This window comes from Adiantum capillus-veneris, chromosome 15 (assembly GCF_014529385.1).
Source record: "Adiantum capillus-veneris isolate H3 chromosome 15, ASM1452938v2, whole genome shotgun sequence".
Taxonomy (NCBI): Eukaryota; Viridiplantae; Streptophyta; class Polypodiopsida; order Polypodiales; family Pteridaceae; genus Adiantum; species Adiantum capillus-veneris.
This window is the reverse complement of record NC_140945.1, coordinates 1,658,254-1,730,342: the sequence shown is the minus strand read 5'-3', so window position 1 is coordinate 1,730,342 and position 72,089 is coordinate 1,658,254. Positions and strand designations below refer to the sequence as shown.

Below are 72,089 nucleotides of genomic sequence, written 5' to 3'. Positions count from 1 at the left end.
CTTTACCTTATAATATAGCTTTGATAAATAGCATGTATTTATAGCACATGATTTATGAATTTCCCTCTTTAGTTTTTAGCTAAAAATAGTATAATTTGACTAAGATAAATATCTATATTACTTTTCTAACCTTGGAATAATTATCACCGCTTCTTTTTCCTATAATATAGCTCTGATAAATAGCATGTAAATATAGCACATCATTTACTAATTTCCCTCTTTACTTTTTAGCTAGAATTAGTACAATTTGACTTAGATAAATATCTATACTACTTTTCTAACCTTGGAATAATTATCACAGCCTCTTTACTCTATAATACAGCTCTGAAAAATAGCATGTAAATATAGCACATGATTTAAATATTTTCCCCTTTAATTTACCCCTTAAAACAACGTAATTACACTAAGATAATTAGTTAAACTAATTATCTGAGAGTAGCATAATTATCATAGGTTATTCAACATCTAATTAACCTCTGAAAAAATAATTCAATTCAATTTAAACCTATTTACTAATTTCCCTTATTTCATTTGCTCAAAAAACAGAGCATTTTCTCTAAATTAATTAGCTAGATTAATTTTCTGAGATTATCCTAAATATCACGGGTTTTGAAACACCTAATTAACCACTGATAAATATATCACAGAATTTGAATTCCATTTACTAATTTCTCCTATTTAATTTGCTCAAAAAACAGTGTATTTTAGCTAAAGTAATTAGCTAGATTACTTTTCTGAGACTCTCCTAATTATGATAGGTTTTTAAAGATCTAATTAACCACTAATAAATACATCACAGCATTTGAATTCCATTTAAAAACAGGGTATTTTAGCTAAATTAATTAGCTAGATTAATTTTCTGAGCTTCTCCTAATTATCACGGGTTCTTAAACACCTCATTAACCACTGATAAATATATCACATTATTTTAATTCCATTTACTAATTTCCCCTATTTAATTTTCTCAAAAAACAGAGTAATTTTGCCTAGTTAATTAGCTAGATTAATTATCTGAGCTTCTTCTAATTATCATGGGTTATTAGACACCTAATTAACCACTAATAAATATATCACAAAAATTGAAATCAATTTACTAATTTCTCCTATTTAAATTTCTCAAAAAATAGAGTAATTCTGCCTAATTAATTAAATATATTAATTATCTAAGCGTCTCCTAATTATCACAGGTTCCTTAACACCTACTTAAGCAGTGATAAATATATCACAGTAATTGCAATCAATTTACTAATTTCCCCTATTTAAATTTCCCAAAAAATAGAGTAATTCTGCCTAATTAATTAGCTAGATTAATTACCTGAGATTTTCCTAATTATCAAGGGTTCCTTAACACCTAATTAACCACTGATAAATATATCAAAGCATTTGAAATCCATTTAATAATTTTCCCTATTTCAATTTCTCAAAAAACAGGGTATTTCTATCAAAGTAATTAGCTAGATTAATTTTCTGAGCTTCTCCTAATTATCACGGGTTCTTAAACACCTAATTAACTATTGATTAATATATCAAAGCATTTTAAATCCTTTTACTAATTTCCCCTATTTAAATTGCTCAAAAAATAGAGTAATTATGCCTAATTAATTAGGAAAACTCACAGTAGCGGTCCATTCCATCCTTATAGATTTTGGCTTTAAGCGCATTTTCAAATTGAAACTTCAGATACAACAACTTCACATCAGATGTGGGTTGTGAAGGACTTGCACCCATCAAAGTTGTTCCCTTAGGGTTTGACTTGTTAGAATCTTCAGTCATGAGGCCGTTTGATCTCTCAGACAAAGTGTCACAGAAACTCTCCTCTAAAATGGGTTCCAAAGGCAGTAGGGGTCTCTGATTCACACTTTTTTATGTTGAGTGATTACTCCCTTGATCAAAGATGTTGTGGTTCCTATTCTGGTACAATATTCCTGATCACAAATTCATGAAGAATTGGTAACAAGAAAAATCCAAACCGAGTTACCTCATGAAATAGTTTGAATCTCCCGTTGTTCTTGCTAGCTAGATAGTATCTTCTAGAACCTATAACCTGCCAAAAATGTGCTTGATAGCTGTAAGCTTACTGCTGTCCTTGTCAGTTCTTGCTTTTGTTTGACAAAATTCGGCACACAATTCCCTACACAACCTCAACAATTTTGATCTAATTTCAATTTTGAAAGAAGCGACTGGTTGCTATGGCCTAGCTCCTTGTGTAGTAAGTTTCTGTCTCTGTTCTGGCTCAGAGGTACATGGATTGTGATCCATGTTGGGAAGCCATTTGAACTTTTGTTGATACCCTCAGCTTCAGCATGGTTAAGGGATCTTATGGTATCAAAACTTTTAGAAATGAATCTCTGGATTGGAAGCTAAGTTGATTTTGTCCCTTTGCCGGAGCTCCTGCCAGTTCTGAGCTTTTGGAAGGGTTTCTTGCAGCCAATTTCAACTCTAGAAGGACCACTAGACTCTCTCTCATACACCTAGTTATAATACTAGTTGGTGTCAAGTTGTGTCAGAGGAACATGGATCGCGATCCATGTACCTTTGTGTCAAAATACATTGAATTTTGTCCCACAGCTAGTCCTTGATGTTGCCTATATGGTTTTTGAATGCTTTAAGGCTTTTTAGGACAAACAAAAGTCATTTTTAGGATTTATGTCAGTGGTTTCCTCACTTGACCTGATTTTTCCCACCTTTTGCCCCTTTTTTTGAGATTTCTTGATAAGGGTCCTTTAGGAGAAAGTGACCTCTACACCTTTGTAGAATAGCCTTCGGTGCCATTAGGACTACTACACCTACGTTCTATCACGTTGCCATGCTATCTAAATTGATTATACCTATTACACTACTAAACGAGGCCGAGTGGAACCTCCTGTCAACCTCTCCTAGCATCAAGCAAGTCACACACAATTCACGCTCATGAGAAAAGGTGCTCTATATCAAGGCACATGTACCTTAGGAATTGCTTCATCTTTATAGGTGTTCACCTTGAAAATCAGAATCTCAAATTAAAATTTCCAAAGGTAAATCTAAAAATTTCATATGCGGGATTACACTAAACCAATCTTTTTTTAGCACTCCAATACAAAATTTGTTTTTCCAAACTGTGAGTGGTGAAGCCAGGTGGTGGCAAAGGGCAACCCTTGCATATATTTGAAGTTTTTGACACCCTAAATTCCTTTGAGCTTTGGAGGTGTTCTTGCTTTCGAGTTGGAATTTATAGGTGAATTCAAAATTTGCAAATGAGGATGCACTAAACCTAGGTTTTCAACAACGTTTAAAGGCAAATTATAGATTTTGAGACAACTCTCTCCTCCCCCCCCCCCTCCTCTCTCTCTCTCTCTCTCTCTCTCTCTCTCTCTCTCTCTCTCTCTCTCTCTCTTAGCCACTTCTGGCCACGAGTTTCCTCATCTTCAAATAATGAATTCATAAGTAAAATTCTCAAAATCTCTATGTGAGATTACACTTAACCTAACCCGTTTTTGAGCACTTGGATACAAAATATCAATGCTACAATAGTTGAGAGATTCAAGATTTCTTTTAGAGTGGCTTACTCTGTTGTCACCCTGCTAAAACATCTCCTCTCTCTCTCTCTCTCTCTCTCTCTCTCTCTCTCTCTCTCTCTCTCTCTCTGTCTCTCTCTCTGCTCCTTACAACCACTTTTGACCACAAGCTACCTCTCTACACCTTTGCACAATAGCCTTTGGTGCCATTAGGACTACTACACCTACATCATATCACACTATCATGCTGTCTAAATTTATTAAACGTGTTGCACTACTTTGGGGATTGTCCTGTTTGAGTGTATAAGAACAATTTAGCTTATCAAAGTGGCACCATGTGTAAGATCCTATCCTTCATCTTCTTCTTTCTTGCCTTTAAAAAAAAAGTAGTAATGTTGCCGAATTGTATTAAGGTTTGTGAGACTTGTGGAAGTTGTTAAAGGGAAAATGGACAACCACATATTGGGGATTGGTGGCTTTGGAAGGTAGACATGATTAGGATTTGAGGACATACTATTTGAAAGGTAGACATGATTAGGATTTGAGGACATACCATTTTGAATCCCTTGTCTTCTTATAGAGTTTATTTTGCAAAATCCATGAGGTTGAAGCCCACAATGAGTTGAGTGACTATCTCTTTTTGGATGTAGCTAGGAATTGAATATGGACCTTTTCAAAAAAGACATATATAACAAAGGTTATAAATGTACACCTTTTGTTGTCACTATATAATACCTTCAAGGCAGGACCACCCTCAAGACTATATAGCACATGGATTTTATTTTTTGGGAGGGGGAGAAGGTGTTAAGGGGATCAAGGGCAGGGAACTGGGTGGAGGCTTATTCAGGGCATCGGGGTCGCGCATACCATTAAAAACTAAACCTAGATAGTGGGAGGGAGGGGGGGTTGGGCATGTTGGCCAAATTCAAGCGGGATAAACCTGCGAAGGGTGCCATGTCAGTGGGGTGAAAGGGGGGCTAGGTAATTTGAATTTGGGACGCTTTTGAGGGGGGTCGATAGGCGGAGAGGCCATGCTAGTGGGGTTTGGGCAAAGAGGCCACACATTATCTCTGAGAGGTAGGAGGGTAGAGGGAATAAGCCACAACAAATATGGAGAGCAGATAAATGTTGGACCTCAATGTACCTTGGGAGGCAAAACAAGTTATGCAGTCCATTGGCCTAAATGTAGCCTGGGAGGTAGACGGAGATTAAGGGATGCAGAGCAGGATGGAGGCACAATTGGATGCTTGCGAGGACGGGGAGAAACAAAAGCCGTATATTTGATTTGAATGAGTAGTTGGAGGAAGGTAACTTGTCATCAACCGGCTCAAGTAGTGTTTCCATGGAATCAGGATCCCATTCTAGTGGTGATGACCAAGTAAAGGAGTTTACCAAATCCCCTTTGACCTTCCTTGCAGGTTCAATCCATAGGAGGAAACCCGTGACCCAATCTTTTGACCCAGAGTTGCATGCTTCTCACCATTTCTTTAGCTTTTCTCGGGAGAGCTATGACCTTATGCTAGTAGATCTTTAAGGGATTTGTAAGCCAACATTGGGTATGCTGCACAATGTCGGCATGCATGATGTAAAATGGTGGAACAAGATGAAGGACAATCTTGTGATCCGAGGATCCCCTCGACATGGATCAATTAGGATTTTCTTGAACGGTGTCCCTCCCAAAGCCATTGCACCAAAGGAGGAGTGGACAAACATTACAGAACAATGTCACGTCAACTACCAAGGGGCTCACTTGAGCATGTTGGAAACTATGAATCAAGTGAAATCTGCATGGTGCAGAGATATCAAAGGCATGGCACACCTACTTCATTCATTAGAGATGTGATTAGAAATTGTCAGGTATGTAAGAAGGATTCTGTCCTCAAATTTGAATCACTTATGTTTCAAAAGGTTGGAGGGAAGGGCAATGCTGAATGGAAAACTTTGAGTGAAAAAATTATTACAAATAGATTTCATGTGTGTGATGTGCTGGAGAGTATTATGATAACCATAAAGTGAGGCTTGTTAAGATAAGATCAACCAAGGTAGGCAAAGGTAAGGTAGAGTACTACTATGCCTATCATCGTGGTGGTTCAAGAAGGCATCATGGAGAAAACAAACGCAAAGAGAGAAAAACAAAGAAGTGCGGTTGTCCTTTCAAGACACATGTGCAATTCAATGAGGGAGTTCATGAGTCACCATTTTAATTTGTGCTATGCATGAGGGCCATGTTCCTGGCTCTCAGGCTGACTTATATCATCTACCTGCTCATCCAAGTGTGCTTCAACATTAGGAAGAGAATGGGATCTAGGAGGGCCTCTTTATTTGGCAGTTTAAGGGAGCCAAACCTCTAGTATTAAGAAAGCAATCAAAAGACAATTTTTTAATTCAAACAGACAAAAGGGCTAGTTTATTTGAATTCAAACAGACAAAAGGGCTAGTTTATTTGAATTCAAATTTTCCCCCTAAAATGAAATTTAAAATCTGGCGTGCAAAACCATATCATGTAACATATCTATGAAAAGAGCTAGGCGTGTAGATCTTATATCTATAATCTCCACTCAAATCGGAGATCATATGTAAGAGTTACTGAAGGCCAAAAATCATAAATTTGTCCACCTCTCATTTTGGGGGAAAAAGTGCATCCTTTGACCACTCTTACACTCTCTTACACAACAACCATTCTTGCACACATGGCATACACCTATTCGTCAAAATGTTAATCACCTCCATAATCTCATGGAAAATAAAGAGGCCCTTCTAGACCCCATCCTCTTCCTAATGATGTTGCATGGAGGATTATTTTGATGTTGAAACATGTCGCCATGTTGCCAAAATGTCAATTTCAAAAGAAAACTTCCACATGCAACGAGCATCCTTGTTAGATCGCACAACTTTTTGATTCTTCATGATCTCAAAGGAGGTCCAACAATTTGCATATAGCCTACAGCATGAAGGTAGTAAGATAATTTTCTTTTCCTTTCACCCCTTTAATTACTTAACCATTTTTTTCCTCTAGGACATGCATCTGGGAATGATTGGGCTGCGATGTACATGGAGGCTTGTACATGCATCTGGGAATGATTGGTCTGCGATGTACAAGCCGCAGGGAAGGTACTTTGGAGTGCCTTACCTTCAGTTTTATGTTTTCCTTTCTCTTATATCCTTATTTAGTTGCTTCTTGCTTTTGAAAGGTTGCATATGTGCAACCATACAATCCAAATGCTTTGCAAGGCGTCAACAAGCCGTTTGTCGTCATCATTCAAGATGATTGGATTCTTTAGATGTATTCGGTTCTCACAACATAATGCGTGGGCCATGGACAACACATTAGGGATTCCCCTGTGGTTGATGATGTGCACAAGTGACCCTAGGACATGTCGAGAGCGTTGCCCTTGAATTGACCATCCAAATGATATTCTTAAGAATGGGCAATATACTTGACTGAATGCAATTGTGATAGACAAATGTCCCCAAGAATTGAATTCCATCTTGAGAGCCATCAAAGATGATCTTGCTTGTTGGGTTGGACAGAGTGAAGGACAATGAGTCCAAGTAGCATGTCATGTCTTGGTTTGCTGGTTTTATGTCAAAAAGTCTTGGGTGGAGAACCTTTTTACGCAAGTGCTAAGACACATGTAAGACCATGTTTATTCTTCAATGTGTAACTTGATGCACTCCAACTCCGAGGATGACTTTGCAGCTCGCTTTTAGCGCCTCCTACTGGACTACTCCAATCATGCAAATATTCAATGTTATGTCTCCAATGGATGGTGCTTAAAGTTATGTGTATGGCGTGAACGCTGGCCGAAGTTTGGACGTCTTTTTCCCCATGGCAATGTGTACATAGCAAATCTGATGGAAAGACTATGTCAATATGTCAAGTATACTCTCTTGGATGCGAGGATAAATAGATCAGCCTTGGATCTAGTGCATGCACTTTTTGGCAATGCGAGGAGTGGAAGCTGGATGGGAGGAACTCTATTGGAGTTTTTCAAGAAAAAACAAGAGCTAGGTGAGTTATTGTCCCACTCCTTGGAATTTCTCTTTGTTCTACCTCTTAGTAAAGTTCATGGCATGTTCATTGACAACAGATTTTGGACGATTTGCTGTGTATGGTTCAAGAAAGAGTGCCAAAAAGGCACTAGCTATTGGGGAGAAGCTATGTCAATGATACAAGACTAATCTTGAAACTCTTCAGGTGGTGAACAAATCTACATTACTCTTCAAGATTCAAAGCATGACATCAAACACTTGGTACCATGTGAGCATGCAATCCTTGTATTGTGACTGCCCATACTGGTCCTCCCAATGCAAGCATTTATATGGGCTTCGGTTAATACTTCAAAGCTAATTTCCAATGCTTCATGCAATTTTACCTATTGTGGATAGCGTGCATGCAATGGTTGACCTTGCAACCAGCAATGGAATGCAACAATGTGCCCAAGTCTTGGAAACAGGGAGTGGATGTGATGACAAAGCACTGGATACTGATATGAATGGCATTGGACTAGACTTGTAGCAGACTGACATGGAGATAGTCAATTGTATCAAAACATCTAGAGAGTTGTTGCTACAATTGGCTATTGTATTACCGCAGTGGATGTTACAGCAAAAGGAGGTTGCTCTTAAGAAATTAAAGATCTCTATGGAGAACTTAGAGAATCTCCATGAGCCGGAGGAGATCAGCTTGCCAAGAAAGGGTACCATCAAACAAATCTAGTCAAATGTCACACAAACACGGTGGTACAGCCAAAGTGTGTCTACCATAAAAGATGGCATGGGCAGGTATGTGCAGGCTAGTAGAAGCATGGAAAAAGGGCTAAAACCGCTAGAAAGATCATGGACTGGCAGGTAGCAATGGGGATGTATGACTGACACTACAAGAGGCTATTCATATTAGCGACGCTCACACAGCGACGCTCAAAAAAAAAAAATCCCGGCGTCGCTATGAGCGTCGCAAATTTACAAGTAAATTTGCGACGCTCATAGCGATGCCGGCTGGGCTAAAAAAAATAACAGAGAGCGCCCAAAAACTCAGATCTCAGATCTGAGTTTTTCGGCGCCCTCAAGCAAGGAGCAGGTAACACTCTCCCTCTCTCTCTCTCTCTCTCTCTCTCTCTCTCTCTTTCTTCTCCACACACACACACACACACACACACACACACACACACACACGAGGAGAGGAAGGAGAGCCAGGTATGCTCCTTCCCTTTCCTCACTCTCATGTTCCCTTCCCCTCTTTCTCTCTCCCTCTCTCTCTCTCTCTCTCACACACACACACACACACATAGTGTTTTTGAGAGAGAGAGAGAGAGAGAGAGAGAGAGAGAGAGAGAAAGAGTACAAACATAAACAAAAACGCACACACACACATACATAAACAAAGAATGCACACACACATTGAGAGAGGAAAAGAGAGAGAGAGAGCATGCATAAACAAAAAACGCACACATTGAGAGAGGAAAAGAGAGAGAGAACATGCATAAACAAAAAACGCACACATTGAGAGAGGAAAAGAGAGAGAAAACATGCATAAACAAAAAAACGCACACACATTGAGAGAGAAAGAGAGAGAAACTAATTTAACGTCGTAGGAAACTAATTAAAATTAAAAGACCTAAAGATCTAGCCGACGAGGAGTTGAACTCAAGACCTATTATTCAAGAGGGAAATGGCATAACCAATCTATCATACTTGGCATGGGTGATAGAAAGGTTATACCATTTATCTCTTTTTATTGGCACACACATCCACACACGCGCACACACACAAGAAGAAGAGAGTTATAACATCGTAGGAAACTATCCTAAAAGACGTTAAAGATTAGGTTAGATGTAGACTTACGTTAAATTAGATTTAGGTTTATTTAAGTTAAATTATATTAGATTTAGGTTTATTTTTAGTTAGATTTAAGTTTATTTACGCTAGATTTAGATTTACATTATATTAGATTAGATTTAGGTCTCCATATACTGCGATGCCTGCATGAAGCGGGTGAAGAAAGCCCTCAATGGAATATAGGGTATTGCTGCCTTCACTCATGGTGGGCTCCGTCGATCCAAAAGTACTGGTGAAATGTCTTCAGAAGATAGGGAAGAAGGTGGATCTTTAGGGCGGCAAGAGTCACTACATCCCCGACAATATTAATGACCTTCTAGACAACCTCTAGTCATTCAACAACAACTTCAAAGTTAGTAACAAGAGCAAGAACGGTCCAAAGGGCCAATTGCTGTCGTCAGATGTGGATGGAGATGAGGCAGCGTCACCGCCGGAAGTTAACTCTCACATCTTTAGTGATGAGAATGCCAACTCTTGCCGAGTTATGTGAAAAATTATGTGTTAAATCAGTTTTAAGGTTCTTATAATCCCTGTTAGTTTAGTTCTTTGTTTTTAATATAACATAATTTACGTTAGATTTAGATTTATGTTATATTAGATTAGACTTAGGTTTACCCACACACACACACAAGAATAAGAGAGTTTTAATGTCGTAGAAAACTATCCCAAAAGACGTTAAAGATTAGGTTAGATGTAGACTTACGTTAAATTAGATTTAGGTTTATTTTTACTTAGATTTATGTTTATTTAGATTTACGTTTATTTATGTTATATCGAGTCCACGCAAGAATTACTTACGGTTTAGGGTCTAGAGTTAGACGAACAGTGAAAAGATCTACTGTGAAAAGATGTTAAGATGCTGTGAAGTGCTACAGCTAGAGAAGAGGCAAAGGGGTTTTGTCCACTACATGCAGTATCATATAGACGTGGGTCTGTAGATTTCTTGTACCCACAAATATAGGTATTGACCAATAAAGACGAGATTATAACCCGGTGGTTCTGATCTCCGTGCACCTCTAGACCGAGGTGTGCGGGGATTGGACATGACTAGAGAATGTGAGGTAGAGAGAGAGAGAAAGAGAGAGAGAGAGAGAGAGAGAGAGAGAGAGAGAGAGAGAGAGAGAGAGAGAGATAAGACGAAGAATTCCAATAGAATATTAAATTTGTTGTCCAGGTTATAAGATTTTTATCCTCATTATGAGTAGTGACAAGGATGTGGGACCGTCCAACCGAAACACCTATCTCTCAACGAGGGTCTTATGTCCTTGTAATCAATGCAAGCATGCTGTGCGACGGACAAGACGTGTTTCTTTGCAGTACGTTCGCGAATTTGGCGAGTTCGATCCATCTATTATAGATCGAGTTGTTGCCAATTATAACTCGTCGGACTCTGACGCTGGCCAACAAGCAACAATCTTGCAACCCAATAGACGTGTTCGCAGGCGCTTTGGTCAAGCAGCATATGTGAGGCCACAAGATGTAGCCTCTGACAGCTCGGGGGATGATCATGCAGAGCACATTCCCAACGAGGCAATGTTTGAGCCCGAGATTGATGAAATGATCGAAACGATCATGGATTTAGAAAGGCTTATCTATGATGATATGAAAAGCGAAGCCGATACGCCATTGTATAATGGAGCACGTATGTCTAGATTGAAAGCACTCCTGGTTCTTCTCAACATGCAGGCAAAGTTTGGATGGAGTGACACTAGCGTCACAACGCTTTTCAGGTGATCTATTACAATTAGTTTACTTTAATAAAACTCTAAATGTATAATGATCTGATAGATTTTTACACGACTGTATCGTATTTTTATGTTGTGTAGATTGCTTAAAGAGCACATACTACCAGCTGACAATGTGATGCCAGATTCCCGAGATGAAGCAAGAAAGATTTTGTGAAACTTGGGGATGGATTACAATTCTATCCACGCTTGTCCTAATGACTGCATTCTTTTCAGAGGGGAATACATAGACATGGAGAAGTGTCCGAAATGTGATTCCGAAAGATATCGAGTAGATCTCCACGGGACAAAAATTCCACAAAAGGTTTTGCGACATTTTCCTCTGCTTCCTCGCATCAAGCATTTCTTCGAATGTAAGTCCATGGCCGCCCTAGCATCATGGCATGAGGAGAATAAATCTTCGGATGGTGTGCTACGAATTCCTACAGATTGCGCAGCCTGGAAACATATCGATGGAACATGGTCGGATTTTGCCAAGGAAGCTCGAAATTTGCGCTTAGGCCTGGCTATGGATGGCGTAAATCCATTTGGTCAAAGATCAACATCTTACAGTGTATGGCCCGTTGTGATCGTCAACTACAACATTCCCCCGTGGTTGACTACGAAGAAGGGGCACCTATGGCTAAGCTTGATTGTGCCAGGGCGATATAAAATGGAGAATATGGATGTGTATCTTTGTCCACTATTGGAAGAGCTACAACAATTGTGGATTGGCATAGAGGTGGTGGATATGAGCCGACACACAGGACGACGGAATGCTTTGATCAGAGGCATTCTAATGTGGACCATGCATGACTATCCCGGGCTAACAGAATGCTCAGGTGATCTATTGACACTCCTCACTCAGACACTGTAAATCTTGTTTTTTCCCATAGTTGATCTATTATCATGTGTATACATGCAGGGCTTCAAACAAGCGGATACAGAGCATGTGTCACATGTGGACCTAGACTGAATGCACGTAGGGCGCCCTCACTGAAGAAGCAAATCTACGAAGGTCATCAAGCGTATCTTCCAGAGAATCATGTGTTACGCGACGGCTTTTTGGGAAGAGAGCCACCAAGGATGTCTGCACAAGCATGGTTAGAGCAGAAGGAGATGTGCGATGACGGATTGCCTCCAGGGATGAAGAGACTATCTCTATGGTACGAGTTACCATACTGGCCCCGACTCATGATCAATCACTTGCTCGATCCAATGCACATATTCAAGAATGTGGGTAATCTACTATGGGACCATCTGACCGGCAAGAAAGATACTTTGGGAGCCAGAGTTGACCTTAGAAATGTGGATCGTATGGAGCAATATTGGCCGCAAACAGCGTCTGATGGATCGATAAAACTCCCTAAAGCACCATGGATTTTCACAGGAGCCCAAGAACGCAAAGTAAAAGAGACCATTCGATCTTTGCGGACCCCCACTGGCGTAATGTACTCGCTCCGAACGTGTTTTACTAAAGAAGGAAAGCTAACCGGTTTGAAGTCACACGATTGGCATAAAATGTGTCAGGTACTTTCATAGTGGACTTTAATATCATTGCATAAAATGTGGACTTTAATATCATTGCTGCACATACTTTACAGTTTATTTTACCGGTTGCCATTGAGGGATGTTTGTCTCTCGACATCCGTAACACAATCTACAAACTTGCAAAGCTGGTGCAATGGATCTCACAAAAGGAGATCAACGTAGACTCCATACCATTCGCAAGGAAGTTATGCTGAGTTATGCGAGGATGAGAGAGAGATCTCTTAAAGCCACAAATATTGTATTTGAACAATTTTGCTCCGTGTTGTAAAAGCTCTGGCTCTCTAAGTACCTTCCATGGTGTATAACGCTCTTTTCTACTCGCGCTCACATCTTTTGATTGAAAATTCTGAGTTTTCGACTTGCCTCTTCTATCACTCAATTCATTGCGTCATTGTATTTATATGCGTCATTACGTCATTGTATTTAATGGTCTTTGCGTCATTGTCTACTCTATTCATTCAATATTAAGTTTAAATATTCGTGTGTTTAATGCAGGTATGGATGATGAGGAGTTTCTTTCTTCTTTGTCACCGCAGCAGAGACAGTGGTACGTGGAGCGTCATCGCTCTGGCGCATCATCGCGCGTTCCTACTCCATCCGCATCTCCCTCTCTTTCGGAGCATTCGGCACGCTCCGAAGCTTCGGTGTCGACGAGACGATCTTCACACTCATCTAGACGCCGGCGCTCTAGTGGTGGCGGTGGCGGTTGTTGTGGGGATTCCGCCGCTGATGCCTCCACACCGCCTCGTGTTCGACGAGGCTCTCTACCCTCCCCTTCTTTGCCCACCCCCACACCAGCCACAGCATCGCCATCTACGCCAGGTTTTGCGCGGCTGACTATTCCTAGCAGCTACACACCTCTACCTACTCCGCCAGGAGCCACCCCACTCGACACTCCTCGCTTCGGGGCCAAGACGCCGGTGGAGACACCTGACGTGCGTACCCCCATCGACACGCCGCTAGAGACCCCTGCAAGGACACCCAGGTTCACGCGTCACCGGCCAGAGGGCTTGCCTTACTCCGTCGACTTCAGCGGCGGCATCATCATGGATGATGACGGCAAGAAGGTGATCTCGCGCATGCGTGGTCTTTGCTCTCAACTGTTTAGACACTACAGACTAAACAAATGGAGTGAAGTACCAAGTGATTTAAAAGCCAGAGTCATCAGCATACTTCATGATGAGTTTCCCGTTCCAACACGGGATCAGCGCTTCAATGAAGACCTGATGAAGATTTGAATGCGCGAATACTGCAAACACAAGCGTTCCGAAGTGCAAAAAGCAATCAAGCATGGGTGGAACAGGCCAAATTGGCTGGCCAAAGAAGATTGGAAGAATGCGAAGAAAGCAGCGCGCGAGAATCCGGACAAGTGGAAGCAACAAAAGGATGCAGCCAGAGCGCGAGTAGAGGCAGGGAGCTCGCACCACTTGGGGAGCGGTGGATGGGCATCATTTGAGGCCGATTTTGTAAGTGTTTTCGCATTGCTCTTTATGTTCGATAGTTTAGGGTTTATGAGTTTTTTAATTCTAACATAATGAAATCTTTGTATGTTTTGATAGTGATCGGTGACAGGACGTGATCCCACACCGTACGAGCGCGAGTACGCAGGCAGGAAGGGCTTAAACGCCCTGATGGACATTCTCAGTTCTCGCGGCGGCATGGTTAGTATTAGGGTTTACTCTTTTCTATTTTTTGTATTGTTTTATAAATGTCGTTATATGTTTATACTTACTGAAAGCTGTCTTATTGTCTTTTTTTGCAGAATCTGACAGATACGCCGCTTGGACGCGATGAGACGTCTGACTAGACGACGTCAGTTTAGCCGTAGCTAGATAGCATTAGTTTAGGGTTTCTCATAGCTTATGTATCATGAGACGGATTTTATACGTCTTTTTGAACCATGTATATTATTACATTTGTCAAAGCAGTTCATTTTGCCAATCAATTCTTTATGCCTATGATGTTGTACAATTGTCATTATTACATTTGCCAATCAATTCATTTTTCCTATGATGTGTACAATTGTCAATTTTACGCTTGTCAATTTTGCAAACAATGCGTCTTGTGGGTGACTATTTTGGGTCTATTATCCACCCTTGCACTTTTTTTTAAAAGTGAATCAAGTACAATATGGTTGATGGGTGGCAGGGCATTCAATGCCCTGTCACCAAAAAAAATTCTCTCGCACGTCGCTATAACCGTCGCTATTTATGGCTCTGGAGCGTCGCTATAAGCGTCGCTATAGACTTCTGTGTAAACGTCGCTATAACCGTCGCTATGAGCGTCGCTATGAGCGTCGCTATATAGCGACGCATATAGAGATGCCTATAGCGTCGCATATAGTGATGCTCTCGTAGCGACGGTTTTAGCGACGCCGGGGGTTATAAAAACCCAGTGTATTTCCGTCGCTATATGCGTCACAAGAGCACACAACCTCTTGTAGTGTGATGCGACTTATAGACCAAGAAAGGCTCTAGAAGAGGCTAATTTAGGGAGAATGTGACGGTTATTCAAGGTGCAGTCTTTGGGTCCAAGAATGTAGAGCTTGAAGTGATGAAGGAGTAGGTCCAAACAACTCATCAAACCAAGCTACGAAGCCCAAGATATTGAAGTTTGAAGGATCAATGCATTGCAAATTCTTGCGAGATAGGGCAGTTGGGGACAGGTGGCCCAAGTGGATGTGAGTGTATAGGCGTGTAGTGCTCAATTTATGGAGCATACTTGTCTTTTCAGATTGTAGATCAGAACTACGGATTGCAATTTATGGCCAGTTGAAGTTTTGTTGGGGGCTAGGTTGGTGCCCACCTGACCACATGATGGGAGTTGTGGCACACTGACGACGCTTCCAGCACTGTGGGCAAGCACAGGGGGCAAAGTCTGGTGGTTGTTTTGCCCAGCAATGGCATACGGTGGCGGCCCAGTGGAGTGGTCGTTTTTGGAGGACTAACGACGACAATTGATGACGTCGGCGTGTCCGCTAGGGGACGGTTTTTGCGCCCGGCGCTTGAGGCCCCAATCTTTTTTGAAGCTAAGTGCCCCCCCCCCCCCCCAAATAGCGATGTCGCTAATGCTCGGGTAGGGGAGGCTCCCGTGGCGGTGCCAACGGAGCAAGAGAAAGGGAGAGAGAGAAGTTCCAAAGCCGGCTAAGGGGCCTATCCCACCACAAGGCCATTCAAGTGAAAGAGAGAAAGAAGGTGTTCAAGGGCGTTCCGAAAAGGCGGGTGCAAAGGACAACGGGCGGCCAAATTGGATAGAGAGGTGTACCATGCAAGAGTTACCAAAAAAATCAAATGTTCCAAGTGCTAGCAATGCAAGAGAATTCTAAATGAAGCTAAAGATGATTGCACGAGCTGGATAACTCCTTTTTTAATCTTTTTTAGCCTTAGCCAAGCCCTATAAAAAGGAATATAAGTGAATTTTTATGGCTTTTTTGCCGGAGAGAGTTGTGGAAGACCTGCAAGCCTGTGTATTAGAAGCTTGCCATTAGAGTTGCAGATTGGGTTGTAATATCTCCCTATGCAATACTACTAAACCTTTGCCCCTCTTTCTCGTGTTGCTTCTCCCCATTTTCCCCTCCTTTTCTCTCGCTCTTTGTGTGCTTGCCAATGCTTGCGGAAGGGTATGCCCATAGCTTGAAGCGTGTTACCAAGAAGGAAAAATTGGGGTGTTTTGTGAGCCGGAAAGGTTGAGTTGAGCAACGTGGTTGCCTTTGTGCTAAAAGGTGTTTTTGCAAGGTAGGAGATGGTTGTTCTGTGTGCCAAGGTGGATATATTAATGCAAATTAGCCAATTTGAAGGTGTTATTTGAGAGGTTAGGGGTGATGTGACTAGCCTGAGCTATAGGGAGGCTTTGTGTTGTGTGTCGGGTGTGGAACTCATTCCCCCTCTCCATCTTCTGGTGTCCCCACTGAGGAGGATCTGATTGCTCCTATTTGAAGGTAAACTTGTGGTTTCAGAGCGGATGAAGTGCAGATTTTGAAGAGCAGGTGCAATGAAAGATAGCTTGGACGGGTTTTCCTATATTCACTGGGGTTGAAGATGCAAAAACCTGGTTGCAAGATTATGGTTTATTTGTGTTGGAAAGAAGATTATCAAGAGAAGAAGGCATAGTTCAAGTTTTCCCACTCCTGGTTCATGAAAAAGCAAAAAGATGGTACGATGGATTGCAAGATGAAGAAAAGGCAGATTGGATAGCTTTAGAAGTGGTTTTTCGACAAAAATATATGCCAGATGTGCAAGTGCATGAAGTGAAGCACAGGTTGGAGGTCTAAAGCAAAGCCTGGATGGTGATTTTCAAGCTTTTGAATGGGAATTCGAGGCCCTTTGGAGAAAATTGATGGAGGTAAGTGATTCCCAAAGTGTTGATTATTTGAAATCGAGCAAATTTTTGGATTGTCTGCATGAGGATGTTGGAGACAAGGTTGAAACCGATGGGCCAGTGACATATTCGGAAGTAGTAAATTTGGCAAGAGGCTGTACCAAGAAGATCTTAAAGAAGCGGCAAGCGAGGCAAAGTCAGTCAAATATGGTGGTGCCCAGTCCAGTTGAAGTGGTTGAAGTGAAGCCAAGGGTGCTGCAAAGAGACATGCCTATGAAAGAGGAACCGAGGTTTTATGGTTGCAAAGAGGTGGAGAAATTTCAATGCCAAGGGTGCCAGTTAGGGAAGCTTCAATTGTGAAAGAAGTGCAAGCGATTCCAAATTGAGTAGAAGATGCACGAGCAAACTCAGGTATGGATGGTCAAGCTCCATTGATAAGTTCTAGGGATCAAAGAGTGTAGTTTGCAAACAATGTTGAAGTGGTAAAGGTAGAGGAAATCCCAGATCTTGAGACGGAAGAAGAAGTGGAAACAAAGGATAGCAGTTCCATAGGTGCTGACACGACATGGGAAACCGCTTCTTCTCACTCGAGGTATGAGGAATTTGATCTTTTGCATGTAGATAAAGATGTGAAAATTGTTTTGGAGAAGCAAGAGAAAGTGCAAACCGATGTGCTTGATGAAGTCCAATTGGAGGAATCCACGCCTACAAAGGTAAACATGCAGGTAAAGATTCTATGTGGTGCCATGTTGATGGTTGTTCTTGTTAAGGTTACTATGGAGTGTGCCACAGTAGTGCAATAGGTACGGAGCCATGCCATGAAAGGTAAAGCAAGCTTGAATTTGGGAGAAGACCAAGGCAGTGTGATAGGGGATGATTCTCTATCTTCTTTGGCCAAGGATGAAGTGGAAGAGCAGGCTGATGTAGTTGACAAAGCGATGGTGCTGATTGATCTTGAAGGGCCAATTGATGATGAAGGGCTTGATGAGAGTGTAATTGAGTTCAAAGAGAAGGTGCAAGAGAGCATGAAGCCAGTGCAAGAGATGTGTTCTATGGCATATGAAGGTGATTCCCAGGATGTGTTCAAGCTTTCAAAAGAGATATGCAACTCATGGTTGAAGGGTATGCTTGTAAGTGCAGTTGTGCAGAGTATGTTATCCATTGGATACGGGGTTCCCTTGAGAGGAGCTCTACTTTACATGGTTGGGAGGGAGGGTCAAAAGTGTTGGTTCATACAGATGATGTGGTTGCAGAACCAGGTATATAGGTTGGCTCGTGTAATATGTTTGCAGAGCCATATATATTGATGAGGCAAGATGATGTTTGAAGAGGTGCTAAAGTGTTATGGGCCTTTTGTGTGCATGGATGGCTACGTGCTTGGGTAAAGCACTATTGGAGGTTGTTGCAGATGGATGAAAGTGAACAGAGCCAGGTGTTTGATCCAGGAGGACATACTATGCAGGGGGTGGGGCAACCCACTTGAGGAATGTTCGACAAGGTTAAATTTCTCTTGTTATGCCATTGTAAATTGGCAAGAGTATGTGTTCGTTATGAGCACCATAATAGTGCATGAGTACTTCTTTGGAACACGGCTTCCCTTTTGACATTTGGCATAGTGGTTCCCACAGTATGGAATATGCTAATAGCATACAAACTTAGGAAAACTTGCCAAGATGTCTACAGGTTTTTAAATCAAATGAGGTTGTATCTATCTCACTCAAGCAACACATATGGCTATGAGCCCGCTTCGAGCAAACTACCAAAAACCTCGCCATAAGTGGGCACCAAGGTTAGTACATTTCAAGTTAAGTTGGTTCTTGTCTATGTTTTACTTTTTATTTTGGAAAAGATCTCTCTGTTGTGCAAAGCAAAGTGCTTGGGCAGACTCCGTATAAAGCAACTGTACAAGAAAAGTGCTTTACCTATCTTCATGTGAAGCACGGCTTCTCTTATGTGCCATAGTCTTATCGATTGACATCGGATGAATGATAATGGCACACATCTTTGGCACTATATGGATATAAGTTCATAGTTTATGCAACGACGCAATGTGATGTATCCATGCTAATGTAATCGTGCCAAGCAAGTATACTAGAGACTCACCTGGTTGAGAGTTTCATTGAAGCCAAGGGATTATCATTCTATTTTTTGATATGTATGCATGGCATACTAGTATGATTGACGCACAACATCCATCATTGCATATGCTTTCTCTATAGCACTAGCTACTCTATTAAGGATGAGCTCCATTGTTGCTATTTTTAGACATTTTATTTTTGTGTTTATTTACAGGCAACGTACTATACATTTGCACCCTGATACGCATACAAGGTAAGTGGGTCAAGATGTGACTTTTGGTACCTCTCTCTACGAGGGCATAGTACAATTACATTGATATATGCTTATAGGATAAGCTCTGACACAAGCACGGTCTGCACTCGCACATTTGAAAAGGGCATACAACACATTAACATACGGGGATTTCCTCAGCCCATCATTCTCTCTCTCTCTCTCTCTCTCTCTCTCTCTCTCTCTCTCTCTCTCTCTCTCTCTCTCTCTCTCTCTCTCTCTCTCTCTCTCTCTCTCTCTCTCTCTCTCTCTCTCTCTCTCTTCCACTTCTCTCCGGAAAAAGTGAAACTAGTCATGATTTTATTAAAATCTTTTTATGTCAATACGGTAACAGTAAGGGCTAAGAGCCATCTATTGACACTCATTTTAGAATGGCTAAGAACCATCTTTTTATCCATCAGTGATTGCTTTCAAGATCGACCAACTCTATTTAGTAGAGTAACCATCGCTTATAATGGACAAGCAAGGGTCTTGCCATTACAGATTTTTTTTTGGCCATTATTTTAGCACCACACACTTTATGTGTGACAGTCCAATTGAGTTTTGACCATCCTAAACTCGTAAGGGCTTATCTCTACCAAAGTGTATGGATGAAGGCAACATTTTGATAGCACGGCTGTTCACACAAAACCACGATTATGGATTTTTGGGTGTCCAATTTTGGTGGAGCCCCTATTAGCACTACGAGTCCCTATATGAGTACAATTTGGGGTAAGACCCGGAGCGTGATTATTAATCACTTTGTAAGGGTTGATGGTCTATTCTTGGAACCTTAACACTTGAATTTTCAAGGAAAGAAGTCCACAAACTACCAAGGGGTAGTGGGAATATTTCAACTTCTAAAGTAATGAAATGCCACAGGCAAACCCAAGGGGGGTCATGGACAAAGGCCACCGGCCAGCTGCTCGTTGAGCAGTTTTCATGCAACATTTAACCAAGGGGTTTGACAATGTTGCTTTCACCGAGGGGTCTAGATTGCAAAAGCAACACCCACGGCTACATGTGCAATCATGTGCAATACTACTTGCATTTTACTAATTTTCAATTAGTGCTCCTAGGCCTTTGCAGGCAGGAAATTTGGACAGATGCCTACAAATAAGTTAACACTATGTTCACCCTCTAGGTACGCATCTGATTTGGTTTTATGTTTTTTGGTTTGCTTTTTCTATGTAGCATGCATAAAAGATGTTGTCATCCATTTTTTGCTCTTCAACGAGATGACAAGGTCATGTAAGAGCCAAGAGTTTAGGGGCCGTAGTGTCCAAAATAAGTTTTTGCATTATGCAGTTATAGACCCATTTGCAGGGTTTATTTGGCACATGTTGTCACATGGGATGCCACATGGTCTAGGAACACAAGGAGTTTGGTTTAGCCAGTGTGGAGCAAGGCTAATGAGGGTCCCTCTCATTCCCGTCGTAGAGTGTTTGCAGCTACCTCCACGCACAAGTACATCTTGTACTTGACGGATGTTCTTTTTTAGACATTCTTACATGAGACATATTCCACATGTGGAGAATATGAGTCTTTGGGACTGGGACTGGCACCCCCTATTTCAAGTATGTGTCACAACAATGTCCCTAGGTGCTGGTCAAATCTGTTTTCTAGACCATTTTCAGCACGACGTATCAGGAACAATTTCGGTGGCCAAAAATTGTCAGATACTTAGAATGACTTGTTCATGTACAAGTACTGCTAAATAACATTACAGATGGTTGTTTATACTATAGCAAGGCTCTGAGTTGTTAATGAAAAAGTTTCATTGTTTGTCCCCAAAAGTGATTAATGTTTCACCTTCTATAATGGTTCAAACGTTTCAGCAAGGCTTGCAAATGATTGCAGCGGATAGTATTTAGTTTCTTTTTCCAAAACTATTTACGTTCCTCTTTAATGTGTGCTACAAGCATCACAAAGATGACCATGGATATGCAGGTTCGGATTTGTTTTTTGCTAAATGCATGCACACTAGGTGTTATGGGCCCTAGTGTTTAGCAAAAGTGGATTTGGAATGGCATGCGTATTCATCAAGTTGTTGCTTATGAAGCATTTTGCACTCTATGTGCAATATCTCTATGAGATTACTTTTGGGTCTACCAATCACCAATAGGGGTCATGGCTTGGTTTGGGTGCTTGTGGATTTTTCACATTAACCATAATGGTTATTCCGCACATTGTTGATTCCTCAGTAATGTTGTATGATATAGTGATCCCCATTTACCAATCATCTGGGAAGACTGTCTGTAAACCGTGGAGGAAACACACCTCAGTACTGTCAGTTATCCAAGGGGATAGACAGATTACAAAGTGTAATCTTGTGCTAAAGGATATGCAAAGTGTGTACATTAGCACCAAGCAATCCACTTCATAAGCATTTATTGCTCTACTTGGAGTTTGCTTACCATCAGATAAAGCATGTTTGCGATTAGGTTTAGTTTCTTCATGAATAAGTCAGGTTCTCAACCTTGAACACTAGTTACCGTGGGGTTATCTACTGGTGAAAATTGAGAACAAGTCAAGGACTTACACTTGGCTGATGAGTTATGTCAGCAAGTTACCTTCATGGAAAGGAAAAAGCGATACACCTTCAGGTACATCTTTGTTGTGATAACTCGTTTAGCATGCTCATGTGTGTTCTAAATGGAGTCTACACACTATGATTGGATTGGAACAAGTAACACAAGATGGTTGCAAATGGACAACAATGTGCAAAATCAAGATGTTATTCTTGATTATATTGGACCTCCTACTGCACCATGTTTCGATCCAACAAACCGATGGATCCATGAGGTATACCACTGTGAAAAACATTAGTGCTTATAAAGATCCTATCACTTTTGTTTTCAAGGACAAAAACGCTTCTCCAAGGGGGGAGTAATGTCAGGCCAAGAGCTAGAGGGCAAGGCCCGACCTAGGGGAGTCAAGGACTTACGCTAAGGGCCAGACTGAAGGTGTGGACAGGGGATCCAATTAGGGAAAAGGGCCATGGGACCTCCTATAATAGGTTGGCTGGGAGGAGGATCCGAGATTTAGTTTCCCCTTGGCCTTTCATATGTACAGGCTAGTAGAAGCATGGCAAAGGGCTGGAATAGCTAGAAAGATCATGGACTCACATGTAGCAGTGGGGATGTATGACTGATGTGTCTCATAGGCCAAGAAAGGCTCCAGAAGGGGCTAATTTGGGGAGCAGGTAAAGGAGATTCAAGGTGTAGTCTTTGGGTCCAGGAATGTAGAGCTTGAAGTGCTAAAGGAGCAGGTCTAGACGGCTCATCAAACCGAGCTATGGAGCCCAAGATATTGAAATTTGAAGGTTCAATGCATTGCAAATTCTTGTCGGATAGGGCAGCTAGTAGGTGGCCCGAGTGGATGTTGATGTATAGGCGCATAGTGCTCAATTTATGGAGCATACCCATCTTTTTAGATTGCAGATCAGAGCTACGGATTGTAGTTTATGGCCAGTTGAAGTTTTGGAGGGGGCTAGGTTGGTGCCCACCTGACCACTTGGTGGGGGTCGTGGTGCAGCTGGTGGTGCTTCCACCGCTGTGTGCAAGCACATGGGGCAAAGTCTGGTGGTTGTTTTGCCCAACTGGCGGAGTATTGTGGTGGCCCTACCCAGTGGCATGCTTGCTGTGGAGGACTAACAACGACAAATGATGACGTGGCATGTCCGCACCATGGGACGGTTCTCGTGCCCGTCCCTTGAGGCCCCAATCTTTTTGAAGGTAAGTGTTCCCCCCCCCCCCCCCCCCCCCCCAAAAAAAAATAGCGATGTCACTAATGCTCGGGCAAGGGAGGGTCCCGCGGTGGTGCCAGTGGAGCAAGAAAAAGGGAGAGAGAGAAGTTCCAAAGTCGACCAAGGGGCCTATCTCGCCACAAGGCCAGTCAAGTGAAAGAGAGAAAGAAGGTGTTCAAGGGAGTTTCTAAAGGCCAGGTGCAAAGGAGAACGGGCGGCCAAATTGGACAGAGAGGAGTACCATGCAAGAGTTACCAAAAAAATCAAATGTGCCAAGTGGTAGCAATGCAGAGAATTCTAAATGAAGCTAAAGATGATTGCAAGAGCTGGATAGCTCCTCTTTTTCTCTTTTTGAGCCTTAACCAAGCCCTATAAAAAGGAATAGAAGTGAATTTTTAAGGGCTTTTTTGCCAGAGAGAGTTGTGGAAGACCTGCAAGCCTCGGTATTGGAAGATTGCCATTAGAGCTGCAGATTGGGTTGTAATATCTCCCTATGAAATACTACTAAGCTTTTGCCCCTCTTTCTTGTGTTTCTTCACCCCATTCCCCTCGTTTTCTCTCGCTCTTTGTGTGCTTGCCAATGCTTGCGGAAGGGTATGCCCGCAGCTTGAAGCATGTTACCAAGAGGGCAAAATCGGGGTGTTTTGTGAGCCGAAAAGGGTGAGTTGAGCAGAGTGGGTGCATTTGTGCTGAAAGGTGTTTCTGCAGGGTAGGAGATAGTTTTTCTGTGTGCCAAGGTGGGTTTGTTAGTGCAAATTAGTCAATTTGAAGGTGCTATTTGAGAGGCTAGGGGTGTTGTTGCTACCCCAAGTTGTAGGGAGGCTTTGTGTTGTGTGTCGGGTGTGGACCTCATTCCCCCTCTCCAACGGCTTGGGCATGGCAGACTATTGTGTATCATTGATGGCATAGGTGAGGCACTTGAAGGTTGTCCCCAACCAACAAAAAGAACAAGAAACACATGCTCTTTGAAATGTAAGCAGCAGTGAGGAGAAATTGGGTGGATTTTGAGAAATGGCGACATGTTAATTGCCGGCATTGTTGTAGAAAAACCCTTCTTGTTGATGGCTCAAATATAGTATGTTTCCATACATGCCATGCTTTGCCTCCACAATCTTAGAAGCACTTGTCTACAAATTCAACTTCCCAATTCATGAACCACCTGGTACAGTTATGGGATGGTGAGAACCCGGCAAGTGGTTCTATCATAGCATGTGACCGCGAGGTATCACATATTTATTGTGAATGGCATCTCACTATGAAGCTTGATGATGGACGGATATACGAGAAGTTCCATGCCTCACAATGAAGGTCCATGCCTCACAAACACTTAAGAGTGATAATCTGGTTGTTTGTTCTTTATCACTTTTAAGTGGTCGCAACAATGAAGTGTTGTCTCTTTGATATCACCAGCAAAATGAAACCGTAACGCATCAACACAAGGCTTTTGCCAGGTGGTTGACAACAAGCTCATGGACTGAGTTTTCTCTGGCTTTTCCCAGGTCTTGCATCTCTATAGAGGGCTGCAGGTTGAGCCCAAAAGGGTCATGCTTGAGCTGATCTTGATGGCGATTTTGCTAGGTTTTGGATGCGTGCACATCAGCCATGTACATATGCTTTTACCAATTTTGTGATTTTGATTTTTGTCGCGCTTTTTCCAGGTCTTGCATCTTTCAGATCAGCCTAGGAATGGTCCTTATAGTTTCCATACACCAATGGCACCTTGCCATAATCTCAAACATGACCATAAACTGATTGGTCCTTGCCAAAATCTTACACACACCCAGCATGACTTCACCATAAACACACACACACACACACACACACACATTCAGCATGACAATAAAAGCAAACCTTGCCATAATACCATAAACATAGAGTCACCACAAACACCAACCTAACCTTGTCATAAACACTGGGCCGCACCCATAAACTCAACACTGGTAACAACTTGACCTCGCCCATAAGCTCGACATCATGCCATAAAGATGACTTCGCCATAACAACACCAACCAACCTCGCCATAACACCATATACAAGACATTCCATAAACTTAGTAATATTGAACCTCACCATAAACATCAAATTGAGCGAGCCATTTGTGCTACATGATCAATTATAGGAGACTCGAAATGGACTACAACCTTATTAAACTTGGAGCCAAACGCGAAACCAAAAGATTAAACCTTGGCTACCCAAACTCATCCATAAGTCATTTATACATGAGTACTAGATAAAAAGGATAAATTTTGGTCGGAATGCATCAGTATAAACAAAGGTTGTTGGATCACTAAGCAGCCATAAACTTGCATATACACATAAACATTGGCTGATCATAAAGTACCACTTATATATAATAATTAAACCTGGACCTCGCCATAGAGCTGCAAACATAAATGAACATGGCCGTCGACCATACTAGCCTCCAAACTAAACCCGAACGTAGCCATAAACCTACAAACATAAATAAACATGACCGCAGACCATACATCCAAAAATAAACTCGGACGTAGCCATGAACATGCACTTAGCCAGTACACCTGGACAACACACGGATTCGGACATAGCCATAAAAACAAGCCCAAAAATGAGCACCTAGATGTTTATACATGGCTCTTGGACATAGCCATAAACAGGCCAAAATTGAGCACATAGACCATAAACGTGGAACATTGCACCAAAAACTCGCCAGAAATACTTTAGTCGACACAAACTGAGGACATTGCACCAAAAATTGGGAACATTGCACGTAGGCATCTGATACAAAACCACCCCAATGTACATAGGCCAATACAAAACCTCACCATAAACCTGGTCATACATAAAATTTTCATGCCATAAAAGATTGTTACAAAACTTAGCCATGACCATAGACTTGGTTCCCTTTACAGCAAAATGCAATGCATAAAACCAACCATCATCTCATTCCAACCCCATAACACCAATAACAAATCGCCATAGACACAACCAGACTATACAATACTACCATAAACTCAACAAAAAATAGTAATTGGACCTTGCCATAACACCAGTAATCAAGGAGTCACCATAGACACAACTGGACCTTGCCATAAAATCAATAGAAAATAATAATCAAAGCTCGCCATAAACATCTCAAAAATCATGACCATAAAAATTGAGCGATCCATTTGTGTTACATGATCAGCTATAGGAGACTCAAAATGTATTGCAACCATAAGCCATACATACATACAAACTTGCACAAAGGTTGCTAGATCAATGATGCAAACAAAACCACTAAAGTTGGAGTTGTCATCGAGGAATTTAGATGGACTAGATGCATGTCTAGAAATGGATGAGGAATTTGGGGTTCAAGCTCAAGCATAAAACTCTAATGGAAATAACCCTCCTGCAAAAAACACTCCTATGCAAACAATCCTGTGACGGACCAAATATACAACCCGCTTAAAACATAAACATTGGCCGCTCTCCACATACATCTAACTAAACCTAGATGTGGAAATAAACCTGCAAACATAAACAAACATGGCCACTGGCCCCACATCTAACTAAACCTGGACGTAGCCATAAACCTGCAAACATAAATAAACCCTGACATAGACATAGACCTGCGTGTATACATAAACATGGTCACTTCCCACATACATCTAACTAAACCCAACATAGTCCTGACCCTACACATAGCCATAAACATAGAAAAAACATGGATCTCAAATGTAGCTATAAACAAGCCCACATAAACATAATCACTAGCCAATGATTTACTTTCTTTTGAACACTGCACCAGAGACGTCAACATCGACTTGAGGACATAGACCATAATTGTGGAACATAACATTGCACCATAAAACTCACCATACATACTTTAGTAAACACAAACTCCGGACATTACATGTAGGCTGATACAAAACCATTGTGTGTAGGCTGACACAAAACCTTGCCCTAAACCCGGTCATACATAAAGTATCATGCATTAAAGGTTGTTACAAAATGGGCCATAGACTTGGCTCCCTTTAGTGCAAAATGCAACGCATAAAACCACCCATAATCTCATCCCCCCCCCCCCCCCCCCCCCCCCCACTACGTCTAAGCACCAACTATGGAGGCTTTGCCTCAATGCCAGCACATCATTGTGTATGAACCATGTATTCTTCACCTGCAGAACATCGACAAACACAAGAGGGTTGAAGGAAATTAGAAAGGAGATGACTATCCAGATGCATATGGTCGAAAGCCAACACTCAACACACACACTAGCATACCCAGCTTTTGCTCTTCTTCTGCAAGCAAGATTGAATTATGTAGCAAATGGCAGCCATGACATAAAACCCACAGTCAATTGCATTTGGTTGAATTGGGCCCTGCACCATCAAACCATTAACATGACTAACATGCCCTAAATTTTCCAAGCATGAGAGAGTGCAAGGAGACATACTTTCAACACTTTTAACTCAAATTTGGTGGCAGGTTCAAGCAATGCATGTTGGACATAATGAGCTTTTCCTCCTTGGGCCATTGCCTCCATAGCATTGCATTCATAACAAGCAAGATAAAAATCCATTGATAGCAATATCAACTTGTTTCATATACCGACCTCCCCAAGATGTGATGAACAAAGTCAACCCATGTATCTGTGCAAAACAGGTACAATATCCATCATGGTTGTGCACTCAAGTGGGTCATAGTAGAGAATGTGGTTCTTTCTCCCATGTAGCCCTGCAATCTTTGCATGTGTGGTAAGATACATAACACAACATGTCTAGTGCTCACTATTGCAAAGAGAGACAACATCAGCATGTTAATGAGAGGCCACGATGTAGCATACCTAGCAGTCCTTTGCCCTCTCCTTACAAAACACTTGTAAATGATTGGAAAAAACATAAGCACGCATTCACCAAAGTCCCTCTCCCCAAAGAAGTTATGTACGACCCGCATGGAATTTCTCTTGCCCATAGTAGCATCCACAACAGAATACCGCATAGAGTCCACATCATCACTTGCACAAGGACATCTAAGCCTAGTGTGTACTCCATCCACTTGTAAAAGTGTGTATGTTAAGCACATTGCTTCTCACCACAATGTCTACCAACTCAATAACAAAAACATGGTGATGATTACATTGCAAATAGATTCATCGTGTGTGTGGATGCTTTATTTGATAAGATGAAGCGTAGAGCCTGATCATCGATGTCCACTTGTAGAGGCCAAAGCGAAGAGAGTTGAGCGACATAGGCACGTGTAAAGAGAATCTACATCCAACATGCCACAATCATGAACATAGTGAGTATCAAACAATTAGAAAACTGTGAGCATAGGGATGGTTGACAAAAGCCACCTGTACAAGGCCGGATTACTACGTGTCAGAGTGGCAGGGATGATTTCATGGCTTATTTTTTCAACTGTCAGCTGGTTATTACCAACATAAAATAGTAGATCTGACAAAGAGTTATCATCGGAGGAGCCTATTTCAATAGAATTTTCTCGTGTCTTTCCTCTTTGAACTAGAAGCTTTTTCTTTGTTGGAGTTGCAAGAAATGTAGGATAGAAAGGAATGCACATTTATTAGAACACATCAATATGCTGGAGTTTTTCACCATTCTCAACACCTAAACAAAATTACTCATGCACAACAAAGAAAAAGCTACAAATCCTAGACACATACATCCTCGTCGAGCTTAAGATTTCTTAATGTCTCTTCAAGTCCTGGGCCCTCTTCTCTCTTGTCTTCATAATTCTCATTGTCGTCCTCTCCTTCAGGAGCATACTGAAAAGGGTCCTCATTGTCAGTGTCCTCCAAGGCTGTCTCAAGCCAAGGAGGAATATCATGCATCCTCTTCTGTGAATGTCCATAGCATGGTAGTTAGAGAATTAGTAGAAATGAATTAATCAAACATGGTGTGGAAACATAATATAAAAATTGATTACAAAAGAAAATCGAATTAGACAAATTGGAAACTTACATGTGCATTGTAACCTTCATCAATGCACTTTTGAATTTTTGCCAGTCGAAGAGCCTTGGCTACCATGTAGTCTCGCATCTTCCCAGCCAGAAATTCCTCAATCAAAGGGGTCTCTAACATGTGCTTATACTGATTTTCAGAGGTCCTTCCATACCTGGTGAGCTCGTATGTGCATGATTCACTGATACCTCTTCCAATTTTTCCTCAACTTCCTAATCCTTGTTGCCAAACCTTTTTAAAGCTGCTTTATGCCAAGATTTCACTTCCAGATTGGGCATGAGGTTTGCTCTTCTCTTAGCTTCTTTGTGGAGGGGGTGACCTCCATGGCGCTTTGCAATCTCTACAGTGATTCCATGGAAAGTCTTGAGGTGAGACATCATCCGTAGCCTTTTGAAGATGAAGGCCGATCGCTTTGGGCAATCCGCACTTGCGCGACATTGGTGTGCTAGCCGTCCATCAACAAGCTCAATCTCTAGATAGACTTTTAGATCTTGGATGCCAACTGCCTCTTCTTGTTTTGCAAGATCCTCAAACACCTCATGTGCTTCTCCTTTTGCTGCATCCTCTGCCACTTGCTTGGCCTCAACTCCATATTCTCTTGAGCCCACCAACTTCTTCCACGGACGGATGTTTAGGCTTTAGGGTGTGCCCATCTCAGGCAAGGTGTACTCTCGTGGACTTCTTCTTGGTTGAGAAGTATCCCCTTCTACATGAGGATATGTGGGAGGAGTAGTGAAGCTCTCCTCATGACACAAGGGTCCCTCTTCTTGCTCTTTGGCTATGTCCACATTCTCAAACTTCTTCGCATGTTGGACCTCCTCCCACTCTTTGCCTTTGGTGAAACATTGGCCTTTCCTACTTCCCATTCACATGTGCTTGCTTGTGTGATGCGAGAGCAACCACCCTCTTTCGATGTTCTCTTCCCCTTTTTAGCAGGTGAGCTAGCCATACCCTAGGTACTATATGTAAAAAAATGACACAACCTCAAGCCAAATTCACTCGTCAAATGTGGGAAAACATGAGCATGACAATAATAAGAAATTCAAAGTTGCAACCCATGAACTTCTGATTGACCAATTCATCCAAAATAGCTCCCTTGAATACTTTAGCTTTTAGAAAATGCAGGGAATAACCTCAACATATTGTGACAAAGATTGCTAAAATAATGTAGGGGCACACTCATCTCAGGTGTGTGGACTGACGCTCACTGCTTTTCCCTCTATTTTCCTCTCTCTCTCTCTCTCTCTCTCTCTCTCTCTCTCACACACACACACACACACACACACAACCACACAAAGGACTCCCTTTCCCTAACTAAGGATTCACTCAATTCAATTGCAAGGCAAACCTTTTCCCCATTATGGGTTTTTAAGAATGGCATGGACAAGCTCGTGCAAAACCCCATGGTCGAGCCCATCCATGTTGGTAGAAAACATGCATGGAACCACACACAAAAGCTTGCATGCATCCAAACCTTCAGCAAAAAAAGGGATTGTGTTCACCTTCGATGCCGCCTGCTTGTCAACTTGGGCCTCAAACGATGTCGAGATTGAGCGATGAAGGGATACCAGTTTGCTGCATATAAGTCGCACAAGCTTCAGTAAGGCCCTTCTCCCCCCAAACCCCCATATCCCCTCCACTTGCAGGCTCGCCAAGCAACCAACCAATAGCTGCCATGCGTCCCCTCGTCCAAGTTTTGAATTTGGCCAACGTGCCCAGACCCCCTACTGTCCAGGTTTAGTTTTTAATGTTATGCATGGTCCATATGCCCTCGATAAGCCTGCATCCAGCTCCCTACCCTTGATCCCCTTACACACACACACACACACACACACCCCTCCTTAAATGCCATGTGTTATATAGTCTTGAGGCATAACCACCCTCACAAACATCATTTCAAGAGACTGTCTTGAGGTTTTATGTGGGAGGTACCTACAAGTCACTAGGTTGTACTTCGACGAGAAAAATCAATTTCACAAACATACAAACTTCCCTTTACGATAGGTTCAAAGAGAACATTTTCCAAAATAATCAATTGTTTTTTCAATTTAACTCTATTTTCGTAAAATTTTCAAGCAGGTTTTCTCCTTCTCCCCCTCCCATTGGCTGTTTTGATTTTTCAGATGGCTCAAGGCTAAGTCACTTTTTCCCAAACAATGGACTTATCTTTAATGGGACTTGCTTACTTTTCTCTTTGCTCCAGAAAAATCGCTCGGGGTTTAGTAAAACTCTTGCATTAATGGGTGTCAAAAGTGTGATGTACAAATCTCCTCCTGGTAAATATGAGATTAAATGTGTGTCTGGGCCTGCTCAACCCAACCCAACCCAACCCAACCCAGGGAAAGGTCCACTTGGTGGAAGATAGGCCAACAAGTGAACCTATCCCCGTTCCATTGTTCTAACAAACATTATATTTGAGTCCAAGGAATTTGTTTTCACGTAGGAATTTCAAGATAAGCTTTACCAACATCTTTCTCTAAAACCCATTTTTTTCCAAACAAACTTATCAGTTTATGTATATCCAATCAATTGATGATAGGCATTAGTTGAAATAGCATACCCTCTGTGGCCATTTTCAAAGGTGTGCTACTTTGGGTTTGAATAAAGGTTAGTTTATCACATGGTAGTTTTTCCTTTTTCTAAGCTAGCAATGATTGGTATTCACCAATAAAGGGTCTATCGAGTAGTATTTTCATGCTAAAATGACTATTTTTTGGATATTTTTTTTTCATGTGTAATATATCAAGTCGATAAATAGAAAAGGGGTCCTCGAAGGAGACAATGGGTTGCAACCTACACAACAAACATATGTCAACAAATTTATTCTTACTGAAAGCACATCTAACTCTCTTAATCGAGATAATTTGCATATATAATCAAATTCAAACCATCTTCCATACAAGTTGCATTAAAAGTGAACAAGTGTATCCCATAGGGATACAGTAGTTGCATATATAATCAAAATCAACCATCCTAGATACATGTTTCACCAAAGGGGTGAACAAGTGTATCCCATAGGGATACCATTTATTTGTTGAAAAATCATGTCTCCCAATTTCACAAAGTAGTTTTTAAGAACGAAGTTGTTCAAAGTCATAAAATATTCAAAAGACACTACTACCTATTGGGTCTCTGCCACAAAAATTCATTAATTCATCGATGAGATTCCAAGGAATCTTTGAATTTGAAAGCAAAATAAAGATGGCTATCGCCATCATGCTCCTTCCCCCAGCTTGCCATCGCCAGTGCACAGGTTCTCCGTCACTCTACAGACTGTCTACCTCTCTTTGTGTCTCTATATCCAAGGATCCAATTCCAGTAGGAAGCTCTCCAAAAGCAGCTCTCTCTCTCTCTCTCTCTCTCTCTCTCTCTCTCTCTCTCTCTCTCTCTCTCTCTGCCTCGCCTTGAGACACACCACATCTTTCTCTTGCAGGGCAACGCAGCATTGAGCTGCGATCTACAGCAAGAGAGAAACGGAGACTACAACTAAAAAGGAAGATTAAGAGAGCGTCATAGAGAAGACCTCTCTCTCTCTCTCTCTCTCTATATATATATATATATATATATATATATATATGTGTGTGTGTGTGTGTGTGTGTGTGTGTGTGTGTGTGTGTGTGTGTGTGCCTTCACGAAGTTCACACCTTCTCTTGCAAGCAGCTCAGCACGACTCGATCGAACACAGATGCATCCATCATTGTTCTTTTCGTTCGCTTCCATCGTGCTGGTTACGGGAGCAGTCATTGAAGGAAGTGATACTGCTATGGCAGATTTTTGTACATTGCTACTCCGCGCATCTCAAGCCTGCAAGCTAGGCCTGGTCCAGGATGCTCTCTCTCTCTCTCTCCCTCCCTCTCTCTCTCTCTCTCTCTCTCTCTCTCTCTCTCTCTCACACACACACACACACACACACATGGTGTCACACACACGATTCAATTCACATCAAAAAAATCTCTCCTTCTTTTTCTCTCTCTGCCTTCACCCTCCCACCTGTCATCTCTCTCTCTCTCTTTTCCTTCCTTCCTTCTTTTCATGTCAAAAAGGGTATCTTAGAAGATACTTTCTAATTCAACCCTTATGCAAAATTGGCAGGACCTACTACCTCTGTTTGCTTCTTCACTAAAGTCACCCTATTTTGGGATGATTTAAAGTCTAAAAAGATGGCTTGTTTGATGGACCATTAAGTATTTTCTATGGAGCCCATTAAGCTATGTGGGCCAATGTGCGGAATATCTTCATAGCATGCTTTGATATCATACTTATGGATATCAAAGATGGAATATGGTTGATTAACTAAAAATTAACATTGATGTTCAATCATTCAATACACATTAGGTTTCACATGGTTGAATTTAACTATTTTTATGTGAAAACCTTCAACAATCTCATGAAATTCTTTACAAAGAGCTTTAAGAATTTTCATGATTTCGGAATTATCCTAGAAAAATTGCAATTATGGGCATTGGTTATCCAATGAAATTCATTTTTGTGTGACTAAGGCAAGCTTTTGAGCTTAGGTAGATTCATGCTTTTGTGCATAAATTCCAATCTTAGATCAATGATATGTTATTCAGTACGTTGTTCAAACCAAAAATCTAGTGATAGGGTTCTCACGAATAATATGGGTGTCTATGCAGACTTATCAAGACCACAAATGCATAGTTATAACCAATCTCATTAGGAAGGTTATCATTCTTGAACTAAGGTTTTTGGTTGACTCTATTTTTAGGAAATAGTCTCCTCCATATTTTGCATGTGGTTCTCATGTACATTAACACATAAAATATGAAAAGTATTCTCCCATGCTTTCTTGTATTAAAAAGTAACTAGTTTTGGGAACCATAGGAATATGGTTAAGACCTTTTTGCACCATCTCCCAAAGAAGTCGATGTCTACACATCTTGGGAGTGGGAGTAAAGACACGGACACCAAAATGTTTATAATCAATTATTAAAGAAGGGTGAAAACCGTTTTGATTCCATACATATGCATTTAATGTTTGTAGAAAAGTGTATTGCAAACATGTCATGTAGTCTGTAGAGTGTATAGTTCAGATCTTTTCCATATTTTAAATCACCCTGTGCATGTGGAGGTTAACTGCAATGAAATCTAACTGCACTCACTATGTCGCATACCTTTGATAGTGGTGCATGAGTGGGGAAGGGCTTTGGTCAGTAGGCTCGACACCTCTATAGAGATGCCAAGTATGGTGGATACTTTGCTTTTGACTATAGGATCTACAATGCAGGTGAGAGATGGTTGTCTTGGGAGGGGGACACCTACTGCTCTTTCTCGGTATCCATGGTAACATTGTCACCTTACCTATTTCTTGCCTCGAGGTTTGGTGGCCATCCCCCCTTCATTTGGAAGGGATCCTTGCTTGTCGCCAAGTGTCCTTTGCTTCTACAGCTAGATGGTAGGCTTTATTTGGACTAATGAAGTCAAGATTTTGGGAGGTTGGGGGGCATGTGTCTCTTTGGTGGCATGAGAACAATTAATCTTTTCACAATGTTGAAATGTGTTAGCATTCATAAATCTATTACATTGTGTTTATTACATTCATAAATCTATTACAATAGAGTAATCAAATAAAACATTTCTTCTCTTGGGTTGTTTTTGCAAAGCATACAAACCGTTTCTATAAGCAACCAAATGGCATACCTCATCAAAATCTTTATGGAATTCCAACACCTTTGTAGTATCTCCAAAGTCCTCAGATTCTTGAAATTTCTTGGGATGCTTGCTAGAAGCCAAATACCATGTACTTGGCATGTTGGTGATCCTTTTACCTTCTCTTTACCTTTAGTTGGTTTAGTTGGTTTGAAAATGTTTTCAATGGTGTTGGCTATAGGTAAATTATGTAATTTAGGATTTAAGGGTGACTTAGGTGTAAGACAAGGCCTTTGAAAATCTCAATCATATGCTCATGAGAGGCACACTAAATATAAGGAATCTCAATGGCATACAATTGGGATGAAGTGAAAAATTTAAAAATCTTGGTGAGTTTTGAAAAACAAAACTAAGAACATGGTCAAACCAAACGATAAAGGAATTGCAAAAAGAGTGAGAGTCCTATTTCTTACACTAGCATTTAAGAAAGGGTTTATAAGTGTTCCAACGATTTTTCTAACATTGCATCAAGTCCTTGGCTTGCTTTGTCAAAGAGAGCCCTTCTGTTTGAGCAAACAATGCAAAGAGCACTTGTTTGGGTCAATGTGGGGTAGTTTAATAACAACCAAATAAAAAACAAATAATCAAAGCCAAAAAAAATGTCTACATCTCCTTCTTGAAAAAATGTTTATTGCCGTGGATTTATTGAGACATTTCTTTCAATCATGATATCTTTCAATGGTGCTTGAATGCATTGGAATAGGCCTATGTAACTTAAGATAGCTCTCTTATTGTGACATTGACCACATATGAGACATTGGTATATTTGGCTTATCTAGAGCGTCCTGAGAGTATTGCTCCCTTTGAGAAGCAGCGAAAGAGTCCAAAACATTATCTGAGAAATGGGTCTCCAAGAGTGCCTAGATACACCAATGGGTGGTTGGTATATCCGAGGTTTGAGTGGGGGTAAGAAGAGATGTCTTAGCATTGCCATTGAAACGCTCAAGCATTGGCAATTACTCTTCCTTGATGAGCGCACAAGTGGCCTTGACAGGTAAGCACATATATTGCTCTTGCTGCTCATATCATACAAAAATTCTAATGTATTTTAAGCCATTGCATTAGAAGGGAGCTAAGTATAATGGGGAGAGGTATTTCAGCCCCCCCTTCTTGCCAATTGTTGAGTCCTCTTTCATTTGGCCAACCCCAGGCTAGTGTAGCCTGCAGCCCACGATGCTCAGCACGCTTAGAGAGGGAGAAATAGGCTCTGCAAAGAGAGAGAGAGAAATAGGCTCTACAATTTGAGACTTTTAAGTTGGCACGCTCCCTCTCCTGAGTCCACACCCACAGACCAACTCTCTCTCTCCCCCTCCATTCTCTCACATGTGCACACACTCGTTGGAGTTGACGCCACCCTTTCCCACACTCCATGTTAGTACTTGGCCCCTCTCTTGGACCTGCATCGATCGCATTAGACTTGCCTCATAGTGCACCCTTCAACTGGTTTGCTACACTTTGCATTTCCCTCATGCGAGAGATTTTGGTCAAGCTTAGCTTCCAAGCTTAATAGAATATATTGAGTTTTGAATGGTGATGTACAACTTATCTTCAAAGGGCATCTTCTTGACCTAGAAAGATTTAAGCATCAAAGTCCCTGGATAGCGTCGCCACTTGCTTCAGAATGTGAGCGGCTATGCGGAGCCTGACTCCCTGATGGCTATCATGGGGCCTTCTAGATGTGGCAAAACTACTCTTCTCGCAGGTATTTGTGAGGGCTCTCTCTTCTTGGTGTATTGCACATTTGTGTGGTGGATGACAGCGTGGCTAGCCATTTGTACGCATAAAAGATTGATAATCCATGCCGCAATTATGGTGAATGAAAGGTTCAGTAGAATAGGCTGCATATGTAAGAGAGAATTGAGATGATTGAAGGTGTCAAAATTAGCTTTGTGTGACTATGATAAAATGGGCATATGCATGGTATGGCTAGTTTTGTCTTTGATACCCACAATAAGGGTAAGTATTGTGATGTGACATGCAGGCTGCCTTGGCACCGCAATGGTCTCCTCTGGCGAGATTCTTACCAATGGCTGATGACAACAATTATCATATGGCAACTCTGTAAGTGGTCAAACACTATATGAGAAATGGGTCTGCAAGAGTGCGCATATACACTAGAGGGTGGTTGGTATATCCGAGGGCTGAGTGGGGGGTAGAACAGATGTCTCAGCATCGCCATTGAAACCCTCAAGGAGCAGCAATTACTCTTCCTTGATGAGCCCACAAGTGGCCTTCACAGGTAAGCACACATATTGCTCCTACTACCTATATCATAAGTGTAAGTATTGTGATGTGACATGCAGGCCGCCTTGGCACCGCAATGGTAGACTGTGGCAAGATTCTTGCCAATGGCCGATGAGAATGATTATCATATGGTAACTTTGTAAGTGGGCATCTCCTTCTTTTAAAAAATCTTGATTGCCTTCAATTTATTGAGACGTTGCTTTCAATCATGATACCTTTCAATGGTGCTTGAATCATTGGAATAGGCCTAGGTAACTCAGGACGACTCTATTATGTGGCATTGCCCACACATGAGAAATTGGTATATTCGGCACATCTAAAGCTTCGTGAGATCATTAATCCCTTTGAGAAGCAACGAAGAGTCCTAAACACTATACGAGAAATGGGTCTGCAAGAGTGCGCAGATACACCAGTGGGTGGTTGGTATATCTAAGGGCTGAGTGGGGGGCACAAGAGACGTCTCAACATTGCCATTGAAACCCTCAAGCAACAACAATTACGCTTCCTTGATAAGAGAGCCCACAAGAGGCCTCGATAGGTATATATTGCTCCTGCTGCCCATATCATAAGTCTAAGTATTGTGATGTGACATGCAAGCCGCCTTGGCATCGCAATGATTGACTCTGGCAAGATTCTTGCCAATGGACAATGAGAACATTTATCATATGGAAACTCTATAAGTGGGCATCTCCTTCTTGAAACAATCTTGATTGCCTTGGATTTATTGAGACATTGCTTTCAATCATGATATTTTTCAATGGTGCTTGAATGCATTGGAATAGGACTATGTAACTCAGGAAAACTCTCTTATCACAACATTGACCACATATGATACATTGGTATATTTGGCCATCTTTAGCTTCCTCAGAGCATGACTCCTTTTGAGAAACAACGAAGAGTCCAAAACACTATCCAAGAAATGGGTTTGCAAGAGTGCACAAATACACCAGTGGGTGGTTGGTATATTTGAGTGTTGAGTGGGGGGCACAAGAGACGTCTCAGCATCGCCATTGAAACCCCCAAGCAGCGGTAATTACTCTTTGTTGATGAGCCCACGAGTGGCCTTGACAGGTAAGCTTATATATTGCTCTTATTGCCCATATTATACAGAAATTGTGATGTATTTTAAGCCATTGCATTAGCAAGGAGAAAAGTATAACGGGGAGAGGGATTCCGGCCCCTGCTCCCTACCACTTGTCGAGTCCTCGTAGCCTATAGCCTAGGACACTTAGCGTGCTTAGAGAGAGGGAGAATTAGGCTCTGCAAAGAGAGAGAGAGAGAGAGAGAGAGAGAGAGAGAGAGAGAGAGAGAGAGAGAGAGAGAGAGAGAGAGAGAGAGAGAGAGAGATAGATAGATAGATAGATAGATTTTATTATCGTCCTCGGAGGTCAAATATGACCTATAGGACCAAAGTTACATGTGATGTAGTATGTGTATGGCTGATGAGTGACTCTCGATGCTCCAAAATTGTAGTGATGAGAGTCGCAATGGAGAGCCCACACTTTGGCTGGGAGAGGAAAGTGTGTAGGTCTAAGTTATGGCTGAAAATGTGAGAGAAGCAAGTTCGGATGTGATCAAAAGCTGAGCACTCTAGTAGTGTGTGGTACTCAGACTCTCGAACTTGCAGTGAGCATAATGTGCACAATCGATTTGACTCTTCTCCATTGCCCCAACGCCCTATCTCGCATCGAAGGAAATGAGAGCTAAGCCGAATTGCCGCGATAGTGCGTATCGCGGACAAGGGAATAGGCTCAAGCATGTAAGTGTGAGTACGGTTTCCTCTCTCAGCGAAGAACATGGTTTTGTAGTTGGGGGCAATATAGGTGGTGTAATGTATGAAGCGTGACCCACCGGATTTCTCCCAAGCCGTAATACATTGGCGTTGTAGAAAAGCTTCATTCACTTGAGAGTCAATTGAAGCATCATGTAGCAAGTGTAATGCATCCCATCTCCCAAACCACTTCTTTATGTCTTGCATTCATCCCGTGCTCAAGATCTTGCTTTTATGCGTCTTTTGAACTTTTTTGCTTGCTTCCCATGCAATTGTAGGAAGTCGATGTGAGGGGTTTTGACGCATCTTTATCATGTACTCCACAACCCTTTCCATGCCCATAACCTCAATTGGAAGAGATCCCGACTCAAGAAGTAGGAGCATATATGGTGTTTGTGTCTTAACTTGGAGAAAGTTTGTAAGAAAACGCTTTTGGACATTCTCAAACTCTTTCCAAGTAGACTTTGAGATGCTCCTGCCCCACACTTCAACTCCATAAAGAAGAACCGGTGTCACCAATGCATCAAAAAGATACTTCTTGAGAACCCAACACTTGATGTTTCCCGCATTACACATGTTCTCAAATGCATAATATGCTCTCTTTCCCGGTTCCAAACGACGCATAGCACATTCATGCCACTTGTGATTGGATGGAACCTCAAGGCCAAGGTACTTAAAGCTCTCAACAACTTCAAGTGTCTCGTTGTTGTACACAATGCATGGCTTCTCCTTATGGTTGGTTTTCACAAGCATAACCTTTGTTTTGGATTCATTTACAATCAGTCCACTATGCAAGCAAAAGTTCTCAAGGACAACCATAAGCTTTTGTGCATCTTCTAAAGTGTGTGCTAGAAGCACTACATCATCCGCATACAACAAAAGCATGATTACCGCATTGCAAATAGTGACCTCTTCAATGCCTTCTTCTTGCATAAAGTCAAGTACCATTTGTTCCAATTGATCGATGCATAGACCAAAGAGAGTTGGTGACAATGGACATCCTTGTTTAACCCCAATAGTGCTTACAAAAATTTCTGAAATTTCTCTTCCCATGCGCAATTGACAAATCACCTTCTCATAGATTCGAGAAACCGCAAGCATAAACTCACTTGGCACTTGGAGTTCTTCCATCCTTCTCCACAAATTGTTACGTGGAATCATATCAAAGGCTTTCTTAAAGTCCACAAAACAACAATACAATCGCTTGCCTTTCAACCGACTTTCCTCCATGAGAACACGAAGAGTGACAAGATGATCAATGGTGCTATGGCATCGACGAAAACCCGCTTGTCCCTTTGCACGCTTGTCATTCTCTTCAGCCCAATCACTCAATTTCATCTCCATTATGCACCCAAACAACTTTGCCATAAGAGACCCAATCATTATAGTCCGGTAGTTGCTTACATTCTTTACACCCCCTCCTTTATGCAAAGGCTTAACATAATTAGTACTCCAATCATAAGGCATACCATGTTGAAGTGCAAGGTTGAACATATCACACATCCACTCATGGGTAAAATCTCCCGTCCATTTGATCATCTCCGGCTTGATACCTTGAAGATCTCCCGCTTTGCGAGTGGACAACTTTTCAATCCCACCGCATACATCCTCAATAGTAAAAAAAGACGGCATACATGGGAGTGAACCATAAAATGGCATTTTTTCAGTATTTTCTTGCTCATATAATTGCCTACAATGTGTGTACATATCCACTAGACTCAAGTTACCAAAATTCTCAACCCGCTTGCCTCTCAAGTTTCTCCAAAATCTTCCACATGCATGTGCCTTTTCTTGGACTTGAAATTCTTGTTGCTTTACTTCCCATCTTCTTCTCTTCTTTTGAATCAATGCCTTGTATGTAGGCAAATGACTTTGATAGTTGTCTTTGTCCATAGTTGCATCAAGCTTTATCAAGGACTTTCGAGCATCTTGACATTCTTTATCAAACCACCTTTTGCGTGATCTATCTTTGTTGATACCATGGAGATGCTTTATGGCAAAGCATTCTTCCGCACAAGAACAAATAGCTTTCTTGAAAGCTTCCCATTTAGTTTCCAATGGTGCATCACATTGAAGCTTTGTCATCCATAATTTTTGCTCAACCATTTCAATGTACATTGGTGCCCGTTTGAAATCCATACATAGTGATAACTTCTCTTTCCTTTGGCTGAGATTATCATGCTTAGTTGCTTCTCCACATGAAAGGTCAATAAATAAGGTGCGATGGTCGGATTCCGGGGTCCATTGACCAAAAATAAAACTCTTTATGCGATACATGATGGCTTCAGAGAGTAGCATATAGTCAATCACACTATCCCCATTATGTCTTCTACATGTAAATCCATTGGTTCCACTCCACAAAGATACACCATTGGCAATGAGCATACCCGTGCTATTACACATGTGTAAAAGTAACTTTCCATAGTGATCCGGCTCTTTCTCATCCATTGAAGTACGATCATACAAGTGAACTTCCTCCAACTCCCTTGAAATGTATGGCATATCAAATTGTTGAGTATCATGTTGCAATGTTTTTGTGCGAGCATTCATATCCCCAAATACAATAACATCACCTTCACCTTTGAAATAAGCAATGTCCTCTTCCAAATCAGAAAATGGTTGATCTCTATCCATGCAAGCATAAAAGGGAGAATGATGATGAGGAATGTAGCAACCGGCTACAAAAATGGGTGCTCTTTTTGGTGTCATAATTTTCAGCCATACATAACGTTTGTACTTGTCATCTTTCACAATTGATACAAAATCTTCCAATCCTTTCTTAACCATACATGCTAACCCTCCTTGTCCTCTTCGTTGCTTGAGATTCTTTGACCACATCAATGAATGTACATTGTAATCCTCCAAGCCGTTAATCCTTTGTGTATCATGCTCCCAAGTTTCAACAAGAAGTACAACATCGGCTTTGCTTGTTAGTTCATCAATGCCAACCCCCGCATTCCATGGGTATCCATTACAATTCCAAAATCATATTTTCAATTGTAACTCGGTCTCATAGGTCACGCATCCTATTTGCTTGAGAGACTTGCCTCCTCCTTGGGCACATTTTCTTCATGAGAGATCTCCTTGTTTTTATTATTCTTTTCCTCATATGCCTTGCGACGCATATTTTGTTGCTTAATAGTGCGATCTTCACATACAAAACATTTTGTATCCCTCAAATAGATCCAACTATTATCAAGGATAATCTTTCGCTTGGTCTCATCTGGCATGGTGCATACAATTGGCCGTTCTCCCGAGCGAGGAGCTCCTTGCTTCCCCACTCTATGTGCTCCATAGACCATAACTCCGGACATGCCAAAGTGGGTTTTGAAGAAATCTTCAATAACAATGGCAAGAGAAGGAGGTGTCTCTAACTTCTCTTCAGGAATTCCACGAATAACAATGTTCTTGGAACGTCGCTCCCGTTCCTTCAACTCCTCCACATCCACATTCTCAACATTCTTTGTTTGAACCATAGCTTGCATGAGTGAGGAATTAGAAACCACATTGCTACCACATACATCAGCCCAAGAATTGTTTGTGTATACATTTTTCATGTCGCATACATCCCGGCTCATAGTGTCAAATTTCTCCTCTTTCAATACATGGTCATGCTCTACTTTGCTCATCCGCTCCTTCAAAGCATTCAAGTCCACCAGAGAGCGTTTACATTCCTTGACTTCCTCTTCAAGTTGCATCAAACGTGTTGTTTGCATCTCAAGTGTCCTCTTGAGATTCTCATTCTCAACCACAAGTACCCTTAGTGTGCCATTCTCCATTGCAAGTGCTCGTAAGTCTTCGCCTTGTTTGTTTACGGTCTCTTGCAATGATACCAAGTACGCCATGATCATGGTTTTCGATGTCGTTGGTTGGGTGGTTGTGTTGCTATCTCCATACGTAGGAGATTTTGGATCATTTTCCACAATGGTTGTGGACCTTGTTGAAGAAGAAGAACCCTTGCGAGTGCCGGAAGACATTGTATGTAAAATAGGAGATGAGAATCAATTTTGTTGCACCTGTTTACTTCGGAAATGCTGCTACAAAAACGCCTTCCATAACTCTAAAAATTTCTGTCTTTACATCAATGCGTAGAGGACTTCGTGCTCTTCGATTGAGGCTATAGATCACCCAAATCGGAGTTCGGATGAAGAAGTTATGATCAAAAGAGTGGACTACTGTCTACTAGGTCAAAAAACGGCTGCACTGAGAGAGAGAGAGAGAGAGAGAGAGAGAGAGAGAGAGAGAGAGAGAGAGAGAGAGAGAGAAATAGGCTCCACAATTTGAGACTTTCAAGCTGGCACGCTCCCTCTCTCCCTCTCTCGAGTCCACACCCACACACCCTCTCTCTCTCTCTCTCTCTCTCTCTCTCTCTCTCTCTCACACTCACTCACACACACACACACTCACACGCGCGCGTGCATGCACACACATTGGATTTGATGCCACCCTTTCCCAGACTTCCTGCAAGTACTTGGTCCCTCTCTTGGACTGTGTCAATCACATCAGCCTTGCCTGATAGAGAACCCTTCGTTGAGTTTGTTACACTTTGCATTTCCCTCATGTGGAAGATTTTGGTGAATCTTAGCTTCCAAGCTTAATAAAATATACTGAGTTTTGAATGGTGATGGAGACCTTCTCTTCAAAGGGCATCTTCTTGACCTGGAAATATTTAAGCGTCAAAGGCCGTGGACAGCCTTGCTATTTTCTGCAGAACGTGAGCGGCTATGTAAAGCTTGGCTCCCTACTGGCTATCATGGGGCCTTTTGGATGTGACAAAACTACTCTTCTCAACGCTCTTGCAGGTATTTGTGAGGGCTCTCTCTTCTTGGCGTATTACATGTTTGTGTGGAGGATGAAAGTGTGGTTAGCCATGTGTGCACGTAAAAGATTAACAAGCCATGCCACGATTGTGGTGAATGAAAGGGTCAGCAGGATAGGGTGCATATGTAAGAGAGAAGTAAGCTGATTAAAGATGTCAAAACTAGCTTCAAGTGTGACTATGATAAAATGGGCATATGCATGGTATGGCTGGTTTTGTCTGTGATACCCAGATTTAGTGTAAGTATTGTGATGTGACATATGCAGACCGCCTTCGCACCGCAATGGTAATTATGGAGGGACTCTCACCAATGGCCGACGACAATGGTTATCATATGGAAACTTTGTAAGTCGGCATCTCCTTCTTGAAAAAATCTTGATTGCCTTGGATTTATTGTTGCATTGCCTTCAATCATAATATCTTTCAATGGTGCTTGAATGCATTGGAATAGGCCTATGTAACTCGGGGTGACTTTCTTATCGTGACATTGACCACATATGAGACATTGGTATATGAAGCCCATCTACAGCTTCCTGAGAGCATGACTCCCTTTGAGAAGAATGAAAGAGTCCAAAACACTATAGGAGAAATGGGTCTGCAAGAGTGCGCATATACACTAGTGGGTGGTTGGTATATCCGAGGGCTGAGTGGGGGGCAAAAGAGATGTTTCAACATCACCATTGAAACCCTCAAGTAGTGGAAATTATTGTTCGTTGATGAGCCCACAAGTGGCCTTCACAGGTAAGCACACATATTCTTCCTGCTACCTATATCATAAGTGTCAGTATTGTGATGTGACATGCAGGCCGCCTTGGCACCGCAATGGTCAACTCTGGCATGATTCTTGCCAATGGCCGATGAGAACGGTTATCATATGGCAATTCTATAAGTGGACATCTCCTTTTTTTTAAAATCTTGATTGCCTAGGCCTATGTAACTCAAGACGACTCTCCTATCATGACATTGACCACATATGTGACATTGGTATATTTGGCCCACCATCTATAGCTTCCTGAGAGCATAACTCCCTTTGAGAAGCAGCGAAGAGTCCAAAACACTTGATGAAAAATGGGTCTACAAGAGTGCATAGATACACCAGTGGGTGGTTGGTATATCCAAGGGCTGAGTGGGGGCCAGAAGAGACATCTCAGCATCACCATTGAAACCCTCAAGCAGCAACAATTACTCTTCCTTGATGAGCCCACAATTGGCCTTCACAGGTAAGCACACATATTGCTTATGCTACCTATATCATAAGTGTAAGTATTTTGATGTGGCATGCGGGCCGCCTTGGCACCACAATGGTAGACTCTCGCAAGATTTTTGTCAATTGTCGACGACAACGATTATTGTATGGAAACTCTGTAAGAAGGCATCTCCTTCTTTTTAAAATCTTGATTGCCTTGGATTTATTGAGACATTGCTTTCAATCATGATATCTTTCAATGGTGCTTGAATGCATTGGAATAGTCATTTGTAGCTCAAGACAACTCTCTTATTACGACATTGACCACATATGATACATTGGTATATTCGGCCCATCTACAGCTTTGTGAGAGCATGAATCCCTTTGAGAATCAGTGAAGAGTCCAAAGCACTATATGAGAAATAGGTCTGCAAGAGTGCACACATACACTAGTTGGTGGTTGGTATATCCAAGGGTTGAGTGGGGGGAAGAAGAGATGTCTCAGCATCACCATGGAAACCCTCAAGCAGTGGAAATTACTCTTCTTTGATGATCCCATGAGTGGTCTTGACAGGTAAGCACATATATTGCTCCTGCTACCCATATCATACGGAAATTGTGATGTATTTAAAGCCATTGCATTAGCAAGGAGCTAATACAAGAGCATTTTCAGTCCCTCTATGGTAAATCACTTGCTGATATTGCAATGAAGTTGCATATGCACTGCTAGCATTTATATTTTGCCAAAGCAACGTAGCCATTTATGCCCAACCCCCTGGCCAGTGTAGCCTACAACCCACAATGCTCAGTGAGAGTGTGTGTGTGTGTGAGAGAGAGAGAGAGGTGGAACCTCTTTTGTTTGGGTGGTCCCAACACTGTTCCAATCCGGTGCTGGTTGCAGCTCCTTCCCACTATTCCAGAACCCGTTCAGAAGCAAAAGTTTGAACTTTGCATAGGAGCTTGAGGGCAGCACCTAAGTTTACATGGGAGTTTGAGAGAGCAGTGCCGTTGTACGAGGGTGTGCGTGTGATTTGAAATTGTGTGTGTATGTGCGTGCGTGCGTGTGTGTGTGTGTGTGTGTGTGTGTGTGTGTGTGTGTGTGTGTGAGAGAGAGAGAGAGAGAGAGAGAGAGAGAGAGAGAGAGAGGGAGAGAGAGTCTAAGGACGCTCTGGCACGAGTTTGAGGCAAACACTGACTAGGGATGCAAATTAGGAGCTTGATGGAGGCCATGAAAGGAAAGAAATATTGGTTGTAGCAAAACAAGCCCAAGCCCATGAAAGTGGCTATCACCATGGCCCAGTGCCGCCTGATCTAAGAAGGAGGAGGTGACCTACTCTACTCGATTGCTGGTGATCTAAGGCAGAGGTGTGTGCAGGCATCTAAAACCTTAATTTTGGGATGGTGTTGACTTCCTCATGTGCATGCTAGGATCAGATGTTTGAGGTCATGCACATGACATACATATGGATTCACAAGTGTGTAAGCAAGCCTACATGATTGCTTTGCAAGCGCGGGAAGCCTCAAGCATGGCAAGAATCATAGGGAGCCTGCACTTCCTCTCTGTGTGCACATGGTGCATACTTTATTCTCTCTCTCATCCAACTTAGTGTGTGAGGTCCCTACTCCCTTTCGCAAGGAGTGGAGTACCTTTGATAGGTCTCCAATCCTAAGAAAGAAAAACCAACGGACATTGCCTTAACTACTACATAGCCACGGGCATGAACTGTTAATGAAGGATTGGTACTATCTCGCTATGGTGGAGCATGACCACCATAAACCTATCTAAACACTATCTATAATCAATAATACCTAAGATTATAAATCTTAGAGTGACCAAATTGTGCATTTTTTCCCCATGTTTCAGAAGCACAGCCGCCAAGGTTTGTCTCTTTTAAGATTTATGACTTAAAAGAAAAAACTTCTAGCGTTAGAAAGTTACCCGACTCATCAGGTCTACCCGTCCATAGAATGATATCATGAGGGTATCATTCTCCCACTTGTCACACATCACTCACCCTTCTTTTGTTACCTAATTACTATCACGATGTTTAAACATATATGTTCCTTTACCTTATTTATGATACTCATTTGTTAAAATAGCAATCAGACAAGAAGTAGTCCATTTTTAAACTGACAACTTTTGGATTAGGTTCACTTAAGAATCTCTACTTGCACCATTAGGACCAATCGATATATACATTATTCATAACAACTCTTGTCATCTTGAGCGCCCCATACCGCTCAACAAGTACTCGTTGTGCCAACCTGGGCGTACTCCCGCCACAGCAACAACGGTGCCAAACCGGGCTTCATTTTCATGCCATGACAAAACATAACTGCAGTATCCAGGTGGGCCATCCTGGGTGTACTTCTACCGCAGCATCAGTTGTGCCACCCTAGATGTCATCTCACGCCTTGAAAATTGCCACCTAATGCCAATTCTTTCCTATGGAAAACAGCTTAACCAAACATTCTTTCCTATTTGTCATACATATGCCGAGTTTCTCGGGGTTAAGCTCCTTGGTTTCGGTCTGTGTTTTCCTTTCTTGAGGTGATTAATATATGTCTATGGTCTTGCATATGCAATGATGCATAACTTGAAACTGCAATACTAACCTGTACCATAGCTTCGATTGATTTGATTGGTGGAAACCTAGCATGTTCTGCAAGAGTTCCCCTGTTACTTGTACCAGCTTCATGACCATTAGCGCCGTGGGGTTCGAGCACGCTTTGGAGCCATTTTTTGTACTACACTTAGGTTATACACTTAGAACTTTAAATTGATCAATTTCCCTATTAATTTTCTTGAAATCTAAGGTCATTTTTACATATAAGTAACCTTGTTATTTTTCTTTAATATTACTTTACTAAAATTTTCCAAAGAGAGTCTGTAATTTGAACCCTCGCCAATTCGGATTCGCACTTAGTGTTATTGCAGTACACCTAATTTCTATATATCAAAATATTTCCTAATCTTAATTAATAAAAAATTAAGTGTGTAAACTACAAAATTGAAAGATTAGAAATGCATTACTTTTATGCATGACATTTTTAATCCTATTCTAACTTCAATTTTTATACTTCAACTAAATCAATTTTTAGTATTGTTCAAAATACTAATTAATCTAATTGATAATAAAATTGGTGAATGACAATTTCACTATGCATAATAAGAGTGTGATGAGTACCCTTATGTATTAACTTTCATTTAACTATACATAAGTTAATAGTTAAGATGTACTAACTAGAGAGAGTAGGTATAATTAGAGAGATCAGAGTAAGAGAGAACACACACACATACATATTTTTTAAAGCTAATTGAATCTTACTAATCCATTAGAGAGATTAGAGTACATGAGAATATACCCATAGCCTTTCTAAAGCTAATTGAATCTTACTAGTCCACTAGAGAAATTAGAGCAACAGAGAACACACACGCATCCTTTTCTAAAGCTAATTAAATTTGTTAATCCACTAGAGAGATTAGAGTAAGAGAGAACATACACACATCCTTTCTAAAGTTAATTGAATCTTACTAATCTACTAGAGAGATTAGAGTAAGAGATAACATACACACACATCCTTCCATTACTAATCCATTAGAGAGATTAGAGCACGAGAGAATACACACATCATTTTTAAAGCTAATTGAATGCTTAATTAAAACGTACCTTATTAATCCACTAGATTTTTTGCTCTCTTAGTGGTTTGTGGATGCCTTCTCTCTAAGAGAAGTTACAGCACTTCGTGAGCGTTATAGAGGCAATCTCTATGTGTAAAGTGTGAGTATGGATGCTCTATTTATAGAAGAAAAGAAAAATGTCCAACTTTTTTCCAAAAATATATTCTTTTTTTTGTTATTTTTTAGTTTTTTCCTTAAAATTTATACCTGCATTTTTGGTCCCCTTATGGTACCCATCAGCTTGACCAATTTGTCTTCATCATCAAGAGATAAGGCCACATAGCCCCCCTCATTAAGATTAGTCAAGACTAACCTCTCCTTTCCATGTGACTGTGTGTCCCACTTTGTCACTTCCTATGTGAGTCCAAGTGAGTCCATGTGCCTTCATGTGTCGTCCATGTGTATCTTTTGACTTTATAATTAGTTTATTTATTTCCTTCATGATAATTTACTTTACATTTTCAAGTTAAACTCTGCAGTCTTAGACTAACTTTATAGTAGTAAGAGAAAATTCTACAATCACTAAATAAGTATTGCAATCAACATCTTGTATAGCTAAACATGTCAGAATTTAGTAGCGTAAATTTTAAATTCTAGGTTTTCTTAGCCTACAGTTTATAATTTGAACTTGAATATCTTAAATAATGAGTGATGGTTGAAAAATTCAAATGCATAATAGAACTTGCGTGAAATTCGGAAGTAGAGACCTGGGTGCCAACATTTATAAAGCGATCAAAAGCGAGCAAGCAACAAAAAGTGAGCAAAGAAAAGTAAGTCATAGAACATATTAACCACAGTTTGAAGTTTTCTAAAAGTGTGTGTCCCTATGCTTGGAGTGATGCAAAGTATATTCTCCTTAACATAGCCCTCATGTGAAATTTTTTCTTTCTTCTATTCCTAGGAGGTTCACTATTAAGAACCGTTCTATATAAGGTGTGTTCACATGATACTTAAAAAATACTTGTATTAAAATGTTTGCAGGAATAGATTGACCCCTTTATTTTCTTAATTAATGGGTGTTTTTTCAAAAAACCCTCTTATTAATGTATCTTTTTCAGAGTGCTTAAATTTTTGAAAATAGAAAACCCCTCGTGTTGAATTTACGTGTTATGTTAACATGATTGTAAAGTGGACCCCCAAGATTGTGTCCAAAGTATCATTTGAATGGTGTGTGATGATTTGCTGTCTCATTTGTTGACAATAAGTAATTTTAGAGGATTATTATAAGTAGAATGCAAGCACCAGCTAGTATAGTTTTTTCGTGCATGCTCCAAACAAGTTCTTAAAACCAAAGAGGCCCACATAAGTATTAGCGCAACAACATATTAGCTACACAGAGGTGGTCGAATTTCGTGCACATTAAAAAATTCATGGTATATACTTGCTACAGAGAGGTGGTTGAATTTTGATGGCCTTGTTATAGGCATGCTAGATTTGCTAGGTATTTTGAGACACTTCAATGCCTATGAATGTCTACAAAAAGATTCCTAAAAGGGCCAAGATGAGAGTAAGCCATTGATTTTGATGAGAACAGTTAATTTTGACCTGCTTTGCATGCCAATTAGTCGAGCGACATTGAGAGGCTTCACTCATACACAACAATAGAGCTTGTAGAAGTGAAGCCTAAACTTAAAACAAAGATAGATTAAAAGTAAGCAAACAACATGTTTCCGGCAATAAGTACTCAAGCCACAAAAAATGGTGGCAGTGAGACCAATGACATCAGCTAGTGGTCATGAGAAATCATTTCTCAAAATCATACTTAGAAGTTTGTTGAAATAAAAATTTGAGAAATTACACTAATGTTAGGTAGTCTTAAACTAATGTTAGGTAGGCATTTTAAGGGTCATGATTGTAAACCGAGAAACATTTTTCCAAATGCAGACATCATCCTACCCTTTTTATACTTAAAGACTAGTCATTATCACGAATGTTTCCTTTTGATCTTTATTGTGAATATTGCACTCACAGGGCACTCTCAACTTGCGTTTCCAAACGCAAGTTAAAATCGCATGGTGAAGACAAAATTTTGGCCGCTTCTAAATTTTATCTTCACCATGCGATTTCAACTTGCGTTTGGAAACGCAAGTTGAGAAGGCAAGCATGGGGCTATATTCAGGCAGGTGGTGATCGGGGCTACAAAGGCGCATTACCAGTTCCTTGGTACCATCTGCACGCTGGGCCTTTCTTAACGGCTTTCTACTGCATTTTAGTCTCAGGCCCAGTAGCTCCTGCACCTCCTCCATCATTGTATCATTGTTATCCAAATCCCCCTCATGCAAGTGGGTGCAGTTACGCTAGCAATCCCTTGTGCACCGTCTCACTTGCCCATCCGAACCCTTGTAGTGTCCCCACCAAGATGTGCAGGCTCATGCCGTTCACTTGCAGCTACGTCGGGTTGGTAAATCTCAGCCCCATCACCAGCTCCAATAGCAACCTACCACAGCTATACATGTCACGTTTGTTTATTTCTCTTTCAAAGCTTGACATTGCTCGCTACATGCCTCTTGCTCTAGTCTACACCATGCTCTCTTAAGATGATGTGTGTATTAGCACCACCATATAGTGGGGTCACAGAACCTTGTTCTAGGTAGGGGAGGGATTCATCGGGAGTCTGGGCAGAAGTTATGCTATACAATTATCCTATCCGGCCTTATTGTGCATCTCATGGGCCATTCACACAAGCACTACCCTCCAAGCCTCCACCAAGGCCTAGCAACTTTCCTTTTAATTGAAACTCTTAAAGAACTGGTATGGTGAATGAGATTATCACATTCTGTAGTCTGAGTAATTTTACTATTAAAATAAGTGTGTCATAGGATCAATGCTGAATTTCAAGGTGAACAATGGGACACTCTAATTATAAAATTAGAGTGAAAAAGCAATTTCTTTGTGTAAACTTTGGCTGTTGGTATAGTTTACATTAAAGAAAGGGTAAAAGAAAGCATTTCTTAAGTAGTGGATCACTTATCAACCCCATCAATATGGCTGGGACTACTAGCTCCGCGTGCGCATTAACCGGAATCTCACGAGATTCCCTAAAAGAGCCCCTCTCTCTCTCTCTCTCTCTCTCTCTCTCTCTCTCTCTCTCTCTCTCTCTCTCTCTCTCTCTCTCTCTCTCTCTCTCTCTCTCTCTCTCTCTCTCTTCCGTCTCTCCTCTCTCTTCGCCCGCCTGCTCAGAACCTCCACCATGACTCAGGGCAGATCCCCCCTCCTCTGGCTCTGCACATGCCAGGTCGCCTCCTGGTTGAACGTGATTGCCTGCACTCGCCTCCATTGCGACCTCCACTCAGATCGGGCCTGCATTTTCTCAGCATATGAAGAATGGGGACAACACACAGGTTTCTCCCCTAGCAATTGTACGCTCAGAGAGTCCGATGTAGCACTCACTATTCTCTCTTTCTCGATCGCGACGACTGTAGTCCCTCTGTCCCCTCCACGTGCCATCTTTGAAGCGGACCTCCGCCCTCACCTTTTCCTTTGCTCTCGTTTCCCCCTTGAAGCTTTGGGAGCATCTTCCCCGATTCTAGTTAATTCACCTCCTTCCCAAAATTGGGCACACCTACTACATCGTTCTTTGTTGAATCCAATATGGGGAAAGAGTTTTGGGGTTGATAGTGACTAGCGTAATAGGAGCTGAGCCTTTTGAAAAAATTGCCCGAATGATATAGTGAAGAGGTTTTGGCCAGATTTTTAAAAAATGTGTAAGATGATAGCGTGAATACTCACATGGAGGTGGTCTTTGAGTGGTATTTTCCTAGTAAGACAAGGCCAGAGCTCAAACAAAAATGAGGGATACTTGCTTCAATGAATCTGGGAAACTTTTCAAAGTAAATCACCTTGTCATGTCCGTAGAGAATGAATGTGTGAGCAATAGATGTATAATAGTTAGCCCCCCCTCTCTTCATGTTTTATCTTGGTCAATTGGGTTATGAGTGTTGGAAGACAAAAATCTTTAAGATGTTCTCAGAAGATGTTTTAGCACCTAGATGACATTGTGTGGCTGTTCGGGACTACTAGATTGAACACAGTCACATCCAGAAAAATCAAAGGATAGTGTCCATAAGCATCTTTGCGGGTTTATGATCCCTTTTGGGTTCATTGTAGCATTCCATTTTTACCATGCAATACCTTAAGAAACTTTGGAGAATGTTTAGTACTTTAATGATGGAAATGGGTCGCACATTTCAAATTTTGAGGATTTGATGGCATGAAGGACCTAGGTGAGTCAAGGTTTTACCCTCATTCGCTTCTTATAGCTTGTTGCCTGCTCAATAAATGATAGATCTCTAGAGACCTTAGGTAGACCATGAAATCAAAATTTTTCCAGATAGTGAACCAGTCTCAAGAGCACCGTACAAGATGTCACTTCCAGAGGCTATAGAGCTCAAGGAGCAGCCCAAGCAGTTGATTGAGAAAGGGTTTATCCGACTTAGTACGTCTCCATGGGGTGCACTTGTTCTCTTCCAAAATAAAAAGGATGGCTCTCTTCGACTTTCCATATATTATAGGGGCTTAAATCAAGCTACCATCAAGCATAAATATCCAATTCCTCGTATTGACGAGATGCTAGAGAGATTACAAATTCAAATCCAAGAGGCTGATATCTCCAAAACAGCTTTCAACACTCGTTATGGTCATTACAAATTTACAGTGATGGCTTTCGGACTTACGGATGCTCCTGCAACTTTCAATCATTTGATGCACGAGATCTTTAGAGAATTCTTTGACGATTTTGTCTTAGTATTCTTCGACGATATCTTAATTTATTCCAAATCAGAGGAAGAGCATGAAGGACATGTTAGGAAAGTGTTAGAGCTTTACGTCGAAATAAGCTATATGCAAAGAAAAGAAAATGTACCTTTTTTTCCCCTAAGGTCTGTTACTTAGGTCTTATGATTTCACCTGAAGGAGACTCTATTGACCCTGACAAAGCCAAGGATATTGTGGAATGGCCTCAACCCACTTCACAAATAGAAGTCAGAGGGTTCTTAGGTATCACAGGGTGGTACAGGATCTTTGTAAAGGACTATGCTCTTAAAGCTGCATCACTAACCGACATGCTAAAGAAAGGAGCTACAATATTTTGGGAAGAAAAGCATGAATCTTGCTTCAAACAACTTAAGAAGTATCTTGCTTTAGAACCTCTATTTAAACTTCCAGACTTCACCCAAGAATTTGAAGTGATCACAGATGCTAGTAACCTTGCATTAGGAGGAGTCCTTACTCAAGAAGGAAGGAATGTAGCTTACACTTCTTGAAAGCTTAGGATTCATGAAGTGAGTTATGCTACACATGATTTAGAATTGCTAGCAGTTATTCACGCTTTCAGGCTATGGAGACATTATCTATTGGGACGCAAATTCAAATTGATAACAGATCACAAGAGCCTTAAGTTGATTTTCACCCAACCTAACCTTAACATGAGACAGAGGAGATGGATAGAGCTCATGCACAAATATGATTTTGATATTAAATTTAGACTAGGTAAGGATAATGTTGTGGCAGATGCCCTAAGCCGTAAATCTTTTCTAGGGACAATTTCCATGGCTAACAACCCTATTTTAGACAAGGTCTTGGATGCTGTTGTCAAAGATGCAGATTACCAAATGCTTGCTAGTATCCTACATGAAGAGAGGGTATTCAAATGAGCCTAAACCTCTACATTACTCCTTAGAAGATGGACAAATTTACTATAGGAATCAACTATGTATACCTAAGGATTCTACCCTAAGGAATGCTATCTTATATGAAGCACATGATGGCCCAACTTCAAAACATCCAGGTTATGGAAAAACCCTCAATGCAATTTGCAGAAGTTACTATTGGCAAGGTATGAAGGGTGATGTCCTTTGCTATGTCAAGCAATGTTTGTCTTGTCAAAGGAGTTAAAGCAGAGAGACTAAAGATGCCAGGTAAATTACATCCTTTAGATATTCTCCAAATGAAATGGGAATGTATTAGCATTGACTTTATCACCGGGTTTCCTTTTGTTCAAGCTGGCTATGATTCAATCATGGTCATAGTCGACTTACTTACTAATGTGGCTCACTTAATCCCAGTCAAGGCAACCTTTTCATCTTCAAATATTGCTCGTCTATTTGTGAAGGAGGTTTTCAGAATTCATGGTTTACCCAAGAGGATTGTTAGTGATCGTGATGCCAAGTATACTTCAAAGTTTTGGGTATCATTGTTTCAACTATTGGAACCCAGTTATGTTTTTGAACTGCTTATCATCCTCAAACTAATGGACAAACCGAAAGAGTTAATCACCCCTGACCATGTTCTTGATGAAGGGAAAGTCATTTTACTTGCTCAAGATGTATTACAGCTTCAACCTGATACTATCCTAGAAACTCGAGAAAAAAAGCTTAGGAATAGATCTATCAAAGAACATCTTATCTTATGGAAGGATTTCCCTGTAGAAGATTCTAGTTGGGAAGATGAGACAACCCTTCTTAAGGATTACCCTTCATTGTTCTTGAGATGAGGACATCTCAAATTCTAAGTTGGAGAGATTGTAAGGTCTCTACTTCTGAATTCATCTGAACTCACATAGGAGGGGACAAAGTGGGACACACAGTCACATGGAAAGGAGAGGTTAGTCTTGATTAATCCTAATGAGGGGAGCTGTGTGGCCTTATCTCTTGATGATGAAGACAAATTGGTCAAGTTGATGGGTACCACAAGGGCACAAAAACGCGGGTATAAATTTTAAGAAAAAAATAAATAAAATTTAAAAAAATATATATTTTTAAAATTTTTAATTTTTAATTTTTTAAAAAGCTAGATGTTTTTTCTTTCTGCTACAAATAGAGCATCCATACTCACACTTTAAACATAGAGATTGCCTCTATAACGCTCACGAAGAGCTGTCACTTCTCTTAGAGAGAAAGCGTCCACAAACCATTAACATAGCAAAAAATTTAGTGGATTAGTAAGGTATGTATTAATTAAGCATTCAATTAGCTTTAGAAATGGAGTGTGTATTCTTTCACACTCTAATCTCTCTACTGGATTAGTAAGATTCAATAAGCTTTAGGAAGGATGTGTGTGTGTTATCTCTTACTCTAATCTCTCTAGTGGATTAGTAAGAATCAATTAGCTTTAGAAAGGATGTGTGTACTTAATGCCAACACTAATAAGTAGAGAGTCTTGAGGGAAATCATACCGAAGGTATTGGACATACATTCTTTCCTAGGGAAAACAACTTAACCAAGCATTCTTTCCTACTTGTCATACATATGCCGAGTTTCTCGGGGTTAAGCCCCTTGGTTTTGGTCCGTATTTTCCTTTCCTAAGGTGATTAATATATGTCTATGGTCTCGCATATGCAATGATGCATAACTTGAAACTACAATACTAACATGTACCATAGCTCCGATCGATCCGATTGGTGGAGACATAGCATGTTCGCAAGAGCTCCCCCGTTACTTGTACCGGCTTCATGATCATTAGTGCCTTGGGTTCGAGCACGCTTTGGAGTCAATTTTTTGTATTACACTTAGGTTATATACTTAGAACTTTAAATTGGTCAATTTTCCTAGTAATTTCCTTGAAATCTAAGGTCATTTTTACATATAAGTAACCTTGTTATTTTTCTTGAATATTACTTTACTAAAATTCTCCAAAGAGAGTCTATAATTTGAACCCTCGCCAACTCAGATTCGCACTTAGTTATATTGCACTACACCTAATTTTTAAATATCAAAATCTTTCCTAATCTTAATTTTAAAAAAATTAAGTGTGTAAACTACAAAATTGAAAGTTTAGAAATGCATAACTTTTATGCATGACATTTCGAATCCAATTTTAACTTCAATTTTTAAACTTCAACACCATGTGGAAGGCTCGATGTTCCCACATTCTGGTCCTTTTTTAGTATTATTCAAAATACTAACTAAACTAATTGATAATAAAATTGGTGAATGAGACTTACATCATGCATAATAAGAGTGTGATGAGTACTCTTTTGTATTAACTTTCAATTAACTATGCATAAGTTAATACTTAAGATGTACTAACTAGTAGAGAGTAGGTATACTTAGAGAGATTAGAGTAAGAAAGAACACACACACATGTTTTCTAAAGCTAATTGAATCTTACTAATCCATTCGAAAGATTAGAGTAAAAGAGAAAACACACACTCATCATTTCTAAAACTAATTGAATCTTATTAATCTATTAGAGAGATTAGAGTAAGAGAGAACATACACACATCCTTTCTTAAAACTAATTGACTCTTACTAATGCATTAGAGAAATTATGATAAAAGAGAACACACACACATCCTTTTCTAAAGCTAAATAAACTTTACTAATCCACTAGAGAGATTAGAGTACGAGGGAACATACACACATCCTTTCTAAAGTTAATTGAATCTTACTAATCCATTAGAGAGATAAGAGAAGCAGTTCCTGAGACGTGAGATGACGTCCAGGGTGGCACAGTTGATACTGTGGTGGAAGTACACCGAGCATGGTCCAGCTGGATACTGTAGTTATGTTTTTCCATGGCATGAGGATGATGCCCGGTTTGGCACCGTTGTTGATGTGGTGGGAGTACGCCCAGGTTGGCACATTAAGTACTCGTCGAGCGGTATGGGATGCTTAGGATGACAAGAGTTTTTATGAATAATGTATACACCGATTGGACCTAATGGCACAAGTAGATATTCTTAATTGAACCTAATCCAAAAGTCGTTGGTTTAAAAATGGACTAGTTCTTGCCTGATTACTGTTTGTAATACTGTCTGAAGGGTTGTTTTAACGAATGAGTATCATAAATAAGGTAAAGGAACATGTATGTTTAAACAGCATGATAGTAATTAGGTAACAAAAGAAGAATGAGTGCGCTGTGGAAAGTGGGAGAGTGATACCCTCATAGTATCATTCTATGGACGGGTGGACCCAATGAGTCGGGTAGCTTTCCAACGCTAGATTTTTTTTTCTTAGTCATAAATCATAAAAGAGACGAACCTTGGAGACTGTGCTTCTGAAACATGGAAAAAAAAGCGCACAGGTTGGTCACTCTAAGATCTATACTCTTAGGTATATTTGATTATAGATAGTGTTTAGATAGGGTTATGGTGGTCATGCTCTGCCACAGCGAGATAGGACCAATCTTTCACTAACGGTTCACGCCCGTGGCTACGTAGAGTTAAGGCAATATTGTCCGTTGGTTTTTCTTTTCTCAAGATTGGAGACCTATCAAAGGTACTCCGCTCCTCTTGAAGGGAGCAGTGACCTCATTATGAACCGTAGGCTGAGAAAACCTAGAATTTAAAATTTACGCTACAAAATTCTGACATGTTTAGCTATACAAAATACTGACTAACTTATTGCAATACTTATTTACTGATTGTAGAATTTTCTTTTACTACTGTTAAGTTAGTCTAAGACTGTAAAGTTTAACTTGAAAATGTAAAGTAAATTATCACTAAGAAAATAAATAAAATAACTATAATGTCAAAAGGTACACATGGACGACACATGAAGGCACATGGACTCACTTGGACTCACATAGGAGGGGACAAAGTAGGACACAAAGTCACATGGAACGGAGAGGTTAGTCTTGACTAATCTTAATGAGGGGGCTGTGTGGCCTTATCTCTTGATGATGAAGACAAATTGGTCAAGCTAATGGGTACCACAAGGGGACCAAAAACGCGGGTATAAATTTTAAGGAAATTTTTTTAAAAAATAAAAAATATATACATATATATTTTTTGAAAAGTTTATTATTTTTTATTTGAAAAAAACGTTGGACATTTTTCTTTTTTGCTATAAATACAGCATCCATACTCACGCTTTAAACATAGAGATTGCCTCTATAACGCTAACAAAGTGCTGTCACTTCTCTATTGTAAGGTCTCTACTTTCAAATTTCACACAAGTTCTATTATGCATTTGAATTTTCCAACCATCACTCATTATTTAAGATATATATTCAAGTTCAAATTATGAACCGTAGGCTGAGAAAACCTAGAATTTATTCGAGCAGGTTTAATACTGACTAACTTATTGCAATACTTATTTACTGATTGTAGAATATTCTTTTACTATTGTAAAGTTAGTTAAAGACTGTAAAGTTTAACTTAAAAATGTTAAGTAAATTATCATTAAGGAAATAAAAAAAAATTATAAAGTCAAAAGATACACAAGGACGACACGTGAAGGCACATAAACTCACCTGGACTCACATAGGAGGGGACAAAGTGGGACAGACAGTCACATGGAAAGGAGAGGTTAGTCTTGACCAATCTTAATGAGGGGGGTGTGTGGCCTTATCTCTTGATAATGAAGACAAATTGGTCAAGCTGATGGGTACCACAACGGGACCAAAAACGCGGGTATAAATTTTAAGGGGAAAAAAAATAAAAAAATAGAAACTAGCTTTAGAAATGATGTCTGTATTCTCTTGTTCTCTAATCTCTCTAATGGATTAGTAAGATTCAATAAGCTTTAGGAAGGATGTGTGTGTGTGTTATCTCTTACTCTAATCTCTCTAGTGGATTAGTAAGATTCAATTAGCTTTAGAAAGGATGTGTGTAGGTTCTCTCTTACTCTAATCTCTCTAGTGGATCAGTAAAGTTTAATTAGCTTTAGAAAAGGATGTGTGTGTGTTCTGTTTTACTCTAATTTCTCTAGTGGATTAGTAAGATTCAATTAGCTTTGAAAAGGATGTGTGTATATTTTTTCGTACTCTAACCTCTCTAATGGATTAGTAAGATTCAATTAGCTTTAGAAAAGATGTGTGTGTGTGTTCTCTCTTAATCTAATCTCTCTAATTATGTCTACTCTCTCTAGTTAGTACATCTTAACTATTAACTTATGCATAGTTAATTGAAAGTTAATACATAAGAGTACTCATCACACTTTTATTATGCATGATGAAATTCTCATTCACCAATTTTTTTATCAATTAAATTAATAAGTATTTTGAATAATACTAAAAATTGATTTAGTTGAAGTATAGAAATTGAAGTTAGAATTGGATTAGAAATGTCATGCATAAAAGCAATGCAGTTCTAAACTTTCAATATCATAGTTTACACACTTAGTTTTTTATTAATTAAGATTAGGAAGATTTTGATATATAGAAATTAGGTGTAGTGCAATAACACTAAGTGCGAATCCAAATTGGCGAGGGTTCAAATTATAGACTCTCTTTGGAAAATTTTAGTAAAGTAATATTTAAGAAAAATAACAAGGTTACTTATATGTAAAAATAACCTTAGATTTCAAAAAAATTACTAGGAAAATTGACTAATTTAAAGTTCTAAGTGTATAACCTAAGTGTAGTACAAAAAAATGGCTCCAAAGCATGCTTGAACCCAAGGCGCTAATGATCATGATGCCGGTACAAGTAACGGGGGAACTCCTGCAGAACATGCTATGTCTCCAACAATCGGATCAATCAGAGCTATGGTATAGTTTAGTATTGCAGTTTCAAGTTATGCATCATTACATATGCGAGACCATAGACATATATTAATCACCTTAGGAAAGGAAAATACGGACCAAAACCATAGGTCTTAACCTCAAGAAACTCGGCATATGTATGACAAGTAGGAAAGAATGTTTGGTTAAGTTGTTTCTCATAGGAAAGAATGTATGTCCAATACTTTTGGTATGCACTGCTATCAGGTGACAGTTGTCGAGGCGTGAGATGACATCCAGGGTGACACAACTGATGCTGCAGTTATGTGTGGCCATGACGTGACGATGACGCCCGGTTTGGCACCGTTGTTGCTAGGGCGGGATTATGCCCAGGTTGGCATAGTGAGTACTTGTCGAGTGGTATGGGATGCTAAGGATGACAAGATGTTTTATGCATAATGTATATACCGATCGGACCTAATGGCGCAAGAAGAGATTCTGAAGTGAACATAATCCAAAAGTCGTCGGTTTAAAAATGGACTACTTCTTGCTTGATTACTGTTTGTAATACTGTTTGAAGGGTTGTTTTAACGAATGAGTATCATAAATTAGATTAAGGAACATGTATGTTTAAACATCGTGGTAGTAATTAGCTAACAAAAGAAGGGTGAGGGCGGTGTGGAAAGTGGGAGAATGATACCCTCATGGTATCATTCTATGGACGGGTGGACCCGATGTGTCGGATAACTTTCCAACGCTAGGCGTTTTTTCTTTTTTTAGTCATAAATCTTAAAAGAGAGGAACTTTGACGGCTGTGCTTCTGAAACATGGGGAAAAAAGCGCACAGGTTGGTCACTCTAATATTTATACTCTTAGGTATAATTGATTATAGATAGTGTTTAGATAGGGTTATGGTGGTCATGCTCCGCCATAGCAAGATAGGACCAATCCTCCACTAATTGTTCATGTCCGTGGCTATGTAGTAGTTAAGTCAATGTCCGTTGGTTTTCCTTTCTCAGGATTGGGGACCTATCAAAGGTACTCTGCTCCTCTTGAAAGGGAGCAGGGACCTCACACTGGTATCAAAGCCTAGGTTAAATCTTGGGGAGATTTTTAGATTGATGTTTGGATGTTGAAGGATGCGAATGTTTAAAATAATACAAAAACCTAGGAAAATTGTTTTGAATGTTTATATGTTATTGAGGATTGAACTTTCCTGATACAAGAAAATGTTCATTTGGCCTACCAGGAATTCCAGGTGTTAACCATCATGTTTGAAAATTCATGCCAATCACCAAATTATCAATTTCAAAAATTGGTGATGAAGATTTTGGAAAAGGTATTTGCACCACCTATCCCAAGGGTGCATAGAGAATGGGGCATCAACTAGAGTCCATCTCGAGGAATCTATACCATTGATGCTAACAAGATATGGTGCATGGCTACCAACCTCAAGAAACTTTGATGGGCAGAGGAATTAAAAGTCATCTAAGTTTATCTTTTCATTGGTACTAAGAATCCGGATGCTACCATTACCTTGGGAGGAGAAAAGATATCTCAGACTCAATGGGTCTATAACCAAGTTGCCCAGAGTTATCCATGGTGGTAGGATTCGACCCATGTGTGTATCTTCTAGCTCTGGAGGGTCAAAGGAAACTTATTTTTTGGATCCTTTAGCCTATCCTTTTGTAATCACTAAACTCAAAATATAGGAATATTTCAAAGCCTTGTACTCAAAGACTACCAACCTTGGTAGCAAATAATGTGTATATGAATAAAGTTTGGATCGATATTGACTTTTGCCTATACTATTGTTTGATCAAGTCTTGTCTTAAAGTGGATTAAAGTTACTGTATCAAATAAAATTTCACTTAATCTATATTGCACAAAGTGCGGTGTACACATCTCTTCAAGAGAAAAAGCTACTTCTCAAGCAAGATAAACTTACCTCTTTCAAGGAGGAAGGAACTATAGTTGAGCGCAATGCACAAGTGTGGCTCAAAGAGATGGAGGATTATTTTGCTGCTACTGGTATTACTCCCGATAAACAAGAAATGTTGGCTATGTTTCGTCTCACGGGGGATTCCAACCTTTGGTGGAAACAACATTGCAAAGATAATCAAGTAGCTCAAAACACTCAAACTTGGGAAGAGATTAAGTATGTTGTCAAAGGATGTTATCTTCCACTTGCACATAAATCCCTTAAGATGAATGAATTTTTCAACTTACATCCGTTTCATCTTATAGTGGAAGAATACTACTCCAAATTTGCAGATCAACAAGTAGCTCGTTTTTGCCAAGGGCTAAATGCTCCTTTAAATACTCATCTAGCAGCCATGAGGCCTATAAATTTACAAGATGATCTTTTAAGAGCTAAACCCTTAGCTAAAGATATGTCAAACTATCGAAGGGGACGAAATGGAAATATAAGGAATGCTACAAGGAGAGGACGATCTATGATGTGGAACCAAAGGCAAGTTCACCCAGCTCATCAAACTCATTTGATAGTCAGCTTCAGCAACTAGAGCTCAAAATGAAAATCTTAGATGCTATGAATGCAACGAGATAGGACATTTTAGGAATGTATGTCCTAGGCGAGTCTTTGCAATAAATATACCTAATCGAGCCAGATGGCAAGGTCAAATAGTAAATCACGGAGGAAGAAATGGAGGACGAGGGCAAGGGCACGGAATGGCTGCCATAGTCAATGCTATCATAGGAGAACCAACATTGGGAGAAGAACAAGAGGAAAGATCAACTCTACATGTTGCAATTGATAACCCCGTAGCAAGACAAGAATATGCTGTCATTCAAACACCTACAAATCACCAAGGTGAAAAATTTGAGCTTCTTATTGATTGTGGCAGTACTCATTCTTTCTTGTCATCTAAATGTTTGCGGAGGTTAGGACATAAACAACACGTTGCAAGAAATATGAGAGTTGAGTTAGCCAATGGAAAGGAGGTGTCATCTCAGTACAATGTGGGAAAAGTAGATTTCAACTTGGGAGAATATTCTACTTCTGCTACTTTTCGAACCTTACCCATAGGAATCTATGACGAAATTCTTGGAATGGATTGTTTAGCCAGGCATAATGCCAACATCCATTGTGCCCAAGGAAGTGTTACCTTTGTGGACAACCACGGTCAGGAAGTCACTATTCAAGGCTAGAATGGACGGCCAAAAGCTTACTTGGTCAAAGCTAATCGTCTTTGAAAGGGTTACGCAAGGGTCAACAAATTTTTGTAGTCAAACTAAACAAAGTAAAAAAATCTTCCTTCAACCCAAAATCAATGTGGCTAGAAGAATTTTCAGATGTTTTCCCCACAGAACTTTTTGAACTACCACCACTAAGGGAGGTAGACCATGAAATCAATTTTTTTCCAAGTAGTGAACTGGTCTCAAGAGCGCTATACAAGATGGCACTTCCAGAGGCTATAGAGCTCAAGGAGCAGTTCAAGCAGTTGATTGAGCAAGGGTTTGTCCGATTTTGTACACCTCCATGGGGTGCACCTGTTCTCTTCCAAAAGAAAAAGGATGGCTCTCTTCGACTTTGCATAGATTATAGGGGCTTAAGTCAGGTTATCATCAAGAATAAATATCCAATTCCTCCTATTGACGAGATGCTAGACAGATTACATGGAGCCAAAATTTTCACAAAGGTTGATCTTTGATTTGGCTATCATTAAATCCAAATGTAGGAGACTGATATCTCCAAAATAGCTTTCAACACTCGCTATGGTCATTACAAATTTACAGTGATGGCTTTCGGACTTACGAATGCTCCTGCAACTTGCAATCATCCGATGCACGATATCTTTAGAGAATTATTGGACAATTTTGTCCAAGTATTCGTTGATGATATCTTAATTTATTCCAAATCAAAGGAAGAGCATGAAGGACATGTTAGGAAAGTGTTAGAGCTTTTATGCTGAAATAAGTTGTATGCAAAGAAAACAAAATGTACCTTCTTTACCCCTAAGGTCTGTTACTTAGGGTTTATCATTTCACCTGAAGGAGTCTTTGTTGACCATGACAAAGTCAAGGATATTGTGGAATGGCCTCAACCCACTTCACAAACCAAAGTTAGAGGGTTCTTACGTATCACAAGGTGGTACAGGATCTTTGTAAAGGACTGTGCTCTTAAAGCTGCACCACTAACCGACTTGCTGAAGAAAGGAGCTATGATACTTTGGGAAGAAAAACATGAATCTTGCTTCAAACAACTTGCTTCAGAAACTCTTTTAAAACTTCCAGACTTCACCCAAGAATTCGAAGTGATCACAGATGCTAGTAACCTTGCATTAGGAGGAGTCCTTACTCAAGAATGAATGCCTGTAGCTTACACTTCTCGAAAGCTTAGGATTCATGAAGTGAATTATGCTACACATGATTTAGAATTGCTAGCAGTTATTCACGCTCTCAAGCTATGGAGACATTATCTATTGGGATGCAAATTCCAATTGGTATTAGATCATAAGAGCCTTAAGTGGAATTTTACCCAACCTAACCTTAACATGAGACAGAGGAGATGCATAGAGCTCATGCACGAATATGATTTTGATATTAGTTTTAGACTAAGTAAGGATAATGTTGTGGCAGATGCCCTAAGCCATAAAGCGTTTTTGGGGACAATTTCCATGGCTAACAACCCTATTTTAGACAAGGTCTCGGATGCTGTTGTCAGAGATGCAGACTACTAGATGCTTGCTAGTATCCTACATGAAGACAGGGTATCATCAAATCAGTCTAAACCTCTACATTACTCCTAAGAGGTGGGAAAATTTACTATAGGAATCGACTATGCACACCTAAGGATTATGTCCTAAAAAATGCTAGCGTATATGAAGCACATGATGGCCCAACTTCAGGACGTCCAAGTTATGCCAAAACCCTCAATTCCATTCGCAAAAGTTATTATTGGCAAGGTATGAAGGGTGATGTCCTTCACTATGTCAAGTAGTGTTTGTCTTGTCAAAGAATTAATGCAGAGAGACTAAAGATTCCAGGTAAAGTACATCCTTTAGATATTCCCCAAATGAAATGGTAATGTATTAGCATGGAATTTATCACCGGGTTTCCTTCTATTCAAGCTGGCTATGATTCAATCATGGTCATAGTTGACTTGCTTACTAAGGTGGCTCACTTAATCCCAGTCAAGAAAACCTTTACAGCTTCAGATATTGCTTGTCTGTTTGTGAAGGAGGCTTTCTGAATTCATGGTTTACCCAAGAGGATTGTTAGTGATCGTGATGCCAAGTATACTTCAAAGTTTTGGGTATCATTGTTTCAAGCTATTGGAACCCAGTTATGTTTTAGTATTGCTTATGATCCTCAAATTGATGGCCAAACTGAAAGAGTTAATCAAGTAATTGAATACATCCTCAGAGCCTACTGCAATAGAGAACCTCGCAAGTGGATTCAGTACCGACCCTTGGTAGAGTATGCATACAATTCCTCTATTCATAAAAGTATTGGAATGACACCTTTTAATGCTCTTTATGGTCGTGAATGTTTATCACCTCTTAACTTTTCTGACACAACTATAAGGGTAGAAGCCTCAAAAAAAATGCTCAAAGAAATGGAAGCTCAAACCAAAGCTATTCGAAGGGATATTCAAGCGGCTCAAGATCGACAAAACAAGTACGCAGATTTGAAAAGATTTGATCGGATTCTCAAGGAAGGTGACAATTTTTTCTTACAAGTAAAGCCCAAAAAGAGCAATCTGTCTCTTGAAAGATATAAGAAGCTTAGCTACCGATATTGTGGACCTTACCAAATAATCAAGGTTGTAAGTGATCAAGCATATAAACTAATACTTCCTTCCCATCTCAAAGTGCATGATGTGTTTCATGTAAGTTTATTAAAACCTTATGTATATAACCCTGACCATGTCCTTGATGATGAGAAAATCATTTTACTTGCTCAAGATGTTTTACAACTTCAACCTGATACTATCCTAGAAACTCGGGAAACAAAGTTTAGGAATAGATCTATCAAATAACATCTTATCTTATGGAAGGATTTCCCTGTAGAAGATGCTAGTTAGGAAAATGAGACAACCCTTCTTAAGGATTACCCTTCAGTGTTCTTGAGATGAGGACATCTCAAATTCTAAGTTGGGTAGATTTTAAGGTCTCTTCATTTGAATTTCACACAAGTTCTATTATGCATTTGATTTTTTCAACCATCACTCATTATTTAAGATATTTGAGTTCAAATTATGAACCGTAGGCTAAGAAAACCTAGAATTTAAAATTTATGCTACAAAATTTTGACATGTTTAACTGTATAAAATACTAAATAACTTATTGCAATACTTATTTATTGATTGTATTTCTCTTACTACTGTAAAGTTTGTCTAAGACTGTAAAGTTTAACTTGAAAATGTAAAGTAAATTATCATTAAGGAAGTAAATAAAATAATTATAAAGTCAAAAGATACACATGGACGACACATGAAGGCACATGGACTCAAGCTTATAAACTAAAGACTTCCTTTCCATCTCAAAGTGCATGATGTATTTCATATAAGTCTATTAAAACCTTATGTACATAACTTTGACCATGTCCTTGGTGATGAGCAAATTATTTTACCTGCCCAAGATGTTTTACAGCTTCAACCTGATACTCTCCTAGAAACTCGAGAAAAAGGCTTAGGAATAGATCTAACAAAGAACATCTTATCTTATGGAAGGATTTCCCTGTAGAAGATGCTAGTTGGGAAGATGAGACAACCCTTTTTTAGGATTACCCTTTACTGTTCTTGAGATGAGGGCATCTCAAATTCTAAGTTGGGGAGATTGTAAGGTCTCTACTTTTGAATTTCACAAAAGTTCTATTATGCATTTGAATTTTTCAACCATCACTCATTATTTAAGATATTCGAGTTCAAATTATGAACTGTAGGCTGAGAAAACCTAGAATTTAAAATTTACGCTACAAAATTTTGACATGTTTAGCTATACAAAATACTAACTAACTTATTGCAATACTTATTTACTGATTATAGAATTTTCTCTTACTACTGTAAAGTTTAACTTGAAAATGTAAAATAAATTATCATTAAAGAAATAAATAAAGTAATTATAAAGTCAAAAGATACACATGGACGACACATGAAGGCACATGGGGACTCACCTCGACTGTGTGTCCCACTTTGACCTGGACTGTGTGTCCCACTTTGTCCCCTCCTATGTGAGTCCAGGTGAGTCCATGTGCCTTGATGTGTCGTCCATGTGTATTTTTTGACTTTATAATTATTTTATTTATTTCCTTAATGATAATTTACTTTACATTTTCAAGTTAAACTTTACAGTCTTAGACTAACTTTAAAGTAGTAAGAGAAAATTCTACATCAATAAATAAGTATTGCAATAAGTTAGTCAGTATTTTATATCGCTAAACATGTCAAAATTTTGTAGCGTAAATTTTAAATTCTAAGTTGTCTCAGCTTACGGTTCATAGTTTGAACTCGAATATCTTAAATAATGTGATGGTTGAAAAATTCAAATGCATAATAGAACTTGTGTGAAATTGGGAAGTAGAGACCTTACAATCTCCCCAACTTAGAATTTGAGATGCCCTCATCTCAAGAACAGTGAAGGGTAATCCTTAAGAAGGGTTGTCTCATCTTCCCAAGTAGAATATTATACAGGGAAATCCTTCCATACGATAAGATGTTTTTTGATAGGTCTATTCCTAAGCTTTCTTTCTTGAGTTTCTAGGATAGTATCAGGTTGAAGCTGTAAAACATCTTGAGCAGGTAAAATGATTTTCTCATCATCAAGGACATGGTCAGGGTTATGTACATAAGGTTTTAATAGACTTACATGAAATACATAATGCACTTTGATATGGGAAGGAAGTTTTAGTTTATAATCTTGATCACTTACAACCTTGATTATTTTGTAAGGTCCACAATATTGGTAGATAAGCTTCTTATACCTTCCGAGAGCATTAAAAGGTGTCATTCCAATAATTTTATGAGTAGAGTAAGCTCTACCAAGGGTAGGTATTGAATCCACTTGCGAGGTTCTCTATTGCAGTAGGCTCTAAGATGTCTTCAATTACTTCATTAACTCTTTCAGTTTGGCTATCAGTTTGAGGATGATAAGCAGTACTAAAACATAATTGGGTTCCAACAGCTTGAAACAATGATACCCAAAACTTTGAAGTAAACTTGGCATCACGATCGCTGACAATCCTTTTGGGTAAACCATGAATTTTGAAAACCTCCTTCACAAACAAACAAGCAATATTTGAAGCTGTAAAGGTTGTCTTTACAAGGATTAAGTGAGCCACCTTAGTAAGCAAGTTGACTATGACCATGATTGAATCATAGCCAGCTTGAATAGAAGGAAACCTGATGATAAAGTCCATGCTAATACACTCCCTTTTCATTTGGGCAATATCTAAAGGATGTAGTTTACCTGGCATCTTTAGTCTCTATTAGTGCCTAATGTGTCAGGGCATTTATCTTTTTGGACTTTTAACTAAGGTCTTAGATTCAAACCTTAGGAGCATGTTTACACAAGGTCTTTATGCCTAGGTAGTTGGAAATACCCAAATAATCACATGACGTAGAGCAATTTTTGTATGTAACTACCCGGCAGTTTGCAGTTTGGAATGTTCCTACAGCCGTATTGCTGTTTTGGGCCTGTAGCTGGGCTTTGATGATGAATACAGGGTAGAGCAGTACTTTCTCTTCCTTAGCCATGGTCTCTTGTGTTCATACAGTCTGCAGTTTTCATGGTGTAATGTGTAGTCTCCTTTCTCATTTTTCTCTACACTGCATCATTCTTGTATTGATTACCTGTTAGGGTTGTGAACCCCTAATAGTCTCTTCGTCTTAATCCTTTGACAAGACAAACATTGCGTGACATAGCAAAGGAAATCACCCTTCATACCTTGCCAATAGTAGCTTCTGTGAATGGCATTGAGGGTTTTAGCATAACCTGGATGTCTTGAAGTTATGCCATCATGTGCTTCATATAGGATAGAATTCCTTAGGGTAGAATCCTTACGTATGCATAGTCGATTCCTATAGTAAATTTATCCATCTTTTAAGAATTAATGTAGAGGTTTAGGCTGATTTGATGATACCCTCTCTTCTTGTAAGATACTAGAAAGCATATGGTAATCTGCATCTTTGACAGCAGCATCTGAGAACTTGTCTAAAATAATATTGTTAGCCATGGAAATTGCCCCCAGAAAAGCTTTAAGGCACGGCTTAGGGCATCTGCCACAACATTATCCTTACCTAGTCTAAATTTAATATCAAAATCATATTCATGCATGAGCTCTATCCATCTCCTCTGTCTCATGCTAAGGTTAGGTTGGGGGTGAAAGCATGGTTTGGTGGTACAAAAAAAGGACCTATTTTACTTCTACCAATGAAAAAGTGGGGACTAGTAAAATTTTTGTAGTTTAGGTCAAAACTTTTCGGACCTTGTATTTTTAGATTCTCCTTTTGAAGATCTATCCACTGATATACAGTATGATAGGTAGTTTTTCATGTGACATGTAGAAATTGTAGCTCAAAGATTTGTCAAAGGTGCTGTCAAGGACAATCCTTTTTGTATCACCAAAGCATGCTTTTAGCCTTGGGTAAAATCCACTTAAGGCTCTTGTGATCTATTACCAATTGGAATTTGCATCCCAATAGATAATGTCTCCATAGCTTGAGAGCGTGAATAACTACTAGCAATTCTAAATCATGTGTAGCATAATTCACTTCATGAATCCTAAGCTTTCAAGAAGTGTAAGCTACAGGCCTTCCTTCTTGAGTAAAGACTCCTCCTAATGCAAGGTTACTAGCATCTGTGATCACTTCAAATTCTTGGGTGAAGTCTGGAAGTTTTCAAAGAGGTTCTAAAGCAAGATACTCCTTAAGTTGTTTGAAGCAAGATTCATGTTTTTCTTCCCAAAGTATCATAGCTCCTTTCTTTAGCAATTCGGTTAGTGGTGCAGCTTTAAGAGCATAGTCCTTTACAAAGATCTTGTACCACCCTATGATACCTAAGAACCCTCTGACTTCAATTTGTGAAGTGGGTTGAGGCCATTCCACAATATCCTTGACTTTGTCAGGGTTAACAGAGACTCCTTCAGGTGAAATGATAAACCCTAAGTAACAGACCTTAGGGGTAAGGAAGGTACATTTGCTTTTCTTTGCATACAGCTCATTTTGGCGTAAAAGCTCTAACACTTTCCTAACATGTCCTTCATGCTCTTCCTCTGATTTGGAATAAATTAAGATATCATCAAAGAATACTAGGACAAAATTTTCCAAGCATTCTCTAAAGATATCGTGCATCAGACGATTGAAAGTTGTAGGAGCATTCGTAAGTCTGAAAGCCATCACTGTAAATTTGTAATGACCATAACGAGTGTTGAAAGCTGTTTTGGAGATATCAGCCTTCAGCCTCTTAGATTCAAATTTGATGATAGCCAGATCAAAGATTGATCTTTGTGAACATTTTGGCTCCATGTAATCTGTCCAACATCTTGTCAATACAAGGAATTGGATATTTATTCTTGATGGTAACCTGATTTAAGCCCCTATAATCTATGCAAAGTCAAAGACAGCCATCCTTTTTCTTTTGGAAGAGAACAGGTGCACCCCATAGAGACGTACTAGGTCGGATAAACCCTTGCTCAATCTATTGCTTGAGCTGCTCCTTGAACTCTATAGCCTCTGGAAGTGCCATCTTGTATGGCGCTCTTGAGACTGGTTCACTACCTGGAAAAATTTTGATTTCATAGTCTACCTCCCTAGGTTGTGGTAGTTCAAAAAGTTCTGCGGGGAAAACATTTGAAAATTCTTCTAGCCACATTGATTCAGGGTTGAAAGAAGATTTTTCTACGTTGTTTAGTTTGACTACAAAAATTTGTTGACCCTTGCATAACCCTTTCAAAAGAGGATTAGCTTTGACCAAGTAAGATTTTGGCCGTCCATTCTGGCCTTGAATAGTGACTTCCTGACCTTGGTTGTCCACAAAGGTAACACTTCCTTGGGCACAGTGGATATTGGCATTATGACTGGCTAACCAATCCATTCCAAGAATTCCGTCATAGATTCCTATGGGTAAGGTTTGAAAAGTAGCAGGAGTAGAGTATTCTCCCAGCTTGAAATCTATTTTTCCCACAGTGTACTGAGATAACACCTCCTTTCCATTGGCTAATTCAACTTCCATCTTTCTTGCAGGGTGTTGATTAAGTCCTAACCTCCTTAAACATTTATGTGACAAGAAAGAATGACTACTTCCACAATCAATAACAAGCTCAAATTTTTCACCTTGGTGATTTGCAGGTGTTTGAATGACAGCATATTGTTGTCTTGCTCCTGGGTTATCAATTGCAGCATGTAGAGTTTCTCTTTCCTCTTGTTCTTCTCCCAATGTTGGTTCTCCTATGATAGCATTGACTCTGGTAGCCATTCCGTGCCCTCGACCTCGTCCTCCATTTCTTCCTCCATGATTTATTATTTGAGCTCGCCCTCTGGCTCGATTAGGTATATTTGTTGTAGAGGCTTGCCTAGGACATACATTCCTGAAATGTCCTAGCTCGATGCATTCATAGCATCTAAGGTCTGCATTTTGAGCTCCAGTTTTTGAAGCTGCAACTATAGGATGGCTTTGGTGAATTGGGTGAACTGGCCTTTGGTTCCATATCATAGGTCATCCTCTCCTTATAGCATTCCTTATATTTCCATTTCGTCCCCTTTGATAGTTTGACATCTCTTTAGCTAAGTGTTTAGCTCTTAAAAGAGCATCTTGTAAATTTATAGGCCTCATGGCTTCTAGACGAGTATTTAAAGGAGCATTTAGCCCTTGGCAGAAACGGGCTACTTGTTCATCTGCAATCATTGGAGGAGCATAGAGCCTAAGAGTTACAAATTTGGAGTAGTATTCTTTCACTATAAGATGAAACGGATGTAAGTTGAAGAATTCATTCATCTTAAGGGATTCATGTGCAGGTGGAAGATAACGTCCTTTGACAGCATACTTAATGTCTTCCTACGTTTGAGTGTTTTGAGCTACTTGATTATCTTTACAGTGTTGTTTCCACCAAAGCTTGGCATCCCCCGTGAGACAAAACATAGCCAACATTGCTTGGTTATTGGGAGTAGTACCAGCAACAGCAAAATAATCCTCCATCTCTTTGAGCCACACTTCTGCATCGCGCTCAACTAGAGTTCCTTCCCCCTTGAAAGAGGGAAGTTTAGCTTGCTTGAGAGTAGCTTTTTCTCTTGAAGAGATGTGTACACCGCACTCTGTGCAATATAGATTAAGTAAAATTTTATTTGATACAGTAACTTTAATCCACTTTAAGACAAGACTTGATTAAAAAATAGTATAAGCAAAAGTCAAAATTGATCCAAACTTTATTCATATAC

At 40.1% G+C, this 72,089-nt stretch overlaps 2 protein-coding genes and 2 pseudogenes across 2 annotated transcripts; 2 read left to right on the top strand and 2 right to left on the bottom strand.

Moving 5' to 3' along the window:
• Positions 1-25,427: 25,427 nt before the first annotated feature.
• LOC147440163 (uncharacterized) lies at positions 25,428-27,639 on the bottom strand. The gene is made up of 5 exons (XM_086483481.1): positions 27,611-27,639; positions 27,415-27,508; positions 27,242-27,340; positions 27,106-27,129; positions 25,428-25,451 (listed from the first exon to the last, which is right to left on the bottom strand). Exons 1-5 carry the CDS (start codon positions 27,637-27,639, stop codon positions 25,428-25,430), a joined length of 270 nt encoding a protein of 89 aa, XP_086339607.1.
• A 1,512-nt stretch (positions 27,640-29,151) lies between these two features.
• Positions 29,152-29,805, bottom strand: LOC147440162 (uncharacterized). The gene is made up of 2 exons (XM_086483684.1): positions 29,650-29,805; positions 29,152-29,553 (listed from the first exon to the last, which is right to left on the bottom strand). The coding sequence occupies exons 1-2, from the start codon at positions 29,803-29,805 to the stop codon at positions 29,152-29,154; spliced, it is 558 nt and encodes a 185-aa protein (XP_086339810.1).
• A 6,337-nt stretch (positions 29,806-36,142) lies between these two features.
• LOC147440161 (ABC transporter G family member 15 pseudogene) lies at positions 36,143-37,422 on the top strand (annotated as a pseudogene).
• Positions 37,423-43,248: 5,826 nt separating this feature from the next.
• On the top strand, positions 43,249-44,188 carry LOC147440160 (ABC transporter G family member 1 pseudogene; annotated as a pseudogene).
• Positions 44,189-72,089: the final 27,901 nt, after the last annotated feature.

Coding starts and splice junctions, on each gene's coding strand:
- LOC147440163 (XM_086483481.1), bottom strand. CDS start 27,639: ATGATGGATATTGTACCTGTTTTGCACAG. Junction 27,130..27,241: donor AGAAGAAGAGCAAAAGCTGG/GTATGCTAGTGT, acceptor CTGCAGGTGAAG/AATACATGGTTCATACACAA. Junction 25,452..27,105: donor CATGGTTCATACACAATGAT/GTGCTGGCATTG, acceptor TTATGTTTGTAG/GTTTATGGCTACGTTCGGGT.
- LOC147440162 (XM_086483684.1), bottom strand. CDS start 29,805: ATGGGAAGTAGGAAAGGCCAATGTTTCACCAAAGGCAAAGAGTGGGAG. Junction 29,554..29,649: donor CTCCTCCCACATATCCTCAT/GTAGAAGGGGAT, acceptor CGTCCGTGGAAG/AAGTTGGTGGGCTCAAGAGA.